Source organism: Bidens hawaiensis, unplaced genomic scaffold (assembly GCF_021521415.1).
Source record: "Bidens hawaiensis isolate Kalapana, Puna unplaced genomic scaffold, B.hawaiensis_p1.1 tig00047393_1, whole genome shotgun sequence".
In the NCBI taxonomy this organism is placed as follows: Eukaryota; Viridiplantae; Streptophyta; class Magnoliopsida; order Asterales; family Asteraceae; genus Bidens; species Bidens hawaiensis.
In genome coordinates, this window is record NW_027498458.1 from 6,708 (window position 1) to 78,796 (window position 72,089).

The following is a 72,089-nucleotide window of genomic DNA, read 5'->3' on the forward strand; positions in this document are numbered from 1 at the left end:
TTTAACTGATACTATATTGGTGATGAAGCAACAAAATTAATGTCTAATTAAATATCAATTTTGGTTTACAAATATTTTTTCGTTTGCGATAGCCGATTATTTTAAACAACATAATATATAATGCGTTTTTATAGAGGCATAACTAGTCCAAACCGGAAGATTTGGTTTGGTTTTTATTTTCAACGGTTCAGTTTGGTTTTCGATTATCAAAAACTGTTACAAACTGTTTGGTTTACGGTTTGACCTAAAAACCGTCAAAACCGGACCGTGAACACCTCTACTCTTTCACTAGTCAATTCAAACTCAAATTGATCATGTCATTAAGGTTTGAACTTGGATCGAATTTGAAAACCGGATAGCGTTATAATTAACTTTAAAAATATTTAAATGATGCATTAAGTATTGTATTAGATTGGTAATAATTTAACACAATTATTTTGTTGCGTTAGTTATATTTATATTTAAAATATAAGAAACTTGCTTTTATCCCCCGTATTACAGGTTGTTTTACGTTATTCGTTTTTAATATTATTTTTATTTGTTGTAAGTAAGTTAATAATATATTTCGGGTTTGATAATGAAAGGGTTTCACAAATAAATAAAATGTTATAACCAGGGATGAGCAAATTCGATACCGAATCGGTACCAAAGTTTTGAGTTTGGGACCGGTAAGGTACGGTATGGGTACCGGTATTTCCTGAATTTTTACCTTAAATACCGGTACCGGTACTGGTACCGAATATTTCAGTACCGGTACAAAAAAATTATGATTTTCGGGACCATGATTTTCGGTACCAGTACTGATCTCATCCCTAGTTATAACCTGGTTTAAAAGCTATTTGGGTTTGGTGAGACTCATGACCCGCTTATTTTTTTACTATAAAATTTTTTCTTAATTATAAATAATATCTTTTTAAAAAAATGAACATTAATTTTTAGTATATTCCTATTTTATTGGATTTTCATATAAAATATTTGGTAAAATTAATTTTAAATTTAATGAGATGTTATAACTCGTTTAAGGGTTATCTGGGTTTGATGAGACTAATACCCATAAATTCAGATAAAATGCATAATAAGCCTTTATTACATATAAAATAATATGGTGACTTGAAAGAATATAAAGATCAACTAGAAAGCTTTTAAAGATTTCATTTATATATATTTAAGATTAAGATTAAAACATGTTACTTTTTTGAAAGGAAATAATAATAATTATTATTATTGTGAGGAGATTTAAATCTCCTTTTTAATATATATTTATATTAATAATAATAATAGAGCAATTAAAAAGAGAAAGAGATTAAAGAAATAGTAGTTATATAACTTTAGTTACATAATAAAAATGAAAAATCAATCAAGTTGTAGACCAATTGGTTAAGGTTTTAAACGTTTATTCAAGTGGTCACATGTTACTCTTACAACTCTCATAAAAATTCTATATCTTAGACATCCATTTGTTAGATGCATTTAATCCACCAATGCCAATACATCTCGCATGTTCAACCAAAACCAAACAAGCTTGTGTGTATTTTATACGAATCCCTTTTTTTATTGGGCTCAGGAACCATGGGTTTGTTATGAGTCAAGCTGTGTTGAAAGTTGAATCAGGCAAAGTTGATAAATACGAGAAAACTTGTTTAGAGAATCATGTGTTTCTCCTATTTGCTTTTGATACATTTGGTTTTTTGGCCTTGGAGGCTGTGAATTTTCTGAGCATGGTTAAACGGATCGTGCATGGTAATGTTTTGGCTCCTAAGTCTCAAAGCTTCGTTTTTAGCAGGATTGACTTTGCTATTCAAAAAGGGGTTGCGGCGCAGCTTGTTGTACGTTTGCCTACCACTTTATTATAATCGTTTCGTGTTTAACGAAATGGAAAAGTTTAATTTCCTAAAAAAACAAACAACCGAATAAAGTTTTTACAAGAATAAAAAAAGAAACCCAATCAGGCCTGTTGAAAAAGAAATCCGCGCCAGCCTGTTGAACCAAGTTACTAGCTCATACTCAAATGGCATGGTGCCTCAAGGGCCATCTTAGTCCTTGAAGCAAAAAGTATCTGCATTGCAGATGGACTTATATAAGAGTGCATTTTTTACACGTTATGAACCCAACAAGAAACTCACGAGTTTGGATTTAGTCTAGATGAACTTGGGTTGAATCCACAAGCACGCTTGGCTTACGGGACCGTGTTTGTGTCAGCCCGACGGGTACACAGGTTTAGGTTGACCTCTTTAACGCATTTATATTTTTCAAAATTTCTTTAGAATGTTATTTATTTAAACTATTTGGATATTTTATATAAAAAACACTTAGAAATAAAATTTTCATGTTTTAAATTTAATTGCTTAAAGAAAAGAAATCAATGTGAATTCAAAATATTAAATGATTAATATGAAGACGAAAATAGGGATTAGGTTAAACAAGTCTTGTTCATTTTAGCCCATAACTACAAATATTGTGTTTAGGTTTATGTGTAAATGTGTAATGTCATATTCGGTTAAAGTCATGTTACAATTAGGCTAAAGTTTATGAATTCGTATCAAGTTCTATCTATCAAACCCGTTTAATGGGTTTGCCTGGCCATTTCATGTTTCAATCATTTTTGGTTAATACACCACATTGATGTCCAAATATAAGCTTTTTGTCATGTTTGAACGATGCAATCCGTTTTAGCTCTTATCAAGCATTTTTCAGTCGGATACATTAGAAACATAATTGCTTGTAAGTATCTATAGGTCATGCAATACGTAATTTCCTAAATGATCTTCTCGTAATCGTGTTATTATTTTCAAATTTAAGTATTTTGATGTGTCACTCGAAATCTCAGTTGGGTGATTCGGAAAAATCAAGAACAAGTACGCATAACTTATGTTATGAAAACAATACCCGAGATTAGAGGTGCATAAGATACCGGTTTCGGACCCGACCCGTTGTAATCGACCCGGAACCGGTTCCTACCTGTACCCTACCCCGGGTAGGACCTGACATAGGATTTCCCCTCAAAGCCGTACCCAGAATCAACCCGGACCCGGTGGAACCGGAACCAGAAATACCCGGTCAAAATCCGACCCTGCCCTACCCTACCCAAAACCTGGAAAAAAAACCGGGAAAACCAAGTCAAATACCCGAGTATACTCGGAACCGGTTCCTACCCGGACTCGGTTTTGACTTTCGTTGTCCATACCCTACACGGTTCCGGTTCTTGAAAATACCCAGTTTATGCATCTCTACCCAAGATAGACCAAAGATTTTCATTTTATAGGCCATCACAATGGTTTGCTAAAGCAACGTAACGCTTCATGCAACTATGTGTTAGTTTGGTGGTTCGCTTGTTACCAATATTTCTTTTATCAGTAGTAACTTAGCTATTTCTCATGATTGACTTTTGTCAGTAACAAGTTAGTTACTACTGATGACTCGCTTAAATACTAACTTACTTATTGCTAATGTTTGGTCGTCATTACTAACATAGTAGCATCTGACTCAACGCACATTTACTGTTGATCATTGAGTTACTCCAATCCTCGCATTTGCTGTGAAAGATCAGTTCGAACATTTTTTAACAGCTAACCCCACATTCTCAATCATACTCCTAAACATGCATGATACCACTAGGCCAAAGACGTTTTGATGGTTTCTACTAAATTACCAACAAGTTAGATCAAAAGCAAGCTATAGAGGCTTTAAACTATGGTAACCGATTTTTTGCTCATCGCAGGTGCCACTTGATTGATCAAGATGATGGATGCTACTTGGACGCTGTTATTCATTAATATCATAAATAATACTGCTCACGAAGAAATGTGCACTCGCCACCTCCAAAAGCTTATTCGAATTTCCCTTTGATATTAACTAAATCCAAATTATCTAAAATGACGTGATGACACTGCTACTCTCGGTTCTTGTTTTCAATATAAAAAAAATAGATAAAAAAGAAATTGGGCAAACACGAAGACGTATGTTTCGGTCATAACATATTCGGTTTTGGTCAAATTGGTTACCAAAGCATGGGTCTGTTTCTTTAACAGTTAAGTTGGTTGCCACCCGGGTTAAACCTCGTTGTACAACTAGTGAGAGCTCGGGTTTGCATATATAGTAGGATTTCGCAGATTTCAAAACAAAAAAAGACAGAAAAATATACAATGAACACAATCATAATTTATAATAAAGTAGACCAAACAAATCAAATGTAAATTGATCCAAATCTAGTATGTACAGACAGTTGATAATACCTCTTACAGAAACTTCTCAATGCTGGTTGACAAAGTAGTTTTCGGAACAGCGCCAATAACTGCTTCTTTCTTCTCTCCATCTTTGAAGATGATGACGGTTGGGATGCTTCTTATACCGTATTGGGTAGCAATTGAAGGACTCTCGTCAGTATTCACCTTGTAACAGATGAGCTTACCAGCGAACTCGTTCGCCAGCTCATCAATGATCGGGTGGATCATGCGACATGGACCGCACCATGGAGCCCAGAATTCAACCAGTACTGGAAGCTTAGAATTCAGAACAAGTGATTGCCATGATCCATCAGTAACAGGAAGCACTGCAATCTCAACATTTACTTCAATTGTTCATCAACAATCATTAGATAAATGTACTAGTTACTGTTGGTCTGTTAACATTCAACAAATGATGATACTGTAATCAAAATGTAATAGTGACTTCACAAAATTCATTCGGATTTCAACACAACTACTTCAATTGTTCATCAACAATCATCAGATAAATATGCAAGTTCCTTGTAGCATTCAACAAATGATGATACCATATCTAATAGTGACTTCACAAAATTCATTGCAATATGAACACGACCTAAGTCAACTGTCCATCACAAAACATCATATACACATACAAGTTCCTTTTAACACAACAAATGATGATGTTGTAATCAAGCCTAATGGTCACTTCACAAAATTCATTAGGATATGAACGCATTTTACTTCGGTTGTGCATCAGCAATCGTCAAATGCATACATTAGTTCCTTTTAGCATTCAAGAAATGAAGATAGTGTAATCAAAACTAACAGTGACTTCACAAAATTCATTAGGATATGAACACAACTTAATTCAATCGTTTCATAAACAATCATCATATGCATATACAAGTTCCACTTAACACAACAAATGATGATACTGTAATCAAATCCAATAATCACTTCACCAAATTCATTAGGATATGAACACAAATATATATACTCCATCGATTAAAAACAGCTAGAACACATGTCAACAGAGTTGTAATTCAGACCCAGAACAGTAAGTTTCAGCATTTATAGGAAAACTGATAACTACACTTAGGGTTGTAAACAAACTGAATGTTCAATAATGTGTTCGTTTACGTCTGTTTATGTTTTTTTTTTTTTTGCTTATGCTTATACATTAAAGGTTTTTAATATTCTTAATGGCTTCTCACACTTTTCATATAGTAAGCAAAATCACCAACTATAAAACTAAAAATAAATATGAGTATTATGCGAATATTTTATACGTAAAATTAACATATGAATATGCGTCTTAAACAAAACACCAACGCAAACTTGGTAACCGGACCGAACCGTTGATACCAACCATTCTCAGTTAGCCAAACATTGTTTGTGTTCGTGAACGGTTCACGAATGAGTTCATTTTCTTAATTAACGAACATGAAAAGGAAACTTTGCTCGATTAGCTGTTCGTGAACCGTTCGGTTGTACGATAAAAGCTTAACGAACGAACATGAACAAGGCCTCACTCAGTTCGTTTCCAGCCTTATCTACATGAACATGAACATGCTCTTCCAACACAATTACATTACTGTATATGTATTCGACTATAAAAACATCAATAAAATTCCTTAATAAACGAACATGAACACAAAATTTCGTACAGTTAGCTGTTCGTGAACTGATAGCTTGTCCGATAAAGGCGCTTAACAAACTAACATAAACAAGACGCTGTTCGGTTTGATTCGTTTACAGCCGCCCTAACTACATTGATTATTTATCAACAAGACAGATATGAATTTCAGTGAACACATAACATTATGCCTATACAATTACATCAACAAAACTGTATTAAACTGTCAATCGCGAAACAAAATTACGTCTAAAACTCGAATAACGACAAAACATTCTACACATATAGCATAACTTAATTAGGTGAAAACAACTACAATAGTGTATAGATTTAAAATGTCAATAGCAAACATAATAATCGAATAACGAGTATCAGAGATACCTACAGCCTACACTACACTAGGTCTAGCGATACAGTATAACCGAATTAGCATAAATTTCATAATAATAATAACCGATTCGAACCTTCAACGGCCGCTTCCTGTGCTTCGCATACAATTCGTCGGCCGTGTTTGGACGTCAATCGGACGGATCCAGACGAGCGGAAGGAACCGATGCTTAATTTGGAGGCTCGTGACTCCGGCAGAAAGAAGCTCCGGCGAAGTGAGAGTCGAGTGATCGGAGAAGAGGCGCGAGGAACGGTTAGGGTTTCGAGAACGCCGGCCATCGGAAAATAACGGAATGAATGAATATTATTATTATTATTATGGAAGGAGTGAGTGGTTGGTTGAGTTTTGTGTTGTTGGGAAGATGAGATTATTGTGGGATGATGGATGAGGTGTCAGTGTCACATGCTTGGCACCTTGATATTATTCTATGCTTTTTATTTCTTTTTTTAATTTTAAAAAAGAAACAAACCGAGAGTTTACGGTTTTATCTGATGGATTAATGAAACAGACCGACGTAATAATAAGCAGTTGGATTTGACGGTTTAGTTCATGCGAATCTGACTGTTTAATTTGTCTGATGGATCCTAGATTTTTCAATTCGAGGGGGTTTTGATTTTGAGTCATGGAGTGAGATTGAACATTATGGTGGTGTTCTTGAAAACTAAGCGATTTGTATTGTTGATTTGCTTGATTTTATGGAGGAATAAGAAAGATGGAGTGGAGGTTGGTGGAGGTTTAGGGATTGAGATTTAGAAGATGATGAATTCCGTCGGATCCATTAATACGTTGACATGTGGCACGATTTTTAAATGTCCAAAAATTCCGTTGGACGGTGTTGAAATTGGGTCAGATCCGACGGAAAAATAGGTTATTTTGGTGATTTTTTTGTAAACCTAGGCTATGGGGATTTTCTCACGTTGTATTCGCAAGACGCGAACTAGCAAATAAACTAGCCTACCGAAACAAACAAGAAGTCACTGTGGCATGATGATGGCGAGATGGTTTCTCAGGGGAACGCCCAAGTCAAACTCTGAAGTCAGCGTGGGCATGATTAAGACAACATAGTCTGGTCGGAGTGGGACAACGGGGCTCTCCAAGTTAGAGAACGCGGTGGCCTAAACAAAACAACAACAACAACAAACGTACCCAGTAAATCCCACAAATAGCAAAAGCTATTGGTAGGGTCTGGGGAGGGTGTGATGTAGGCATACCTTGCCTCTATCTATGAGGATAGAGAGGCTGCTTCCCAAAAAGACCCTCGGCTCCAAAGCATGTAATATATAAGCACACACGTACCAATAACAAAACTTACAGTGATAAAGTGTCACAATCAAATACCAGTGCATGTGAGATCATAGAATCCCAATAGATATACCAACAAAAAACAAATACAGGCAAAATCTGCCTAAAATGTATAAGAGTCTAAAGCTAAACTAAGATACAAATATGATATTCTCTAAAAGTCCTTAACCTTAATCCTACGTCTCCATGAACACCTATCATGGACCATGTCCTCAGAGAGGTGTAACTCTAGTAAATCCTGCCTAATCCGCTCCTCCCAAGTCAATTTGGGTCTGCCTCTACTCCTCCTTCCTTCTACATTAATGGTTTCCACTGCCCTAACCGGTGATGTTACTTGTGTTCTCTACACATGTCCATACCATCTCAATCCCCCCTCCTTTATTTTTTCACATATACTAGCAATTCCCAGTCGTTCCCTAAAAACCTCATTTCTTATTCCGTCCAACCTTGTGTGCCCACACATCCACCTCAGCATCCTCATCTCCGCCACCTCCATCTTACGTGCTTGTGTTTTCTTAATGGCCCAGCAATCTGTTCCATATAACAAAGCCGGTCTAACAGCAATCCTATAAAATTTCCCTTTTAGTTTAGTTGGGAACCTCCTGTCGCACAAAACCCCCGTAGCTGCTCTCCACCTACACCAACCCGCTTGAATGCGGTGTGTTACGTCACTATCCATCTCCCCATTACTTTGTACAAAGGATCCTAAATATTTGAACTTAGTAGCTTGGGGAACCACTTCACCTCCGATGGTGATCTGAGAGTCCCTGACGTCTCCGGCTCCAGTCTCACTGAAATCACAATGTAGATACTCGGTATTCGAGCGGCTAATCCTTAGTCCTTTGTCCTCTAGCGCTGCACGCCATTCTTCTAACCTTGCATTGAGGCTATGTTTAGTTTCAACAACTAACACAATGTCATCTGCAAAAAGCATACACCACGAGACCGTCTCTTGAATCGACTTTGACAACTCATCCATGACGATCGCAAATAGAAAAGGGCTCAACACTGACCCCTGGTGGAGTCCTACTTCCACGGGGAAGAAATTAGTATCCCCTACCGGCACCCTCACAGTAGTTTTTGTCCGATCATACATATCTCTGATTATGTCTATGTACCTCCCAGGGACCCCTCTACTTTCTAAACTATCCCAGATCAGTCTACGAGGCACATTATCATATGCTTTTTCAAGATCAATGAAGATCATATGTAGATCCCGCTTCTTCTCCCTATACTTTTCCATCAATCTCCTTAAGATGTGGATTGCTTCCGTAGTTGATCTCCCGGGCATGAAGCCAAATTGGTTTACCGTAACTTAGGTTTCTCTTCTAATTCTTGTCTCGATTACTCTTTCCCATAATTTCATAGTATGACTTAGCAACTTAATCCCTCTATAATTCCCACAACATTGGGCGTCTCCTTTGTTCTTGTATATTGGCACTATGAAGATAAAAAAGATAAAAAGAAGTGGCCTAAGCACACTGTTCTAAAAAGATAAAAAAAGAAGAAACAAATAAGAAGGATAGTTGCATGTTTAAAGCATCAAATTTACACCAATCGTTTCACTCAGCTCCTAAATTGTTCGATCTGGAAGCCACCCATAAAAAGCTTAAAATTTTTATATTCTCCACTATTTGAGCTGGACCTGTGTTGACGCCATTGAAATCTTCTCATTTCTCGCTTTACATATGCATCTAATTGTTACCCGAAAGATCGTTTTTATTACCTTTGAACAAACTTGAGACGAGCCCGAGCCGTATTGATAAAGAAGGTAAAGAACATTGGTAACCTACATCATCTCGCAACCCGTTGCCAAAGACAATCCGACTCCGAACAATAAAGCTACGCATGGTCCGAAGTTTCATCAAATTCCAAACAGAAAGGGTACGTCGCGGTTCTGGTATTCACGCTCCTCCTCATGAGTGCGGTACTAGTGGCAATTCTACCCGCATGAGCTTTCCACCCGAACATAGTAATTTTTTCTTGTACCCTCTTAATGATCATTAAAAGGCTACTACCTTTTAACGGTTCATAGACTCTTAATGGTTAAGAGATAACCAATAAGATAAACTTTTATATATTGAACTGGTTATTACATATTTATCCTCTCAAGTTAGAGATTGGCTAAAGAACCAGTTTGGCTTGCCTAAGTTGTTATTGATCTAACCTTGAGCCACCCTCCAACCGGTTTGACTCAAACCAATTTGAATCCCAACCCAACCCGACGGTTTGTAACCAGTTGGAACTAATCGCTAAAAATGGTTTCCAAACCACTTTCGAACATTTAAAAGCTAGTAGTTTTTTTTTTTTTTTTTACCATAAGAGGTCTTTTTTTACCACTTTTTTTGGGTGTTTACGATAATAACGACGAACCGAGCCGACGAATAAGAAATTAAGCCTCAAAAAGTAGATTACAGCTAGTATTTTTTTTTCTTTTCAGTGTATTAGAATTTATGATGTTATTTTTTATTAAATAAAAATTGGTCTACTATTTCTCATTAAAATCAAAACGATTACAAAAAATGACAGTCAAACGGGAAAAAAATAAACTTTCAGTTCTTTATGTTTAGTTCATTTTTGTTTATGAAAAAAGAAAAAAAAGAAAAGTTTACAATAAACTGGTTTGAACCTGCCCCGGTTACAGCCCGACCCTTTCTATAGAGCTGAATTTTCTCGACCCTAAACTGGTTTCAAAGCCGGACCAATTTGAATCCATAAACCGATAGCGCACATCCACCTCAAGTGACTTTACTTCTTTTATCGGAAGAATTAACGCCGCAGACTTTAGCCCAAAAAAACAACTCTAAGCCTTTTTTCAGACCATTAAATAGGTACCACAAACTCCCTTTTAATAAACTAAATAATTAACTGTTACAGTAAGTAATTCTGTTCCACAAACTATAATATAATGTGCTCAAAGTATATTACAAACTCAGTAGAAACATACATCATCACGGTTAAAAATTCAAGCTTTAACTTACAAAATACACTCACCGATGAAAATAAACAAAGAATAACAAACACTAGTATGATGAAATTTTAAGTACTTTGGCAGCAAACCTCATCGCAACTACACAGCTCCCGACATTGAATCTACAACAAGTTGTTTTCGCGCATATAACTTTCAATCTTGGCAACATCTTCAGGCGTATCGACACCATGCACGTCATGATCAACTTTTATTACCTGCAAGAAATTTTAAAAACAAGATTCAGACGCCGTCTTTTAATATTATTTAAGAGACTAGTTTCAGTACCTTCATCTTGTAACCATTTTCGAGAACTTTTAACTGTTCCAAATCTTCTTCCAGTTGCAATGGAGTTGGAGTCAAATCAGGATATATCTTTAGAAACTCAGAATCATAGCTCTGTAAAACAAAATACTTAGATTATTTTCTTTTTTTTTAATATATATAAAACACAATAATAAAACTTGTTTTTTTGAATATGCACCTGAATACCTAGATGAAGATTATACACATTTTTTTAATATATATATATATACACACACAATAATAAAATTTGTTTTTTGAAACAAAATTCTTAGATTTTTTTCTGTTTTTTTAATATACATAAATACAATAATAAAATTTGTTTTTTGAAACAAAATTCTTAGATTCTTTTTTTTTTAATATATATAAATACAATAATATTTTTTCTTTTTTTTTAATCTGTACCTGAATACCTAGATGAAGATTATATGGGAATGCAGGATTGACTTTTCCAGACCTAGATAAAAAATTGGGAACAAATTAAAAATAAGGATATGAAAATGTTAAAAAGATTAAAATTTTAAAATAAAAGAAACACAAACTTGTTAAAAGGGATCAGCCCTCGAGAAAAGTAGATCGCATAACCGCGATTATCAACCACACATTTCACGCGATTCGGATCAAACGCATCTTCTGGTTTCAAAGCTGTTACTGCTGTGCTGAAAACTGCATCCGGGGTGGTCTGCAAACGACATAAATCAATAACGTAATACAAATATAAAATGATTTTAAAATGTTAAGAATTTGATCAGCGCGTGTTTTACCTGTAGAGCTTTGACAATCCCATCAATTATTTCAGGTTCGATTAAAGGTTCGTCTCCTTGAATATTGACAACAATGTCATACTTTTGCTCAAGCTTTTGAAGCGCTTCACTACACCTCTCGGCACCTAAAAGTTAACAGCAAACAAATAATAATATTTGTTAACCGACAAACTATATTGTTATAGCTTAGCTTGATAATGAAACGAAGATAAACATGATATACCGTTTCTGCACGACTCTGCGGTCATTATTACATCAGCACCAAATCCTCTACAGCATTCTGCAATCTTTTCGTCATCGGTTGCCACAACTACAACATAATTAATGTTCAATTTTGCTACCAAAGTTATAGATTAATCGGCTTATCAAGGTAAAAATTAAACCAATTCTTTCATTCAATGATTCCCAGTGCTAATTTCATGAGAATGATTCATGGAACAACAACCATTTTATACTCGAATCATAAAAGTATGAGAATGCGATAACGAATAACAAATTCAAAACTAAGTTTAAATACTTACCAACACGATCCAGAGTTGCTGCTAACTTTGCTCTCTCCCAAGTTCTCTGTAGAAAGAGAATGAAAAACTCGGATCAAGTTGTAAACGTGTTAAACGGGCTGTAACATATAGGTGTAACGTATTGTTTAATTAAATTAAACACGAGGAACATATCAACCTAGGGGTATCAATATTGTCAGGTCGACTGCTTATATCGTTCAACCCAAACATGACCCATAAATTTATTCGTGTCAAAATATCAGCCCTTACCCATACACACTAAAAATCATGTAACCCGAACACGACCCGTTTAACCCATTTATCTAAACGTCTCATACCAGTTAGCGGGTAATAGTCAAGTTCTAAACATGTCAATCAAATTGGTTCGTTGCAAAAATTGGGTTAATCGAGTTTGTGGGCCGATCTGTTTAACGAAACGGGTCAAACCAAAGACAACGTTTAACACATTTATCTAAACATCTCAAATGGGTTAGCCGGTAATAATCATGTTGTAAACATGTTAATCAGGTTAGTTTATTGTAAAAATTGAGTTAGTCGAGTTAGTTGGTCGACCTGTTTTAACTAAATGGGTCCACCCGAACACGACCCGTTTCTTAAAAAGGGTTAGATATGTCAACCCAAAAACCTAATTATTTTCGTATCATGTTCAGGTCGTGCCATAAACTCATTAGTAGGTCAATCTATTTAACTAAACCGGTTAAGCAGGTTAACCCGAACACGACCTGTTAAAAAACAGGTTAAATACGCCAACTCAAACCTAACTGTGAGGTAATTGAATCACACAAATACGCCGTTACTTAAAATTATATAACCGAAACACTCGAACACGACCACTTAACCCATTTATTTAAACGTCTCAAACGGGTTAGCAATAGTCAAGTTGTAAATATGTTAATCAAGTTGGTGTGTTGTAAAAATTGGGTTAATCGAGTTAGTTGGTCGATCTGTTTAACTAAACGGGTCAACCCGAACACAACCCGTTTTTTAAAAAGGACTAGATACGCCAACCCAAAAACCTAATTATTTCCGTATCGTGTTCAGGTCAAGTCATAAGCTGGTTAGTGGGTCGACTCGTTTAACTAAACGGGATAAACAGGCCAGCCTGAACACGACCGGACCAGCTTCTTAAACGGTTAGATAAGGCCCAAAAACCTAATTATTTCCATATCGTGTTCAATTCGTCTCATAAACTGGTTGGTGGGTCGACCCGTTTAACTAAACAGGATAAATGGATCAGCCCAAAAACGACCGGACCAGTTTCTTAAACGGGTTAGATACGCCAACCCAAAAACCTAATTATTTCCATATCGTATTCAGCTCGTCTCATAAAATGGTTAGTGGGTCAACCCGTTTAACTAAACAGGATAAACGGGCCAGCCCGAACACGACCGGACCAGTTTCTTAAACGGTTAGATACGGCCCAAAAACCTAATTATTTCCATATCGTGTTCAGGTCAAGTCATAAACTGGTTAGTGGGTCAACCAGTTTAACTAAATGGGATAAACGGATCAGCCCGAACACGACCGGACCAGTTTCTTAAACGGGTCAGGTACGCCAACAAAAAAACCTAATTATCTTTGTATCGTGTTTAGGTCGTGTCATAAACTGGTTAGTGGGTCGACCCATTCAACTAAACTGGTTAAACATGTTAACCCGAACACGACCCATTTTCTTAAACGGGTTAATTACGCCAACTCAAAACCCAATTGTGAGGCAATCAAATCACATGACCTGTTGCATCTACACAATTAGCATCAATCAGACACAGATTCATTATTATATAATCCAAATACTGTACAACACTTTAGTAATAATTGACTAATTTTAACTTAAAAGCACAATCAAACCCACTAATAATTCAAACAATGTTATCAATTAAGGGTTTAAACAGAACCTGGATCATGGGTTTGCCGAGGATCTCAACGAGGGGTTTACCCTGAAACCGGGAAGAAGCAAACCGGGCCGGAATTATGCCGACAACCCGGCTCCGAAACATGGTGGCGGATCGGCGGTAATAATAATAAAAGTAAGCGTGTGCACCGACGGCTACAGCGGCTGCGGCAGCGACATGTAGGATTAGTGATTTGGTGGAAATGTGATCTGATAAAGATCCGGTGCAGATCGATTTGGAGGTCATCGGGTTCGGGTCGACTAATAGATAGATAGATATCAGTGTGTGTTTCAAGTAACTCTGAATAATAATGAAAGAAATTGTTATGTATTTAGTTATTTACAAATGATGTCAACTAACTTATAGTTTGGTTTGTTTGTTTATTTATTTATTTGGGCAAGTTTAGATGTCAATATGTCGTGTGTCATGTGTTGATTTTTCCACAAATGATCTACCAATTATCAAGTAACCATTTTGGGTTTCTTTTTTAATAAATTAACAAGGGGCCTAGCAAGAAGCAAAACGACATGTGAACTAGTGAAAGGGCTTGTCTTTTAAAAGCATTAATGTCTTGTTCATTGATTAATAATGCGATTGAGGCTTTTATAAAATCATGTCTAGTTAAAATATTTTATCTTTGAGCTTTTTATGTCACATGGTATCCAGACAATATTTCAGAGTTTTACAAAAATGTGGTGTAGTCGAAACTCTCTATCAATATTACTCAATTATTTTTTCTATTTAGCATTTCTATCTTTTTAATAAAAATTAGACAAACAATATTTCATGAGAATAATTTGTTGTGTTTTAGAAAAATGAGATCGTTTGCAAGCCTAAGTGCATCATGTGTGTATGCAATCTTGCATACATACATAGTTGTTCTTCCGGATCTAGTTTTTTCATTTGCACACACAATGCCAACATGCCTAAGTACGCTTGGTCCAAACTCCAATGCATAAAGTGGTTTGAGGTGTTGCTAGCGAAGTAAAGTGAAAAAATATAATGTTTTTTCTGTATAAATTTGAAAAGTTTAGCACCTTATTAAATTTTTAATATTTTTTTGAAAGTATTTGTGAGTGATAGAAAAAGAAAAGATAATGATAAAGTTATCAACAAATATTATTTAATTGAAAATAAAAAAGAAAATGTAATAATTTTTAATGTAATTTTAAATTTTGAGATACGAGAAGAGATACGGATGCTCTTAATATTTTTTTTATTTTTATTTTTCTCAAATGCTATGTCACCAAACATCATCATCAACATATAAAAGGAGAAGCTCTGTCACGACAAAGGCTACATTATCCAGTTCATACAAAAATGCAATCATATGTTACGATTAAGGGTGACAAAACAAACCCAAATGGGTTGTTTTAGGTCAATTTGGATAGCTTTTAAAATTGAAATAGGTCAGAATTGATCAAAAGAATTTTGGAATAAGTTTAAGATGAGTTAGGAAAATACTAGTGACTTTTGGTTATGGATTATGGGTTTGTTTATGGGTTAGAATGAACTAAAACAAGATTTATCCAATTTTATTTCAAACAAAACCCACGGAACCGAATAGAAACCGAGAAATCGAAACCGAAATCATTGAAACCGAACATATATCGAAACCGACCGAAATGAAAAAAAGCAAAACCGAAGCGAAAAAAACTGAAAAAACCGAATTTGAACCGAGACAAAACCGGATTTTTTTAATGAACAAGGAAGGCGGGGGAACCATTTTAGTTGTTTTAGTTTTTGCATTTTTGATATTTTTTAATGAACGAGAACGGGGAGACATTTTTGTTATTTTACTTTTTGCGTTTTTATTTATATATTGAGTTATTAATTTTTTATTAAATTTTTTTAATATTTTTTAGGGGTTTTTAAAACCCTTTGGATTTTAAGTTTTTAACCTTTATTTGGGTTAAGATGGATTAACTTTACCCATCTTAACTCATACTCATCCTAACCCTTTATTTTAAATACTCATTCTGACCCAAACTCATTCTAACCTATCACCCAAATCCAACCCAACCCACTCATATTGCCACCTCTAGTTACAACTTTATAATGCTTCTCGCATCCCATCCACCACCGCCCTCCTTTGTTTCTTCATAGCTTGACCTTCTTTCCTATACCACCAACGTGTTCCTTCTTTGCTTTACCTTCTCTCTCTAATCTCTTCACTATAGGTTGAAAAGCGAATGATGAACACGAAACACCAAACCTCTCGCACGTCCCAAACTTGTATAGAGATAAATATAAAAATAACAAACTAAGGTGGTGTTTGTTTTCTGAAAAACGCTCTGCGGGAGCTCTTCTATATGCGTCGCGCAGACCACGCGCATACATGAGCTTTAACAGGGTGTTTGCTTTCTCGTAGACGTTTCATTAAACAACATATGTGCCGGCTCTTCATGGTGCAGATGTCGCACAACCTCTTTTTACCTCTCCTAACCTCTTTATAACCACATAAACTATTTTTCTCCTTCACATACTCTCAACCCTATCCACCACCCTTCGTTCCTCCACCGGCGTAGCCCTTCCACAACCCCTACTCCACCGATTGAAACCCAACACTCAAGGCATAAACCTACTGTACCCTGCTTCGCTACCTTTGTCCCCGCTGCTCTCCACCACCACCGACCGCCGTTTCTTTTGAACTTCAGCGTTGACCGTAAGTGAAACTAACACACCCTTTGAGTTTTCTATCTGCCAAAATTTCTTCGTGATGAGATTGAAAGCAGTACCCAGTTCTTTCAATAACATAATTTTAAAAAAAATGTTATTGCGGTTTAATGAACATTATTTAAGTGTTGTATAACCATTATTTAAATCTTAATGTTGAAACACTCTTTTAAAGTTAAAAAAACAAGTTTATTTAAATTTCATTTTATTTTAACAGTTGTAACATCTCGGAATACCCTGATCAATTTTGGGCCAAAAGTGACAATTCTGAAACCTAAAGGATTGAAAATGAAAAATTGGATTTTTCAGACCCATCGCGCTACGCAATGGGTAGATAAATAGGATCATCGCGCTACGCGATGCAGATTCCCATAAAGCCAAGAAAAAGGGGGTGTCGCGCTACGCGACGACCCGGAGTCAGAGGGGCATCGCGCTATGCGATACCCCATTAAGTAATCAGGGCTACGTAGCCAACCACGTGTCAACACGTGGTATCATCTTGTTAATTGCGGCGTCGCACTACGCGATGGCCTAAGGAAAAGACCATCGCGCTACGCGACAGTCCCCAAAACTTTGCCTATAAAAGGGGGCTACGGGTTTAAACCCCATTCATCCCACATTCACCATCACAAACACACACTTAGTGTTGGAAAGCGTACTAGCCTTGCCGAGAAGTTCCTAGATCCGTTTTCGTGAAGTTCATGCAAGTATTGGAGTTATAATGATCCGTAGAGCAGTTAAGCAAGTTAGGAGCGAAGTTATGCCTTAGTATAAGTATTCCAAAGCATTCACTAAGGTAGAATCTCAGTTTAAGTTATTGTCAATCCTATTATATTAAGCTTAGACTCAGTCAAGGCTATGGCCTTTAACCTTGAAAGTATTTTCAAAAGCATTCACAAACAGATTTCAATCAAGCATTATTTTTATAAATATAATGTTATACAAAACTATATTTTGACGGGCATGTAGTAACTGGAAGGGGGATATCATTAGTAGACTCTTCTTGCCTAAGGTAAGTAATTCGTACACATCCCAATCAACCGCGGGACCCGTTTACTTACCTGGAGAAGTTTGTCAACGTGATAGACCCTATTAGGCCAAAGCATGTTATACCAAACGTCACACAAATACAATCATGATTTCAAAATACATTCACAAACCTAATCAAGGTTAAAACCAGACTTAAAGTCTGCAGTCTAATCTATAAACACCATCAGGGTGATCATTCAAACCTATTTGTTTATATGTTAACAATCAGTCACAATCAAGAAAGGTTTTCAAACAATCACATCATTGGTACAGGTGAATATGTTAAACCTTTACAATTAGTCAAAACAGTTTTATATACTCTATATGGTAGACAGGTTGTTTATCTTATAGAGTCAGTCAAATATTTACATGAGATTACGTGATCTCTAAAACGTTATTACAAATTAGAGAATAAAACAACTCAGACCGAATACACATGTGTCTGGATCCAAACATAACCGTTAAGCCTAAACAGTCAAAGGCTACGTGGTTGAGGGCTAATGGTCATATATAATTTCTCCGGAATGGGCTACGTGGCTCGGAGACTTGTGTGTGTGTAGGGCAGTGTTACATATACCGGGTATAGCAATATATCTGCTGAGCTTGTCAAGAAAACTATATTTGTATTATGATTGTTATTTATATGCTTTTAGAGTCATAACGATTCGCTAGCATTTAGCTGACGTATTTTAATCTCACTTGCAGGTAACTAAGTTTGATGATTACTAGACACAAGGATTAGAGTCATCCCGGAGATAGAAGTCTGCTTACTTGATGGCTCAGTTTTTGATATACGAATCCTTGTAATATTTAATAACAATATTTTGTAAACTTTCAACTTGGGTATTTAATTCTTAAGTAAATTTTCAATGTAAATTAATATTATATTAAACCTTTAAGTCTTTCGCTAAAATTAACCTATAACTCTGATACATTTACAAAACATGTACCAACTATTGGTCAAACTCCTATGCCCTAAGTCGGGTGTGACAACAGTCTACATACGTTAAAACACAAACTGAAGAAACGTGGATCTACTCACTGGTAGCAGATCTACTTTCCTCGGGTGTGATTAAACTATTTCACCGATGGTTCTTCTGGATCCGAGTTCTTCCACCTACAAAATGAACAGCGCCGTTACTTACCCCTCAGAAAGGGACAGAGGGGTCCTCTTTGGGGTAACCCTCCGGCGTGAGAATCAGTATCTTTTGGAGAAGATAATAATGTTTGTAGGTAAGTCAATCTCAAGAGTATTGCTGAATCGCTGAATACCCTTGATGATGTGACTGTGTGTTTTCCTGTAACTGACTGTGAGTGAATATAATTCAATATGATTGAATGTGATATCACTGCTTGTAACTGTCAATGATTGAGTGTGAATGAATGTGTCATCAAAGTGGAGTTGATGCTGTATTTATAGTGCTAGGGTTTCCACTGGTTGGGCTCAGCCTCGTTGGCCTCCTCCAACCGCACTGCGCCATGTGTCCTCTGGGACACCTGGCGCTTTCTCGTTGGTTGTAATCATGTGGTAGCACATGTGTCATGCTGAGTTGTCGACCTTTCATTTGGCAGCTGTCAACATCAGCATATTCTTACTCCTTAAAAAGATGCCTTCTAGAAGATTGTCTGACGTGCACAATCAAGGTTGCCCTAACCCTGATTTGGATAAGGACGAGGTTGATTATGTGCACGTGTGATATGCGCCCATCCTGAGGATGCGCGAAGTCTTCTTTTTATTCTCACGCGCAGATATTTCATGCGCAGGTGTGATATGCATGAGCGTGTGATATGCGCCGCGCGCTGGTGCGCCACGCGCAATTGTGACGCGCGAGCATATGTGATGTGCAAGAGCATGCGATATGCGCCGCGCGCATATGTGATGCGCGAGCATATGATGCCTGAGCATGTTTTGTATGCGCCATGCGCCTGGGTTTTGGCTTTGTGCCTTCATAATGTCTTTATCTTGCGGGTTGACCCGGCTTGCTTGGTGTTGAGGCGGGTACATACCTCTTCACAAACAACCTTCTTATTACAGACTGCAAACCTTTGATCCACTTATTCTTCTACAGAGATCCTCAAATGTGATGCACAAATTGTAAACATTTTAACTCTTAAAAAACAAACCGCACCTAAAAGTTACAAAACAGTTACAAGATAGACTTAAAAAAACCCGAGCTTTAACATTTTAGATTAAAGTTGCCTATTAAGGTAACGTTAGGGGTTACTTTGTAAAACTCACTTTTCCAGAAACCATGACCAACATCATTGAGATAAACTGACGCTGGTGCAAACGGTTCAAAGCCTTAACCCGGTCATATTTCATTTCTTAACCCCGTCAACAATCCAAACCGTCATATCACGTCTTCTTTATTCCTTCAAACAAAAACCAGTACTACTAATAATAATAATATTCTGATAATTTCAATTGATCTGTACAATACAATACAATGTATAGAAGCTCAGGATCATCAACGACGATGATCGTAACAAACACGCCGGCCAAGGATCTGGCGTACACCAATTGCGCCTACTGCTCACCGTCCGATCTCCGTCAATTCGCCGTGCCTGGATCTAACCTCGCGCTTGCTCTCGTCGGTGACGTCTTCGTTCTCTCCGTAGCATATCCTTTTATAATTTTAACCTAATTTGATATTTTAATTTGTTTAATTAGTATTTTGACGAGTGTAGTGTTTAACCTAATTTGATATTTTAGGATCTCGTGTTTTCTAGCTTTACTTGTTAGTAGTGATGCAAACGAGCCGAGATGCTCGAGATTAGATCGATAGAAACCTCAAAACGTGCCAAGCTTTTCCGAGCTTGAGCCTCGTATATAGCTCGTTTAGTTTAGTTATTGAGCCCTGCGTCCATGCTTCTATGCATTAATTTCACACTGCACAGCCAAGCATGAGCCAAGCTTCGGCTCGATTAAGCTCAAGTCCGTTTAAGGTTCTTCTCAAAATATATAGAAAATATTACAAATATATAAGTTAATTAATAGATATTAAACGAGCTGAGCTTTTTCGAGCTTCAAATAAAGCTCGTTTAGTTTATTTTTCAAGTCTGAGCTTGGGCGTTGTACGGGAAGCTCGTTTAGGCTCGTCGAGCGTTAACGAGACTTGTGTATTTTATAGTTTTACCTGTTTTAGACTTCTATACATTAAATTATTAATTTCACACTCCACAGTCGAGCTTTGGTTCGATTAAGGATTTAAGGTATTATATGAGCTCGAGCCAAGCTCAAGCTCGTTTTAGGTTCTTCTCAACTCGTAGAAAAAAACGTTAAACCATGTATAAATTAATTAATAAATAATAAATGCGGAGCTCGACCCAAGCCCAAGCTTGAAAAAACGGCTCACGAGCCGAGCTTAAGATTTAGAAAAAGAGATCTAAATGAGCTGAAATTGAGCCTGGTCAAGCTCAGGCTCGACCTGTCTGGTTTACACCCCTGATTGTTAGCCTTTTTCTTCTCATTACTTATTGTTGTTAGCATAGTACAGTGGTTTACCAACATTAGGGTTGACACTAGGCAGATAACTTGTTTAGTCTAGATCCGTGTTTGTTTGAAGTTCCTTAGAAGATTATATATAGTTCATGTTACTGTTTAGTTATTGTTTATGTCAAGGACATTATATCTAGTGACTGAAGCCGTGCTATTTATCTATTTAAACGAGCTGTTTGAGCTTTGAATTACTGTTGTTATCATGTTATCTATAAAAACACACTTTATTGTTTCACTTAACTGCAACAAACTGCGTATGATACCATACAAAGCGGACAAATTGGGCTTAATGCCATCCAAAGACGCCATGCAAGAGTTTCTACTGGAGATTCAGTATCTGTTAGCAGGTTTGTGGTTATGCTTATTGTAGTGCAATAACTAAGTTTTTTGTTGATTCTCTTATAAATTCATTTTACCAATCTTTTTAGGTTTATTCCACCTGAAGATTTCAATATTGCATTACTTACCCTTGAGTTGGAATTTGTGAAGAAAGGGAATAAAGAAGAGCAGGCAAGTTTCATTCTTTTAAACTAAGCATGTGTTTTCTTTCGTCCTTTTAGTTATCATCTGAAGATTCCAACATTGTTAATTTTGCAGGTTGATGCTGTTCTTTTAGCTAAACAGCTTAGGAAAAGATTTGCAAACCAGGTACGTTGATGTTTTGTTCAACTTAACGATTGTAATTACAACGAGGCATCGATGTTCTTATATATGTATTTGCTTCAATGCAGGTTTTGACATCTGGACAAAGGGTAACATTTGAGCATCAGGGAAATGGTTATATCTTCACGGTCACCCAAGTTGCTGTGGAAGGACAGGGAAAATCAAACATTGAAAGGGGCCTGCTTTCTGAAGATTCATACATTGTGTTTGAAGCTTCTAATTCTAGTGGAATAAAGGTTCTATAAAGCACTATTGTGTTGACTTTTTGACCATTTATTCAGTTCTATAATTTTTTTTCTGTATGTGCAGATTATAAATCAGCGCGAGGCTGCTAGCAGCAACATTTTCAAGCACAAGGAATTTAACCTCCAAACACTCGGTATTGGTGGTTTGAGCAATGAGTTTGCAGATATATTTAGAAGAGCTTTCGCTTCCAGGGTTTTTCCTCCACATGTGGCAAGCAAGTAATGTCTATGATATTTTCTTAAATGTGAAATTTATTTATTACTTTTTTTTAATTTATAATGGGAATGTGAATCTTTGTTCATTAGACTGGGTGTAAAGCATGTCAAGGGAATGCTGTTATACGGTCCCCCTGGTACTGGCAAGACTGTATGGCTCGTCAGATTGGAAAAATGTTGAACGGGAAGGACCCAAAGGTACTCTATGCATGCATTGACCTATTTTTATATTCCCTTTTGTTTATTATGTGATTGTGAATCCACAACTGCGTTTAATGATTCTATTGATGATTCTTTTTGTTAATTATACGAAATAGATTGTGAATGGACCTGAAGTGCTGAGTAAATTTGTTGGTGAAACTGAGAAGAATGTAAGGGACTTATTTGCTGATGCTGAACAAGATCAAAGAACACGAGGTGCAACTCTTTACTTGTTAAAATCTTGATTTTGTAACAAATTTCGTTTCAGTTCTGATACCCGTTTTCAAACTGTTTCAGGCGATCAAAGTGACTTGCATGTGATCATTTTTGATGAAATTGATGCCATTTGTAAGTCTAGAGGTTCAACGAGGGATGGCACAGGAGTGCACGATAGCATTGTCAATCAGCTTCTTACAAAGGTTGGATAAAATTTTCAAATCCCAACTTTATAATTAACAAAAAACAATAATTATCGACTATTTGACTGTGGAAAATCTCTTCTTTAGATAGACGGTGTGGAAGCATTGAATAATGTTTTGCTTATTGGTATGACAAATAGAAAGGATTTGCTTGATGAAGCTCTTTTGAGGCGAGTTCTTTATCTCTCATTAAGATGCTATAACTTAAATGTAGGCTTGTAAACGAACACGAACGGACCATATTCGTGTTCGTTCGTTTAACTCTGACTGAACATGAACAATCAGACGGACGAGGTTTTCGTATTTATGTTTGTTCGTTAAGAAGATGAGGTGCTTGCATTCGTTTATGTTCATTTGTTAACATTAAAAACGAACAATTCACGAACGTAGCCCAATGGACGTAACTGAACCAAATTAAACTTTTGGACTGAAATAGCAAGTTTTAACAAACCACAGGGATGGAAATCGCACTTTACTCGCTTAACATGAATGAACGAACGTAAGCAAACGTTCACGAACATAAGTGAACTAACGAGACATGTGTGAATGTTCGTTCATTTAACTAAATGAACAATAAATCTTGTTCATTTATTAAGTAAACGAACTTCCTGCCAGATTGTTTACTGAACCTTCAGTTAGCTTACAAGCCTACTTAAATGTCATTGATTAGTGCTATTTTTGTTAAATATTTTTTCAATCCTTGTTTAGGCCCGGTCGGTTGGAAGTTCAAGTGGAAATTAGCCTTCCTGATGAAAACGGTCGATTCCAAATTCTTCAGATTCATACAAATAAGATGAAAGAGAATTCTTTTCTAGCTCCAGATGTTAACTTGCAAGAGCTTGGTATAATTATTTTTGCATTTCTATTTATATTTTAACGAGAAGAATAAAAATATTACGGTTTAATGAATTCTAATGAATTGCATTTTAGCTGCACGAACGAAGAACTACAGTGGAGCAGAACTTGAAGGTGTGGTGAAAAGTGCAGTTTCTTACGCCCTCAACCGCCAGCTCAGCCTTGATGATTTAACCAAAACAATTGATGAAGAAAGCATAAAAGTCACAATGGAGGATTTCTTGAATGCTCTTCACGAAGTTACTCCTGCATTTGGTGCTTCAACAGACGACCTTGAACGTTGCAGGTAAAATTATGATATTATCTCAACTCTCAAGCTTCTTTTTTCATTTTAATTAATAATTTTGTAACATATTTTGAATTTCTATAAATCAATGTAGACTGAATGGAATAGTAGACTGTGGTCAACGACATGATCATATCTTTAAAAGAACCATGCTGTTAGCAGAGGAAGTTAAGGTTAGCAGAGGTAGCCCACTCATAACAGTTCTTCTAGAAGGTCCAAGTGGCAGGTAAATTATGGTCTTGAACTTTGATTAATAGTTAACTGATTCTAATATAATAATTTCTCCAAGCTCACAACTTTTCTTTTATCATCTTTGGCAGTGGTAAGACTGCAATGGCAGCTACTGTTGGTATAGGTAGCGACTTCCCCTATGTGAAGATTGTAAGTTATTTTATATTTAAAATTTAAATAATCTGTTCACTGATTATTATTATTATTATTGTTATTGTTATTGTTATTGTTATTGTTATGTAAAATCAACATATGTTTTCTATAATTGTAGATTTCTGCTGAATCGATGATTGGACTTAGCGAACCGAGTAAATGCGCGCAAATCGTCAAGGTCTTTGAGGATGCTTATAAGTCAACACTGAGCATTATTGTCCTTGATGATATTGAAAGGTAATTGACTTGCTTATGAATTATTAATAACTACATTGGTAAAATTAAGAATTTCATAATGTTATATTTGGCATTTAAGAAAACATAATATTTCAAAATTTGTAAGTGAAAAAAAAAATATGTAAAAGATATTTATAGAAATAAAACAATATTTGTAGATTTCTGCTGAATCGATGATTGGACTTAGCGAACCGAGTAAATGCGCGCAAATCGTCAAGGTCTTTGAGGATGCTTATAAGTCAACACTGAGCATTATTGTCCTTGATGATATTGAAAGGTAATTGACTTGCTTATGAATTATTAATAACTACATTGGTAAAATTAAGAATTTCATAATGTTATATTTGGCATTTAAGAAAACATAATATTTCAAAATTTGTAAGTGAAAAACAAAATATGTAAAAGATATTTATAGAGATAAAACAATATTAAAATAAAACTTAGAATTGTGTGGTTCAAATTAAGGGATAACATGTTAAAATAAGAAGAAAGAATAAAATTGTGTGGCTCAAATTTAAGTGGATGTGAATAGTGTTTCATATGAGTTGTGCAAATTTTGGTTTTTAATATATATATAATTAGGGGGTGTTTGGGATTCCTTATTTTTACCTCCTTATAACTTATTAACTTTTGTAAGTTAAAAAGGTGTTTGGGTAATGTGATTTTTTTAAGTTTTTAAAGAAGGAAAAAAAACAGTTTTTGATAAGTTAGGACTTATCAAAAACAACTTGTATAAGTCAGTGCAAATAAGGAATCCCAAACATGGCCTTAGTATAAATGAAATTTGTATCAGTTGCTGGTTAATCTATTAATTATTCTAAATTATTCACAAATACAGACTACTGGAATATGTTGCCATCGGCCCTCGGTTTTCAAACTTAATATCTCAGACCTTAATGGTCCTTCTCAAAAGGCTTCCTCCAAAGGTATATTCTTTTCTATTTGGATATAATAATTTGCCAACTGAATGAGATTAAACATAATTAAATTATGTTTTTGTTACTTAAACTTCAGGGTAAAAATATGTCTGGTGATCGGGACAACAAGTGAAGTATCTTTCTTGGAGTCGGTTGGCGTTTGTGATGCTTTCTCGGTCACTTATAATGTTCCTACATTGAAGACCGAGGATGTTAAAAAGGTAAGTTTCCTTGTTACATGTTTTGTCTTTTGTTTTATGTTTTTGATGTTTTATGTCTAAATCTTTGTGTTTTCAGGTATTGCAACAACTTAATGTGTTTGCTAACGAGGATGTTGATGCTGCTGCTGAGGCTTTAAATGATGCAAGATTCTTGATTTATCAAATATTTATGTATTATTATTTTTAAAAAGTTAACTAAATGGTGATATGTTTGTGTCGGTGTTTCAGATGCCACTTAAGAGGCTTTATATGGTGGTGGAGATGGCGGCACAAGGAGAATCAGGTGGAAATGCCGAAGAAATTTACTCGGGCAAGAAAAAAATTAACATGTCACATTTCTATGACTGCCTCCAAGATATTGAGCGTTACTAGTGTTTCCCTCTATAAACCCGCTACGAATTTTTTTTTATAAAGAGTTGGAATTTTGAGTGTTGGATTGTATTCACATTGCTTGGGTTGTAGTTAACATGACCATGGTAGAGTTTGGCAGCATGGTTTTCTCAGTTGAATATCATGATAAAAAAACCTGACAGTGTACGCGTATATTTTGTTGTTTTATACATGAAAGCTTTTGTTGGCCATGTATCGAATATGGAAGTGAATTGAACTCCATATCGTCGTCTTCAACCGAATATGGAAGTGTCATGTATCAGGCTATTATTAAATTACGGAAAAAACATGCAAATCTAAAACAAATAAACATTAACAATCAACATCCACTGTACAAAATCTTCTCTATGGGGTCTATGTGAAACAAGTTGATGAAGGCATGATTATGCCATTGGAGTGGAGCCGAGTATGATTAAACTTGATGGAGCCGACTTCATCTTTAGTGAGCTTGGATTTGTCTTCTTTAAAAATTTTAGATGCTCGGGTTTGTCTTGTTTCGACTTTTAAGTAGTTATTAATACATACATATTTGTGGTCGTCATTAAGATCATCGTTGTCTACACGAGTTTCAAACACGTTAAAGACGATGTGAGTTTCTGTAAACAACCAATGGCTAGTGGAAGCGACTACACTAATATCATCCGGGTAGTAGTCAAGGCCCCTAAACCATCACTACTTGTGGGTAAACACTATGCAAAGGGAGTTGATGAGTGATTGTAGAGATAAAATTAATACTTGGAAGAGTAAATATTATGAGGATTAGATGATGATCTTGGATTACCTAAATGTGAGATTTAAATTGATTGTGGATCTAGGGTTATTGGATCTCTAAGACAAATATATGGAGAATGGGGTTTAACAAATGAATACCATTAATTGAAAATTTTTAGAAACTTTTTATATGATGGCGACTTTAGTATCACCAAGAAGGTTAGCCAAAATTTACTTAAAACAAAAGAAAAAATTTGAATAAATATTAATACGAGTTAGAAGGTGTGTAAGGGATGAAACTCCCCAAGCCATGGAAGTTCCCAACGGGCACCATCACCTTAGCAAGGCCTGGGACAATGCCTAGGTGCAGTACAAGGGACAGAGCCATGACGGTAACTTTGTATCCAGTGGGAATTGATAATCAGTAGTAAGTTGCAGCTAATAATAAATGGTAAATAAGAGCAATTACAACTTCATCCAACAATGGCATGAAGAGCATTAGTAAGTTACTTCAATATTGTAAAAGTAGGTCTACAAGGCCAAGTACTCCTTAATTACCCGCCACAAGTTATGGCGCCGAAGTGAGTTTCTTTAACCCCGCCTAGCTACTAAGAATTGATAAAAGGTGGTCAACCTCAGCCAGAATCACATGTTGTCAGTCATCTTGACCGATTTTAACTTAGAAAATTAATAAAAAAAAAAATAATAATCCGCGTTTCTATAATATAAAGAACGAATATCTGTTTTTTAATTAGTAATTAACACTTTTAGAATAATTTAGTATTTAAAAATATATTTATCTTATATATATATATTTGATATATTTATGATATCCAAAAATTAATTTTCTTTATATTTATTATGTCAGATTACTCTCCGAGTACTTTCTGAGTACTCTGAGTACACTCAACTCTCCAGTCGATCGTCTAAGGTCCACCTAGCGACTTTTGCAACCTTGAGTTACTACTAATCAATGATTCCTTTGTCATCATTGGTAACTTGGTAATAAGTGTTAATGTAGTTCTTAATATGGTTATTACTCCAAAAGAAAAATAAATATATAGCCTCTAGCTTTCTTACTAATAATAATGAAGATATATCTAGCTTTTAAGAGTTTTTACTTTCTAGACACACCTTCCTTGAAATGATCCAAACTTCTAATTGGCTTGTGTGCTTGAAATGATACGGTTGACAATATCATATATAATTGTTATATACTAAATTGCTGCTGATGAAAACATCACAAAATCATAAATAAACAAATAAATCCTCAAAGTCAAATGTTCTTGAGCATGCCTATCATGAGTGTGACATGTTTGCACGCGTGCTTATTGCTTAAATCTTGGAGTATCGATCCTAGTTATACACAAGCCATCAATGGAACATGTTCTTGAGACATCTTCCGGTTTGTCTACGAACAAAGGGAAGCAGTCGTGTGATCCGGTTCAACCACTTAAGAAGATCAAAAGACAAGACTATGAATCAAAATTTGTGTTTCCATTTTCTCTTGATGACAACCCTCAACCTCAGCCATCAAAGAGTCAACACATGATTTCTTTTAACCGGACGCGTGACCAACGGGTTGTGGAGAAGCTATATAGAGGGGTTAGGCAACGCCAATGGGGAAAATGGGTGGCGGAAATACGGGTCCCACATAGTAGGAGTAGACGGTGGTTGGGAACGTATGATACATCGGTTGAAGCTGCGTTAGCGTATGATCATGAGGCTTTTAAGTTGAGAGGAAACAAGGCAAGGCTCAACTTCCCTCATCTTTTTATTAAGGAATTGAAACAAGCATCGGTTCTATCTTCACAACCATGCGTCGAGCATGTGGTCAACCCTTTGGTCAATGACTCGCAGGGGTCGGAACACGCTGGCGCGAGTAACGATGATGGGTTTGAACTGAGTGATGGCTTGTTTACATGGGAAACCATGGAAGATGATGGTGTGGCTAATGCATCACAAGGTGATAGTTTCATATGGGATAACTTTGGCTCATTTTCTTGAGTCATGATAAAACATTTTATGTCCTTTTTATATATTCTCTTGAAATTGGTCATTGATATATGCTTGTATTGTTTCTTTACAACTTTGCTTAAATTGTAAAGTCGTCAAGAAACCATACAATTTATGCCTGACAGTATATTTACTATATGAGTCGAGTCTATCAAGTTTATTTGCATTATATAAGCCTACAAGGCACACTTTCCGTTTATACAAGTTCGAATGAGGATTATTTATTAAGTGACAAGACTTTTACACGAGTCTTAATCCATACCGACAATTAAATGAGTATTGCGAATAGTATTCATGTTTAGCGTGTCTTTCTTTTGTTATTCAAATGTACTTATTTGAATGAATCGAAAAAATGTTTCTTTTAGGTATATAGGTATAATTGAACGAACCGAAAAATGTTTCTTTTATGACTTTCTTTGCGTATGATCAACGCACCAAGCGACATTGTTTGTAACACGGAGAATAGGACCCTAACCTTAACTTTCTAAAACAAACATGTTTTTACAAATGAATACTTAAAAAAAAACTTTGGTTTTTATAAATGTTTTTTTTTTATTTTTTTTTTACTTAAAAGGAAGGTAACATAATATTATGATAACATGTTAGGTATATCTAGGAATAAAATGAAGATTCAGAAGATCTATCTATATTGCAAATTTTGTTGGATCCAATAAACAAAGTTATCAATTTCAAGGGTCTTGAAAAAGTAATGGGCCCAATTTAATGGGTAATATATATATACATTTGGATAAATCCTATCAGTTGTTTTTCGACCCATAATCCATAACTAAAAACTGAAACGACATACATTTCAGTGGAGTTGAAAAGTCGGTTGTTGAGACTTATGGTGATCCCAACTTTACTATATAAGGCTACATAAGGGGTGTCTAGGGTGTTCCTCGGGTTGGCGATCGGGTTGATCGGCACCATTGGATACACTGCCGTCATTGCATTGGGTAAGGAGTTTGGGTATGGGAAGACGAGCATGTTTGGGATTGAGTTTGAAAAATGCTTATTGACTTATTGGCTTTTTCAGAAAGCCATTTTAAAAAGCCAGGATTTGGGGCTTTTGGAAAAATGCTTTTTAACCATTTCAAAAGGCTAAAATAAGAAAGATTTTTGTGATTGCCAAACGCATTTTAATTTATGGCTTTTTGAAAACACCAATAAGCCAATAAGCATTTTTCAAACTCAATCCCAAACATGCTCGAAGAAGGTAGGTGGAATTGGCCGCTGGCAATGGTCATGAGACCGTTTGAACATAAAAAAAATTTAATAAAAAAATAAACAAAAGACAAAGAAAAAAACTAAACCTTATAAGTTATAAAAAAAACCACTTTTCTTCAAAACTTTTATACCAAATATACTCTCATTTCTTCTATTTTACAAACAATTTTCTTCTCTTGAGTTATGCACAACAAAATGGATCTTAATATATTTGTTCCACCCGAGTCATTAGACGAGTTCGGCTTTGATGACGGCGAAGCAAGTGTTCTCTAGTTTCTCATGGATATGTTCACGCAAGCCGAATTCGACACGGCATCAAAAATACATATATGCACCATGTGATCGTCAACAAGCTCTGGATGTTCTAGTAGATGACTACTTTGTTGATACCCAAAAATACAATGAAGCTACGTTTCGAGCGAGGTTTCGGATGTCAAAGCGGTTATTTTGTAAAATTTCGGAGATATAGAAGCAATATTTGAATGGTTTCAGGAGTGCTAGACGCTAGGTACAAAAAAATTTTCACGGTCTTACAAAAGTTCACATCGGCAATTAAACAACATGCAAATGGTAATCCTCCTAACGAATTTGATGAGTTTATTTTACGACTGAAATGACTTCACGTGAATGCGTAGAATATTTGTAATGCCATAGTTATTTTATATGGTGATGAGTTTTGGCGTAAATTGCCTAGCCACGACGTTGCACTTTTGTACAACACACATGAAGAAAATATTGACTTCCAGGGATGCTCGGTAGCATTAAATGCACATGTTGGGTTTAGGGGATGTGCCTGAGCAGCCTACGGGGCCAATATATATGTGAAGTGATCACCAATACACGATAATCATGCTCGAAGCGGTGGCTTCAAATGATTTGTGGTTTTGCATGCGTTTTTTGGTCTGCATGGTTCAAACATCGGCATCAATGTTGTCAAACAATCTACAATATTTATTACTGAGTTTTTTGGAATCATGCCTAAGTGGCCATTTCCCGTAAAAGGACGACCATGAATGCTACACTTGGCTCGGGGGGGGGGGGTATAGCTTGGTAGAGCTCCGCTCTTGCAATTGGGTCGTTGCGATTACGGCTTCCGCCTCATACGGCTCCTCTAGGGATGGAGGTGGGCCCAGCCCAGGCTTGTGCGGTTAAGGTTGTTGTAAACACGTGGCTGCTATCTTACAGATGGGATTAGGGATGACAAAAAAGCCCGAGCCCAAAGGGTATACCCGAAACAAATGGGACGAGTATACCTGAAACCCGATGGGTCTGGGTCGGGTATGGGATTAGATGATGCCCGATCCGATTACCCGAAAACGCATACCCATTTACTCAAATCGTATAACCGAAAAATTCTTTGTATTATATATATATAAATTATAATGATATTATTTATTTCTTGTAATCCTTATATATATTGAGTTTATTGTATTTTAATTTGTAATAATTGTAGTATGAATAAAAGGTATAAAAGACTTATAATGATAAAAAAAATGTATTTGAAAGTCCCAACGGGTATACCTGATACCCGCGGGTATGCTGATACCCGACGGGTAATGGCCCGGGTATGGGGCACGGTTTTACAAACGGATATGGGCATGGGATTACCAATATCCGGCCTGTTGCCATCCCTAGATGAGATCTACCTTGCTTGGTCTACGTCTGTAAAAGTGTTCCCATATCCAACAGAGGCAAAGGAAAATATGTTCAAGAATGTGCAACAATCAGCAATAAAAGACGTTTAGCGTGCTTCCGGTGTATTAAAAGCAAAAAGGGGTTATACTCAAGCGATCAGCTCAATCTCATAAGAAGGTGAAGATTAGGAACCAAATGTACGCGTGCATTATATAGCACAATATGGTCCTACATAAAAGATGAAGAAAATGAGATATTACCAGTCTATATAAAGGAGCAAGGGAGCCCCCCCCCCCCCTCTCCTAAAAAAAAAAAAACTAGGTGGGCATTAACACTTATGATATTTTTATTTTGAATTAATGAAATTTATGTGTATTTTTTTTTATTGTTTTTGTGTTTTTAAAGACAGGGGCATTTACATATTTCTCCTTCCTAAACTTGAAATTACATATTTCCCCAAACCATGCTTAAAGAGCATTGTACATTTTGCATTAAAAACTTGTATTTTGGGGAAATATGTAATTTCAAAGGATTAGAAAGGGAAAATATGTAAAAAATTCTTTTATTATGAGCTAAATTAATGAAATTTATGTATTGATATTATTTTTTTTATATTAAAAATTGAAATTTACAAGTTCCTCCATGAATTTCCGTTCATCCTTTAATCTTCATAAACTCTTTAAATTTTCGGGTGGTACTCGTTGCTCGATTTTTTTTCTTCATTTCTCCATCATTCTTTATACACCCTAAACACCATAAGCAACAAACACGAAAGAGAGTCTTCATAATTTGTTTTATGTTCTATCCACTGCTCTCAATCTTCTAAGTTCAATATTTAACAAGGCTAACAAAATTCAAACCTCGGCGTTGAATAATATTGCTTATTCCATCCACTCTTGTAGTCATGACCAAGATTCAGGATTTGGGTGTAGGATTTTACATGTAATACCAACTAACGTGGTTTGGGCTGCCATAAGAAGCTTTGAAGAAACACTAGGTGAACCCTGGACAGATTATAGATAATCTGGACAGATTATAGATAATCTGGGGGTTAAGTAATGTTTCCCACGGATGAGGTCTAACTGAGAAGGCTGTTCTTCAGGAGACCTGCAAAACAAACACCGTAAGCTCGTCACTGAGAAGGGGGGGGGTTCCTCCTTATGACCACCCTCCGGCGTGAGAATCAGACTAGATTGCTCTGAATATAAGTGTATATTAAGAGATTGCTAGATAACTGGGTAGCAGATGATCTTACCATTCCAAGATGTTGGAGTATTTATAGCCGAAGGTAGGTTTCCAAGCAGGTACAGCCGGCTGAATAGTATTCCTGTTCTACCAACAGTGGACTATGCACAGGCCATACTGGTTGGTGGGTAGGTTACGGCCAACAGTGACAAAGTCGGCTGCACTATTCCACCAACTGTAGATTATGCACGTCCCACCTACTGTGGATTGTACGCAGGCCATGCTGGTTGGTGAAAAGGTTACGGCCAATAGTAACACTATTCCACCAACTGTAGGCTGCGCATGTCCCACAGTAAGGGTTGGTGAGTAGGCAGCGGCTAATAGTGACAAACAGTACTAGAGGGTGCTCCTCCTCGCACTGTTGTCGGTGAGCTGTCACCCTGTGATTGGCTCATGGGTTGTTCTGGTCAGATCGTCTGTCCTATCCATACCTTGGTAGGTATAGTACAAAAGATCTTTCAGAATCATACAGACTGGCTCATTTAGGCGGGATTGTTCCTGCCTTGCTCATTCCTTCATGTGACTACTGAAGTATCTATTGTCTTGTGCGTGTAGCCCTGCTGTCTGCGGGTAGCCTTCCCTGATGGCTTGTATCCGCAACTGCGGGAACAGGCGGGGTACTTCACCATTGGGAGGCTTTCCCTGCGTGTACAGCTTGCGTACTGCGCGTAAGGTTCTATGAGCATGGTGGGTCCTGCGGGAGCAGATGGTCTTTGCGCCGACGTCCCTGTTCAAGGTGAGTCTTGCGGGACCAACTGGGTTCTGCTGGGACCTACCTCTTCAAGTCCCCCCAGTCCAATGTTCTTCTCACGAATGTTCAATAAAGTGAGGTGAACTTTTGGACTTTAAGCAAGGGGTTTTGAAAAGGTTTTTAGTTTTAAGGTTCTCCGTGGGGATTCTTCCCGCGGATTTCCTAATGTCACTTGCAAAAATTCCCGATTTTTTTTTTTTTTTGCTTGATCTTTGGGTATGATGCGGGTAGGTATGTAACCTTCTCGCAAGTCAGGAGCGTTGAGTCTCACTTGTGTGGATTCTCCTTGAGGTTTTAGTGGTTTTGAACATAGTGATCAATTATGTTTAAACCACCAATTCCATCCTGGAGCCTCAAAACAATGTATTTCTCGACGTTCCCGCTATGCGGGGATGTTATTTCCGTTTCCACAAGCATTGCCCAAAAGATCCTTCTTGGTTTCAATTCCCTGCGGAGCGCTAGGTATGTGAAGGGTTTTGCCTTAACACTGTACCCGCGCTCGTCTTACAGTTACTTTACTTTCAAGGTACCCCTGGCGTCAATTCCCTGCGGGTGCTAGGTATGTGAAGGGTTTTGCCCTAACACTGTACCCGCACCCGCCTTATAGTTACTTTGTTGCCGGGGTTTTCTTGGCTTCAATTCCCTGCGGGTGCTAGGTATGTGAAGGGTTTTGCCTGAACACTGTACCCGCATCCGTCTTATGGTTACTTGGTTGCCAAGGTAAGGGGTATTTTCCCGCTTACTTTTGAATCTTTTTGAATTTTGAATTTTGAAATTCGAAAGGTTGGTAAGGATAAGAACAGTCCAGATATCTGAAACGTCGTGCGACGGTTTCTTCTGACTGTGTCAGGACGTGCAGGAAGTTATGGTGACGTGACAGAACATGGTCATTCCAGTCGCCTTTTCAGGCGCGTGGGCACGATTTTTCGGGCGCGTGGCCGCGAAATTACTGGCACGCGTCCTGTCAACAGCTGTTGCCAGCTTGCTTTTTGCCACGTGTCATAGTTTCCTTGCACCTTCGATTTCTCTCTCCTCCGCATTAAATTCACCGCATTAATTGCGATTACTATATAAAGGGGGAGAGGGTTATTTGCAATTCACACTTTTCACTCTTCTCTTCATCTTTAAGGCGATTTCCGGCGAATACTCCTTTATTTAATCGAGCATTCTCTCGAAATCGTTTTCTTCTTCCTTTGCAAGATGTCTTCACGTGATGCTGAAGCTGTGGCCGACGACAGGAGTACTGCTGGCGAGTGCCAGTGTGCTCTGCCCGGCGATCAGTACCGGTATGTTGTCAGGAAGTTCATGCTCGATCCCCTCGAGCCTGAGTTTCCTGAATCCCACCAGACCGTGTACGATGCCCCCAGAGGCAAGATCGGGGTTTATGCTGCATTTTTTGTTTATGGGAATCTTAGATTCCCATTGACAAAATTTGTTTACCGTGTCCTTGAGAGGCACGGTGTTCATTTGACCGAGCTGCACCCTATGGCGGTCGCCAAGATTCGCCACTTCGAGTGGGTGTGCCGGATTCTGGGCATCGAGCCCCATGTGGACCGCCTGATGACCTTCTATACCTGGAGGTGCATCCAGGGGTGGTACACCCTGACAACCCGTATCAAGGGTTTAAAGATTTGTGCGACCGAGCGTAGTCTCCGATCGTGGAAGCGGGAGTTCTTCTACATATCCGCCCGCGCCGTCCCCCTTGCCATGAAGTTTAAAAATGGCCAAGCAATTCCGAGCCTTCACGCCCCCAACTACCAGGAGGCGGAATGGTTCTCGAAGATATCCCTGGTCCAATCTCCGGTTTAACGGTTTGCGGAGTCCGGGATGGTGATGCTGGGGATGAGCCGGGTGTGGAAGGAGGCGTCTCAGGTTCCCATCCTTCTCGAATACGGTTTGAACTCTACTCCTTATGGTACGTCTTGTCTTTCTTGCTGATATGAGTTTGTCTTCTAACTGTTTCTTTTCTCTTAGAGGGGAACAATTTGGAGTCGCTCCTGTACCCGCGGGAAGCTGACGATCCTGTGCGGATGGGTACTCGTGCTCTTGATGAGAACGAGTTGCCCATCCTGGAGCAAACAGCGGATCGGTTTGTGGAGGTTTATCCGCTGGGCCACGAGATCCTGAGCCACCGGCGGCCAGGTAAGGCGTTATTCTCCCCTCCACCCCTCAGTGCTGTACCCGCTGCTGGAATTCCTTACACCCTGTCTTCTTCTGAGGAATCCGCAGATGGTCCTTCGTTAGTGCGGAAGAAGCGGGCTGCCGGCGGGAAAGGGAAGGAGAAGGCGGCCTCCACAGCCGATCCAGTGCTCTTATCTGACACTGAGTCAGATAGTGAAGAGGCGGGGGGGAAGCCCGGTGGTGAGAAGACCACTATTCCGGAGGCTACGACTGTTACCTCTGGAGAACCAATGACAACCACGGTGACCGGCATCAAGAGACCGGCTCCATCGGGTTCGTCCCCGCCCGTCCGTACGTTCAAGCGGAAGAAACCCTGTAAGTACAACTCTTAGCTTTTATTTTCATAGTTTAATCTTCAAGTCTTTTTAACACTTTTCTTCTTTACGCAGGTGTGGATGTTGGCGCATTCCAGGGTGAGGGGCCGAGTACAACCTCTCCGCCAATGACGGTAGGCTTGGTCAGCCTACCTGAGGCGTCGACCCAGGCGCCTGCGCCTGCTTCCGCTGGTTCAGTTGCTCATTCTGAGCCGACTGTTCCAGCCGAGATGACGTCACCGCCGGCGGTGAGTGCAATTTTTACAGCATCGTTCACCGAGCCGGCGGTTACTGTTGCTGCTGACTATTCGGCGGCGTCCGCGACGGACACCATGCCTCCGCCATCGACTGCGGCGGAAACCATGCCGCCTCCGCCATCGGCCTCGACGGCTGGACCTTCAGGTACGCGCGGGGCTTCTCGCCGATCTTTGCTACCTTCCCATCTGCCTGACCTTTTGGATGGATTTCCCTTAGGTTCAGGTGATGGGTTCGGTGGCTATCGGCCTGTGATCGACCCTACAGGTGCGTAGGGTTCTTTTGTCCTTTATGTAATTTTTATCATCTTTTCCTAACTGCTTTGTTTCTTTTGCAGTGTCGGATTCCAATGAAGTGTATGTTCCAAGATGGAACATACGCCGAGGAACAACCCTTCGTACACCTGTGGAGTGCGTGGACTGGGCTCGCCACGCTGCTCCCCATGGTGCGTTGGGGGAAGCCATGGTTAGCTACCAGGAGGGTAGGCTAACCAACGAGCTTCAGGTTCTCCTGGCCCGGATGCAGCCACGCGTCGAGCTGCTTTGTCGTGAAAACGACAAGTTGAAAGCAGCTCGTGTTAAAGAAATATCTCAGGCGCGTGCTCTCCGGGAGGAGAACCAAAAACTGACCGCGGTATCTGCGGAGAAGGAGAAGGCCTTCAAGGCCCTCGAGGTTGAGGTTCAAGCGCGACTCGAGGCCCGCTCCAAGGCTGCCCAAGCTGTTAACGAACAGCTTCGGCTAGCTAAGGAGACTGCGAGGAACGCGACCGAGAGGGCCACCAAGGCTGAAGCTGTTGCTGAGCCTCTCCGCCTGGAGAATGAAGAACTTAAAGCTAAGTTAGAGGCTCTTCAACAGGCTCATGATGCCTTGGCTATGGAGGATGCGAAGAAGCTTCAAGAGATCCTGGACCAGAGGGGTGTGCTTGCGCAGACCGAGCGGAAGCTTAAGGGCGTTGAAGAGGCCGCCGCAAAGGATGTGCTTCTCGCCAATCTTAATAAGAACGAAGCTGAACGCGCCTGCACCCAAGCTCTGGCTGCCAAGGAATGGCTTCTTCGAGAAGCGTTGCCTCAGGTATTTTAGCTTTATGTCGTCACGCTTTCCTTTGTAGAATAGTTCTTATACTTGTACATTTTTTGTAGGTTGTGCATCGGGTCTTTTCAGAGACATCTTACGACGATGCTATGAGCGCAGCTCTCAACGCTTCTCATGAGGATGGGGAACGGACCGGCTTCCTGCTTGGTCTAGGGTTTGCTGAGAAAGGCGTCCCGCCTTCCAACTTCCCTCTGTATAATGCGGATACCGAAACTATTTATGACCAAGCAGTGAACCATTATGCTGCCTTCCCGCATCCGGTGGTGGAGAAGGTAAATGAAATTGCTGCTGCTGATGATGGGCTTGCTGTCCTTAGAGCTTTCCTTGAACCGTCACACTCTGCTGATGGTGCGGGTCCAAGTGGGAGTGGTCCTGAAGCATGATCCAAAAGATCCCTTTCCACCACTAGCGTAGATATTTGCTCTTACTTCTTTTATATGCGGGTATATACCCAGCAATGTTTGTAATATTCAAGTTGAAATAAAGAATGTGTTTGTCCTTTTCTTTATTTAACGCATGTTTACACTTGGCAATTTCTTTAGTACTTAAATAAGTTAACTTTTTGACATGGTAAATTATAAGTTTATTTTTTCTTCCTCTTTCATGATTGTGCGGGTAAGACCGTCACTTGCACTTAGTAGGATGGCCAAACTTACATTTATCCTGCGTGGAAGTTTTCCTTATCTTTTCCTTGAGATTTTCTAAGTGTTCAGAATAAGTTAACCCTTGAACGTGGTAGATGATAGGTTGAAGTTTTGCTTCCTTGTTTGTGATTGTGCGGGTAAGACCGTCACTTGCACTTACAAGGATGACTAAACTTGACTTATATCTGACCTGCGTGTAGGCTTTCCTTATTATTTAGTATAAGTTAACCCTTGAACGTGGTAGATGATAGGTTGAAGTTTTGCTTCCTTGTTCGTGATTGTGCGGGTAAGACCGTCACTTGCACTCACAAGGATGGCTAAACTTAACTTACGTCTGACCTGCGTGTAGGTTTTCCTTAGAACTTTTTAACATTTTTAGCGTTGTGTTTATGCGGGTTTTGCCGCCTTCCACACGCAACTACTTACTTCTTCACGCATTGGTGCGGTGAATACCGGCACATGGGAAGTTCATAAGTTAAAGGCAAGGCTATCAACACATTGTGTAAGGAGAATCATTTCCATTAGAAGTGGCTCTAGGCCTTTTCTTTACAAGTTTGAAATTGATCTACATATAACATTTGCGTAATTGAGCTCCATTCCATGTTCTTGGGATAGGAGTGCCATCGAGCCTTTCAAGCCGGTATGCGCCTTTTCCCAGGACTTCTTTGATAATGTATGGCCCCTCCCAGATCAGGGCCAGCTTTCCTGAGCGCTCTTGGTTTGAAGCCTCGTTGTTGCGCAGTATGTAGTCTCCTTCCTTGAAGTTGCAGAGTTTTACCCGCGTGTTGTAGTACTTTTGCATTTGTCGTTTGTAGTTCTCTTCACGCACTGCGGCTAAGTCTCTGCGTTCCTCGGTTAGCATAAGATCCAACCGTCTTTCCGCGTCATTGTCTTCTGGCTGACTCAAGACCCTTGGTGAGGGTAGACCAATTTCGACCGGGACCATGGCTTCAGTGCCATAAGTGAGGCTGAACGGGGTTTCTCCCGTTCTGGCCTTCTTCAGCGTTCTGTTTGCCCAAAGGACGTGCGGAAGCTCGTCCACCCAGCCGGATCTGTGCTCCGAGAGTCTTTTCTTTATGCCATCAACGATGCTTTTGTTTGCTCTTTCCACCTCACCATTACCTTGCGGGTGTGCCACTGAGGTAAAGGTGTGGGTGATTTGAAGTTCTTTTAGCCACTGTTGTAGCTTCTTGTCAGCAAAGTTGGTGCCGTTATCGCTCACCAAATTCTGTGGAAGTCCAAAACGACAAATTATAAATTCCCAAATAAATTTTTTGATATGCTTTGCGGTTGTTTGGGCTAAAGGTTTTGCTTCTATCCACTTGGTGAAGTAGTCGATGGCTACCACTAGGAACTGAACATTTCCTGCTGCTGTAGGAAATGGGCCTGTCACATCGATGGCCCACTTCTGAAATGGCCACGAAGAAGTGACTGGAACCAGTTCGTTTTTCGGGCGATGCGTGTTAGGTGCGTAAAGCTGGCAAGACCTGCATTTTCTGATGTATGCCAGTGCATCCGTATGCATCCCCGGCCAAAAGTATCCCGCGTTGTTTAGCTTGGCTACAACAGCGCGGGGACCTGCGTGTACCCCACAGATGCCTTCGTGTACTTCCCTAAGGAGGTAGTTGGCATCTTGGTTGTCCACGCATCTCAAGAGTGGGCCAAGAAAGTTACGTCTGTAAAGGATGTCATTGACGAGTTGATAATTCAGTGCTTTACAGCGTAGTTTTCTTGCCTGTGTTTTTGACTCTGGTAGTCTTCCTGCTGCAAGGTAATTTATTATTGGTGTCATCCACGTTTCTGTACTGGTTTGGATGACACAAATTTCCTTGTGCGGGACTGATGGTGCTTCGAGGAGTTCAATGCGGATGTCCTTTCCCAAGTGGGTGAAGGCTAGTGATGCAAGCTTGCTTAACGCATCCGCAGATTTGTTTTCGCTGCGCTTGACGTGTATGACTTTACAATCACTAAAATCACGCATAAGGGTTTTTGCCTGGGCGAGGTACAGGGCCATGGTGTCGTTCACAGCCGTGTACGTCCCATTTATTTGGTTGGCCACCAGCATGGAATCCACGTGGGCTTCCAAGTTTTTCACTCCCATCTTACGCGCAATTCTCAAACCGGCCAAGAATGCTTCATATTCGGCTTCATTATTCGTACTTGGAAAATCCAACCGAATAGCGTAAGTATATTCTTGGCCTGCTGGGTTGGTTAATTTTAACCCTGTGCCTGAACCCTCGTTACTGGCCGCTCCATCAGTGTAGAGTCGCCAGACATCATTGACGTCCCTCCTCCTGGCACTCTTTCTCCCGCGAAGCGGGGACTTCTGCAATAAAATCGGCCAGGACCTGGCCTTTTATGGCTGGTCTTGGCTTGTACTTAATTGCATATTCTCCCAATTCAATTGCCCATTTGGCTAGACGTCCCGATAATTCGGGTTTGCCTAGAACGTTTGAGAGTTTGAAGTTGGTGAGAATGGTGATTGGGTGGCCCTGGAAATATCGTCTTAACCTGCGTGAAGCGTGTATAAGTGCTAAGACTAATTTTTCGAGGGTAGAGTACCGGGTTTCTACGTCTGTTAGTACACGGCTAACATAATAGATTGGCATCTGGATGCCATTTCGTTCTACTAGCAGGACTGCCCCGGTTGCTCTATCTGTTGCGGAAAGGTATAGGATTAACTCCTCTCCCGCTTGTGGTGCTGTAAGTGTTGGGAGTTCGATCAGGCGTGACCGAATCTCCTGAAAAGCTGCTTCCGCTTCTGGTGTCCAGCGGAAGTGCGTTTTCTTCAAGCAGTTTCTCAATGTTGACACGAAAGGAAGCGACTTATCCGCATGGTTTGCCAAGAAGCGATTAAGTGCGACTAGTCGTCCATTCAGTGTCTGAGCCTGTTTGATGGTGGTAGGTGATTCCATTTTAACAATGGCTTCGACCTTTTCAGGGTTCGCTCTAAAGCCATCTTTAGTAACAATGACTCCCAAGAACTTCCCTTCTTCCATCCCAAATGAACACTTGCTCGGGTTGAGCTTCATGTTTATCTTTCGGAGCGTGTTGAAAGTTTCTTCAATGTCTTTCAACATCGCCTCTGGCTCGAGGCTTTTGATGACCAAATCATCCATATAGACTTCCAAGTTTCTCCCGATTTGGGCATGAAACTCTTTGTCCATTAGTCGTTGGTACGTGGACCCTGCATTCTTAAGTCCGAATGGCATTATTTTATAACAAAATGTACCATCGGGCGTCCGAAATGCGGTTTTGTCCTGGTCATCAATGGCCATGTGGATTTGGTGGTACCCCTTATACGCATCCAAGAAGCATTTAAGGCGAAATGGTGCCAACGAATCCACTTTGAGATCAATTTCTGGTAACGGATAACAATCTTTGGGGCATGCTTTGTTCAAATCTTTGAAATCTATGCACATGCGCCATTGTTTGTCATTCTTCGGTACCATTACGGGATTTGCAACCCATGTTTGATATCTACTAACGCGTACGATGCCTGCGTCAAGGAGTTCCTTAACTTGGGTTCTACACGCGTTAGTTTGTTCAGGCCCCATTACTCTGCGCTTTTGTACGACTGGCGTAACTGCCGGATCGCACTTGAGCTTATGCTCCGCCTTACTTCGGGGTACACCAGTCATGTCAGCTGGTGCCCACGCAAAGATGTCAGCGTTTTTCTGCAGTAAGCGTTTGAGTAAGGTGCGAGTGGGATCAACGATTGTTGGTCCAATGGTAACGGCCTGGTCGGGGTATTTGCCATTGAAGGCCCATTTTTCTGGTTCAGTGATGGTTGGTTTAGCCTTTTTCGGTTTGGGTTTAGATGAAACAGATGCAATGCATACCTGGGGAATGCCAGAGATCATCGCTACACCCTCAGCTGTTGGCCATCCCATCATGCCGTGGACTGAAGATACCACGGCGTTGAATCTTGCCATCCCGTCTCTTCCGAATAGGATGTCGTACGTGTGATGTGGCTTTTTCATCACGACAAAATCCACGTCTTCTGTGCGTGAATGATTCCCATCAGTAAGAGTAACGGGGAAAGATAGGATACCCAGGGGTGTTTCTGTACTTCCGTCAAACCCTTCCATTGAAGCGTAGACCGTTTCCAAGCGTTCTTTGTCTTCATCATCCAGCTTATCAAAGAACTGCCTGTACATCACTGTCGACGAAGCGCCGTTGTCAGCAAGAGTGCGTGAAGTGATGTAGTGCCCCAGCTGGCTTCTGATGACGATGGGGCCTTCTTTGCTGGGGCCTCCTGGCACTCGCGGGAAGCGCACCTCAGCTTCCTTCCACGCGCATGGTTCTGCCACCCGTCTTTTTCTTCCTCTGACCTTGCCATGAACCATGTTGATGCTGATATCGACGGGCTTTCGTCCGTTACCTCTGTACCGGTTGTCATTCCTTCCTCCCTTCCTGATCGATGCCACAAGATGTGCAAGTCTTCCATCCTTGACAAATGTCTCAATAATATCCTTCAAGGATGTGCACTCTTCAGTACCATGACCCTTTGTCCCGTGGAAATCACAGGATTTGCTTTGATCCGCATTAGGTTTCTGCCGGATCAATGGGGCTTTAGGCCATGGCAATTTTTCCGTGGCAAATATCTCCGTGACGCTCTTCGTGAGTGGCGTCCACCGGTGTTTTCGGTTTGAAGGGTGTGTGTTGTCCCTTCCGCCAACAAGAGGGCGAGAGCTGGATGAGGTGTCAAAGTTTACCCTTGACTGCCAAATACCTAGCCTCCTCTTTTTGTTCTGCCGGGCGATCCGGACATTGTTCTCTCTGGTCCTCTGCGTGTAGAGGTGTGTACTCTGGGGAAGATCCCTTCCCAGTTGCTTTTCCGTCTCGGCAAAGCGCTTTGCCGCCGTCATGATGGCATCCCAAGTTGATGGCATGCCATCCTTACCCGTCAATGTGCGGATAAGTTCTGGGTATTCGGCGCCTTGGATGAAGGCGGCGCGAACCAGATCCTCACTTATGTTGCCGAGACTAAGCTTTTTGGAATTGAAGCGAGTGATGAAGTCTAGTAAAGATTCATCCTCCTCTCTCACGCAGTTGAGGATCGTCCACTGCTCTTCAGTGTACTTCCTCTGTTGGCTGAAATGCTGGCTGAACTTGTTCTGAAAGTCCGCCCAGTCATATATGTGGTGGATCGGTAAACGATCGAACCATGCCCTGGCCGCTCCGACCAGAGTCATCTGGAACATGTAGCACCACGTGGGTTCCGTCCAGTTGCTGACGGTAGCCCCCGCAATGAACCTGTTCAAATGGTCGTCTGGGTCGGATAGACCATCATAAGTGCCAATGTTGGACATTTGTTTGGCACTTCTCGGGGCGATTGCTTCCGCAATGTCCCTTGCGAACTTTGACTTCCCTGCATTTGTAGCAGTTGGTGTAAAGGTTTTGGAAAAGTCACGCGGGTTTCTCTCCGCGATTGGTTTAAAGGCTTCCCCAAAATTCCTTTTTGGTTGGACGTCCGTTTCCTTACGCTTCCCTTTCGCCTTATGGCGAGGGTTCGCGTCGGTGTCGGACTCCAACTCGTCGTCTGAGTACTCGCAGTCACTGCTCATATTGAGGTGTTGGCGAGTACTGGCGAATTCGTCAGCCTGTTGAACTGAACGCAAGCGTTCGTCCAATTCGGCTTGGAATTCTCTTTGCCGTGCTTCGGCCCACGCCTTCACTTGATCTAGTGTTTGGCGAGGGACCTTCGTTCGTTTTTCCAGTTGGGTATCGGAGAATCCCAATGGAATATTTACTCCACTTGCCCCGGCTTGGGTAGTCGGGGTAGTGTTCGTAAGGATTGTATAACCGCCGGTGTTCCCCCCAGTTGCTGGGGTTGTTACCGGGGTTTCTTGGTCGGTTACTGGCCTTTGAACCGGAGTAACGTTAACCATTTCTTCAGAAATTGTGAAAAAACTAAAATAGTTCTAGCTTTTATGCACGGATGGCGCCAATGAAGAAACACTAGGTGAACCCTGGACAGATTATAGATAATCTGGACAGATTATAGATAATCTGGGGGTTAAGTAATGTTTCCCACGGATGAGGTCTAACTGAGAAGGCTGTTCTTCAGGAGACCTGCAAAACAAACACCGTAAGCTCGTCACTGAGAAGGGGGGGGGGGGGTTCCTCCTTGTGACCACCCTCCGGCGTGAGAATCAGACTAGATTGCTCTGAATATAAGTGTATATTAAGAGATTGCTAGATAACTGGGTAGCAGATGATCTTACCATTCCAAGATGTTGGAGTATTTATAGCCGAAGGTAGGTTTCCAAGCAGGTACAGCCGGCTGAATAGTATTCCTGTTCTACCAACAGTGGACTATGCACAGGCCATACTGGTTGGTGGGTAGGTTACGGCCAACAGTGACAAAGTCGGCTGCACTATTCCACCAACTGTAGATTATGCACGTCCCACCTACTGTGGATTGTACGCAGGCCATGCTGGTTGGTGAAAAGGTTACGGCCAATAGTAACACTATTCCACCAACTGTAGGCTGCGCATGTCCCACAGTAAGGGTTGGTGAGTAGGCAGCGGCTAATAGTGACAAACAGTACTAGAGGGTGCTCCTCCTCGCACTGTTGTCGGTGAGCTGTCACCCTGTGATTGGCTCATGGGTTGTTCTGGTCAGATCGTCTGTCCTATCCATACCTTGGTAGGTATAGTACAAAAGATCTTTCAGAATCATACAGACTGGCTCATTTAGGCGGGATTGTTCCTGCCTTGCTCATTCCTTCATGTGACTACTGAAGTATCTATTGTCTTGTGCGTGTAGCCCTGCTGTCTGCGGGTAGCCTTCCCTGATGGCTTGTATCCGCAACTGCGGGAACAGGCGGGGTACTTCACCATTTGGAGGCTTTCCCTGCGTGTACAGCTTGCGTACTGCGCGTAAGGTTCTATGAGCATGGTGGGTCCTGCGGGAGCAGATGGTCTTTGCGCCGACGTCCCTGTTCAAGGTGAGTCTTGCGGGACCAACTGGGTTCTGCTGGGACCTACCTCTTCAAGCTTACATATTTGTTTTTGCTTATTCAAGTAAAATTTTGTTAGGAGGTCACACATCATGATTCATTTTCACTCAAACAAGTTTAGCTGTGGAGTTTTCCACCCATCCATAACAATACACCAAAGCACCTTGTTGGTATATGAAGCATCGAATTCCTTTTGGCCAACATCTCTCATATGGACATAATAAAACAATGTCGGGTTCACCTAAGGTGTCACAAACACACCCTGCGACTCATCAATCTCAATGAGGTTTGTCTCATCATTGTAAATAGAACAAAATATAAATGACTGACACGATCCTTGCACTTTGTAACATATGACCTCTCATACCAACCAAAATTCTCCATTTTGTTTATAGGGTGCTCACAAATTTATTTTTGGTTTCCAAATGGGAACTTCCAGGAGGTCATCAATCACGGATTGCTCCCACTCAAGCACAAACCGTGAAATTGTCCTCTCATCCACAATCAATTCGTCCAGAACATATTGGTGGTATTTGAGAGATGAAATTTATAGTGTTCCAGTATCTCTCATATGCACAAAAAAAATAATGACATGAAATTCATTTATGGCATAAGGGTAATTAATAATAAATCTTAACTTAAACTATATTGTATGTAAAATAGTTTTATCCTTAATTTTAAAATGTTTCATGGAGTAACCATATATTATGGGTCAACTGACTCCAATAAACAAAGACATTTCGGGTATATATGTATATGTATGTATAATGATCAATTGGCTTTGTAATGAACATTGTATTTAGGAAGCAAAATGAATCGGTACATGATCTTAATGAATAATGCAACAAGGAATATAAATAATTATTGAACAAGTTTGTTCCCACGTAGTATGTGATACACCCTTTATAGACTAATAATATATTACAATTACATGGTGGACATATTTAATATTTTAGCAAATCATTTAATTTAATTATAATATTTATAAATGAAATTATGCTAAGCATTTTCTTTGTAATTATTATTCATACACCGAAATTACATTTGAAAAGCAGTTTACAAAAGTACTAAATGACCATTAACAGGCTGTTTGGTGGGAATCAAGCCACGTGGGTTGTCTGTCACTAATTAAATCATAACCATGTTACACAACAATTAAACTATACAAGTCTTCTTTCTCAATGTTCATATTTTAATCACAAAATCTAATTTTAATTAAAAAAAAACAATAAATGATAAGCACTCTTTGTAACGGCACTCAGTTTTACAAAAGCAATCAAATGTTAATATAAAGAACACAAGATTATATAACATAAAGAAGATTTTATTTGAATTCGAATGAACTTAATATTAAGAGTTTTACGAGTTGTTTATGTTCTGATTTTTTCTTTTTTTTTTTGAATGATCTAAATGTGTATCTAGATCTTTCATACCTACATTGTATGGTAAAGCTACACTTAATTTCCTTTTGAGTCATGTGGATTTCGTAAATGCGGACTTGAAATTGAAATTTAAAAGAATATGCAATTTGTACCAAGAGTAACGGATGTTTTTTATGTTTGTTTTCAGGAAATTGATCAATAAATGATTTGACAAAAATCTTAATCCTTTGAAAGATTAATTGCATATTTTCTCCTATAAACCATATTTAATTGCATATTTACCCAACCAAAAAATTCAATTGCATATTTACTCATATTTAATGAAACTTTTATATTTACAAAATTGCTATTTTATAACTAAGAAGACTCAAATTACCACTCAAGAAACTCCTAAAATTTTTTTTAAAAAAATAACTAAAAAATCATAAAACAAAAAAAAAATTGCAAAATAAAAAAACAGTAAAAAAACAAAAATATTTATCTAGCATCTCTCGTTCAAAAAAACAGCAACCTTGGTTTACCTTTCGAGTTTAGTTTAGCTTTTAGGATTAGATTTTTAAGAGGGGGGGGGGGGGGGTAGGTTTTTTTAGCAGGGAGGGGAGGGGGGGGGTTAGGTTTTTTTTTTTAGCCGAGAGGGGGGGGAGGCTAGGTTTTTTTAGCAGGGAGGGGAGGGAGGCTAGGTTTTTTTTAGCCGAGAAGGGGTGGGGGGGGGGGGGTTAGGTCTTTTAGCCAGGAGATGGGGATGTGTTTAGGTTTTTTTAGCCGGGGGGGGGGGGGGTGGGTTTAGGTTTTTCTAACCGGGGGGGAGGGGGAGCTTTCTTTAGCCGGGGGAGAGGGTTAGGTTTTTGTGGGTTTTTGGTTAAAAGCACATCAAAGTCAGGGTAAAATAGTCATCACATAAAGTATATTTAATTAATATAAATCAAAATGGGTAAATTTGTTAATTTTGTAGTTAAAGAGAGGAAAATACGCAATTGAATATTTATGCTGCGTATATATGCATTTAAAAAGTTTTAGATGGGGAAATATGCAATTACCTAATTATTAAAATATGTGATAATATTAGAGGAATATTAGAGGGTGTGCTGTAAACTTGTAATGAATTTCCAGCTAAGTTTGACAAGTAATCAAATGTGGAGGGGTGAGCCTGGTACTTTGAGTTGGCATAGAGGGTGTTGTAGGAAGCACGCTTGTTGTCAAGTGGTTCACCCACGTCTTTTGCTTTTCATTTTTATGCTATTTTAGAAATTAAAAAATATAATAAATTATTTAATTATTAGTGCATCAATATATCATCCACACTTCAGTGGGTCATGTGTTCGTCTCGTGTGGCTCAGGACTTGTTGGAAATTCGCAAATTTGCGGGTCTTCTTGGGAAGTAAGCAAAGGCGTTCCACGTGATTTGTCTCGTGACATTTTGGTGTTTATGGAAGGTTAGAAATTGTTTGGTGTAAACTGGAAACCGGTTCATTTAAGCAGTCTTGGTGTGGAAGATTAACTCTCTTCGTTTTTTATGGATTAATATAGGTCGAAGTAGGGTGATTTGTCTTTGGAGGTTTGGTGGGGTTTTAATACGTAATGGTGTTTTTAGGTAGTGGTGATTCATGGTGATTTGGTGGTTGTAAATATTTTAGTTGGCTTTGCCTAACATGTGTTTGTGTGTGTGTAAATAGCTTATTGTTAAAAAAAATCCACAAATAAAGCAAAATAAATATAAATAAAATGTCTACCGGTTTATGTATGTATGTCTTGGGTAATTGGTACCCGTAAAAGTTTTTTAAAACTCATCTCATATGCAATCTCATACCTGAACACACATCCCAGATAATTCGACTTTAACAGCTGGGTTCGGATTCATTTCTCCCATCGAGTTATTATTCTTGTTAATTTGTAATCACATTATAACAGTCAATTTATTTGATAAATCTTTATATATGTATTATAAATAGGAAGATACATGGTCACGTCAAAAAGATATTTGACAACTTGCTTTATCCGCGACGCGTTAAAGTTGTAGCATCATCCTCGTTGTTTACCGACAGAAGATGTCATGGAAACGATGGGGACGAAGATCTGAACACTTGTTAGAAGTCTATATATAGTTTTCTTTTCAAATCTCTTTAATAACTTAGCCTAAGAATAGACAAAGGGTTGATAATTCATTATTGTCATAAATTACTTCACCACACATATCACATTCATCATCAATGCCGCCACATATATTGCAACTAAGTTATGGAAATACAACTAACAAAATATTACTTATTATTATTATTATTATTATTATTATTATTATTATTATTATTATTATTATCATAGATTTTTGAAGTATAATCCCCGTCAACCATTCTTCTTTATATAATACTAGATTTTATCCCCCGTATTACGAGGTTGTTTTACATTATTCATTTTTAGTATTTATATATGTATATTTGGATTTTAATTTTATTTATTGTAAGAAAGCTAATAATTAATATACTTGAGGTTTGATGATGAAATGGTTTCACAAATAAATGATATGTTATAATCTAGTTTAAAAGCTATCTGGGTTTGGTGATACCCATTACCCGTTTATTTTCTTTATTATAAAATTATTTCTTAACTATAAATAATATCTTTTTTTAAAATAAAATAGGATATTAATTTTTAGTATATCCTATTTTATAGGATTTTCATATCAAATATTTGATGAGATTATTTTTTAATATAATGAGATGTTATAACCCGTTTAAGAGCTATCTGGGTTTGGTAATACCTTTACTCGTGAATTCGGGTTAAATGCGTGAGAAGCCTTCATTTACAAATAAAGTAATCTGATGACTTGAGAGAATGGTTGTTTTACATTTTTTGTTTTTTAATATTTATTTTTTGGATTTTAATTTTCTTTATTGTAAGAAAGTTAATAATATACTTAGGGTTTGATGATGAAAGGATTTCATAAATAAATGATATGTTATAATCCGTTTAAAAGCTATCTGTATTTGGTGACCCATGACCCGCTTATGTTTTTACTATAAAATTGTTTATTAATTATAAATAATATCTTTTTCTTTTTAAATCGGATATTAAATTTTAGTATATTCCTATTTTGTAGGATTTTCACATCAAATAATTGGTAAGATTAAGTGTTAATTTAATGAGATGTTATAACCCGTTTAAGAGCTATCTGGTTTTGGTAAGACCCATACATATGAATTTGGATTAAATCAATGAGAGACCTCCATTTAAAAATCAAGAAATCTGGTGGCTTCCATAAAAGGGGGGAGCGAACACATCGCGACACATAGGATTTTTGGGTTTTCGTTTATATATATTATAGATTTTTATATATGTATTTATAATTGTAATCATTTGTGCATATATGACCAATTAACCATAGGTGCATGAACTATCATGAAATATTGTGAAATATGATGAACTGAAATGTGAGTTTACATCATGACTATTTATTTATTTTGTTAGTTATTGTCATATACTTGAAGTTAGGTGTGACTAGTTACAAGACATGAAATATCAAGTTGCTTTGGGGACATTGAAAAGGGTGGTGGCGATAAATGTAGGGGATAATAAAGGGTGGAAGGGAGTATTTTCGATTAATGTAAAAGATATGCGTAACCTTACTTTACAATTATTTATTTTTGTTTTTTTGCGTGAGAAGTTGTGTCCATGGCTTGAAGCTGTCACCTCTAGGTAACGAAACAACAGCCTTACCAGTTGCTCAAAGGTTCGGTGGATAAATCTATCATATGTTAATTCCTTAATCTTCAACCAAAACTTGTTCTTCACTAAGGTTCTTTCTAAAAACGATAAAGATCATCAATGTACAACATTTTCTTTAAAATAATAGAGATAATCATACCGTTTTTCATTAGTGATGAATCTGTAAATTTTACTCAGTGGAGGCTAAAAATTCGGTAAAAATAAAGTAAATAAGAATTCTAAATAAACTTCACTAATATACTAAAATAAAATACATATTACAACTGTCATTTGCGTGATTTCATCTTTTAGAAGAAAAAACAGGTCAAATACAATTTCATTTGAAACATTTTTAATGTTCCTTTTTTGACGCTATATATTACATAGACATTAAAAAAAATCACCAATTCAACTGCATAAATTTGTTTTTATGATCTTTACTTTCGAAAAACATATCTCATCTGTTGTGTTTTGTTTGAAACGAATAAAAGTAATGTTAACTTTAATAACCTATACACCAAATTAAGAAAATGAAATATAGTTCCTTGTTTTCACCGTATTTAGCAAGGACAAAAATATTATTCAAGTTGGCAAATCTTTATATATTTTCACACACTATCAACGTCCAAGCCAAGTTGATATTGAAGAGTAACTTCCTCCCATTATCAAAATCACATGGACAAGAGCCACACAATCAAGTTGTAAGCGATTGTGAGTGGACGAGTGATGACCGTCGTTCGATTCATGCAAAAACCTAATTAACCTAGGCAGATAGGTTAAGTCTATCGTATCCAATAGGAGTATGTGATCAATGTAACGTGTAATCAATTTTTCAAATTATGAAGTAAACAATTATGAGTGTTGATCACACTAGAAAATGATTGAATTTAATATTAAACAAGTAAACTGAGCAAAGTTTAATCAATTAACAAAGACAAATCACAGATAGGGTTCAAGCAAGTAAATAAACAATAATCTCATGTTCACTTAACATATTAATTGTCAACGATCAAATCAGATTGGCTAACTAGGTAAACCTTAGGCATCAACAATTGCTAACACACGTAACTGGTTATCAAACGATCCCTGCCAATGTGACTCAACTAAGGGCAATAGTATGCTTCATAATATTCTAACTAGTCAAACAGCCCTATAAGCAATTATCATAGCAACTAGCAAACTAATCGTTCTGATTGTAATAAACCTAAACCGACTGAATGCATAATAATGCCAAACATTAATACTCATAGATTAATCATAAACAATTACAAATCATTTGTTCTTAACACAAGAGAAAAATTGTAATATACAATACTCTACATCTCGGGCATGATTTGAGAAGATTAGTCGCACTCGACATCGAAAGGTATTCAATTATGATGATGTAGGCCATGTAGATGATCTCTGGATGATTCGGAAGGATGGAAATGATCTCTTCTGCCTTAGAAATTACTCTAAAACGTCTAGAATCAGAATAGGATCGTCAAAATATCATATAATATAAAACCCTAACTTTCATGAATTTGGCACGCATCGCGTATCACGATAGATTGTTCCTACGCGATGGACCAAAAGGTTAAAGTTCAGTAATTTAAGTCCACCGTGATACGCGATGGATCGAATTCACACCCGTTTCTTAGCACGACGGGTCTTCTCACCAGCAAACTTCATCTATCGTCTCGTTTTGCTTGCTGGTCATCCTGGGTCTCTATTCCGTTCTCATACAGGTCCAAAATAGATGCATTAATCACCTGTGACCTGAAACAATGTACACTCTTATGAAGTATCGAAGTTCGTGCAATAAACAATTAAAACTAATAAATTGACTAGCTAAAATACGTACAAAATAACCGACCATCAATGAGATAGAGATTCTTTTGTTGATGAGTAAATTTTAAGCAACACTGTTAACCCTCTATAATTTTTTAATGGTTTTTGAAAGTGGCTGTGAGTGGAGGATAGAGAAAATGTAATGATAAAGTATTAAAAAAATGTATTATTTAATTGTAAATGAGAAAGATTATATAGTGTTTTAGTGTAATTATAGAGATGGAGATGTAGATGTTGCTGGTGTTGCAAAAATCTCGATTAGATGTTGATTAATTCCTGATTAATTGCTAGTCCCCACTTCTCTGATTAATTTTGGGCTAATCGGTCAATTGTCAAATTCGGCCAAACTCATGATTAATCAGACTTAATCGACCTTTTCTGATGAGATTCAGGCCAAAATCAGCAGTTTTCAGCGAGATTCTGGCGAAATTTTAGTCAAATCAACGATAAACAGCAAGATTCCAGTCAATTTTTGGCCAAATTGTGCTTGTGTATGTATAATACTAAAAATTATACATTAAAGTCTGATCCGATTAATCCTAGTTAATCTCGATTAATCGCTAGTCTTCACATCACTACTTGACTAACGACTAGCGATTTTTACAACACTAGGCCTGAGAATACTCTTAATCTCATTAAAAACGATCACCAAACTCTTTAATTTTTGTACCAACTTTATTAAAACAAACAATCTTATACTATTCCTAATTGGTGATATTGTGCATTTGTCTATTTGTCTTTGGCTTTGTTTTTCGGATCATAATTGGTATAGTTTTCTGTTATGTCCAATATATGAACATCATGCTTTTCACAAAATTCAAATTTTCTCTAAAAGTGGTTCAAACTCTTTTTCCCTAAATTGTTGCAGCTTTCCTTTAATCGTTTTCACCAATAAAACAGCCATCAAAATACACATATATTTTATTTGAAAAGCTTGTATCGATTTATATATATGAGACCTAGGGTATGTTTGGCAAAGCTAGCTGATGGCTGTAAGCTGGAAGCTGTTAGCTGTAGCTTTTTAGATATATTTAGGTGTTTGGCAGAGTAGCTGGAGCTTTTTAGATATATTTAGGTATTTGGAAGAGTAGTTGGGGCTTTTAATAAAACTAATTGGGTGCTAGCGCGGGGTGGCGGAGTGCACGCGCAACCTGACATCAACCGCATAATTAGTGTCGGTACATGATTCACTTGATATTGGTGCACACATAACCCGAATGCAGACGTGCACTTCGAGCAAAGGCAGTAAGCGTGTAATCGGTAGTGAAAATCAAGAAACAAAGCTAAAATATACAGTAATTTCAAATAAATAATTTTTTAAACCAACCTCTTTTGAATTGAAACCCTTTCCGACCCGACACCGTTTTAATCTGAAACATGTTCTGACTTGGCCCCTTTCAATCCAAAACCGTACTGACACGAACCGAACTAAATTAACGCTTTTTTATCGACTCGTCCCGACCCTAATTTGGTCTTACACATGACCTGAGCTCGTCTGACTCGACTTGTTGCCAATCATAACCGGTAAAGAAGTATAGCAATATCATACTCAAATTAAAGAGAATAAAATGCTCTTTTTTATGATAGAATTTGTTTAAAAAAATATTAACGTGTGAAAAAGTTATGAACTTTTAAAGAGTTATGGGGTAGTTAGTTTTGAATAAGGGTAAAATATGTAACTATTATATAAATTAACAAAAGTTGATGATAGTTATAGTACCAAACTTATAAATTTAAATGTAAAAGCTTGTAGCTTGTTCTCAAACACTAGTAGTAGTAGTGTTTAAAAAAGAAGCTTTTTCTCCAAACTTAAAAGCTTGAAGCTTGTTCAACCAAACAAAGTTTTTTATTGAGTATGAGCTTTTTCTTAAAAGCTTGAAGCTTGAGTGACCCGTCGGAGGGAAAATCATCTCTTCAACCGGCTGACATTTTGGTGTTTGGATGGATAGGAGGGAAACACGTGTGTGTGGATTTAACAGGGGTTTCTCCTTTGGTGGGCTTAGGGAGTAGTGGTTTCGCGGTCGGTCAAGCCGCATTAAAAGCTGCTTCAGGTAAGGTGGCAAAACATGAAAAGGCGTGTCTTGACAACCAACATGTATTTATTCCTTTTGCTTTTGACACTTTTGGTTTCCTCGCGCCTGAAGCTGTGGAGCTACTTACCCGTGTTCAGCGGGTTATGCATAGTAATGTTATGACTCCAAGATCAGCAATTATAGTTTTTAAAAGATTGGGTTTTGCGATTCAAAAAGTGGTAGCGGCGCAGCTTGTTACCCGCTTGCCTTCTGTTTCGATGTAATCCAATAAACAATTAATATGGCAATTATGAGTGAAAATAAAAAGCTCTTTGCCAAACATACCCCTAAAATGTATAACATCAAATTCAAATGAGCTTAAAAACTTATACTGATTGCTTGATTTTTGGTAGAATGGCTAGTACAATTAATACTTTTTAACATATTCAAATAAACTGATTACGACATATCCTTTAGCCTAACATATCTTTGTGTTTCATCTTTTGATAAGGATGATAATCCAATATTCTTTTCCTATCAACGATATCCCAAGAAAACTATTTAAATAAACTATACTAGGTCCGGAAGATGATGTTTTTAGTTTTTAAAATCTTACAATAGCAACTAGCATGTAATTTATTCTTTATTTAATATAATTAATAAATAACTACACATAATATACTATTGGTATTTATAAATACAATAATTAGTAAATAATATCTATATAAACTTAAAATTTTAAAAATATAAAAAAATTTATACATGTATAATTAAATTCATCAAAAATTAATTAGTAAACCATTTGCTAAACCTGTGGTTATTAAAATATTTCCATGAAAATTTAATTATTACATCGAAGTAAATTTATCTAAAGAAAACATAGAAACAATAACAACCTCGTACTTAATTTATGTTTTTGACGGTTAAATCACTTTTTACCCAAAATTTAGAGAAAATCTTTTTATTTTATGGCTAAAATGATTGAAGTTCGGACCAGGATAAAACAATGTCGGGTTTATATTTTTTTTATAACACAGAAGGTTCTAAATTTATTTAGAAACCATTAAAATATAATATAAGTTTGCTTTTGAGTGTTTTGATGGGAGTGTTGACATGACTGGTTTGATTTGGTCTTTTACAACTTCTCTTTTTAGCTTTTAGTCACCCATCATCAAGAATTTGGTGAATGTCACTATCAACCCCTATACTTTTCCTAATTTCACAACCTACCTTAACATTTACGGTACGTACAATTTGCTAGTAACTTTCTTCTATTGGCCCCCGGGACTACTCGTTATGTTGGGTTGCCTAATTCGTGTAGGTTGGACATTTGGATTACTTTGATAGAATATAAATAGACGTCTATAATGTATCGGTGGTACAAAATATATATTAGATGTTTTTTTATGCTATTATATGACAGCTAGAGTCCCAAATTAATCATATATATGTCTTCTTAAAAAGATTATTTAGACAGTTATTGGTATTTATTTATAAGTGTTTATATCACATACTTGTATGCTTTTACCTTGCGTTTATATGCAATTTGTTTTTATATAGTGGTTATTTTTTCATGTATCTACTTTATCTATAAGAATTAAGAAGTGAGTCAAATTTGTAAATTTAAGAAAATTTATGTCCAAAACATTGTGATTTTATCTACGATGCATTAATTATAGAGACTACATCTATGATAAAGATCATGTAGGAAAAAGGAGTTGTTAGCGTCAAATGTGAGACTTGGCTACCAAATGTGACACTAGGCATCTTGTAACGATTATCTCTCACCTATGGACTGTATAAATGACTACGACGTCCGGGCAATACATGTACGATCACATTTAATACACACATTTACTACCATAATTGAATACCATCCATATTTCTTTCAACCACAACATGCTTATTCTCATGTCGCAGTCGTGTAACAGGAAAAAACCTAAATCTTCTTATGGAGAGACTAACGACTATTTAAATGGTGCGGCCAAAATAAAAAAAAATCACGTGTTACCCCAATTGGTGTGTTGTCTTTGGACCCGAGTAGCATACTATTTGTAATGGCAAATGCAATTAACTTCAATATTTTTAGCGATTATACCATAATTTTATTGAATCATGATCGTTTAAATGAATTTATCAAAAAGTTATTTTGCATGAAACCATAATTTTGATATAAACTAATAACTACTTGTCTAGTTACTCCTTACACATTGCCAACTTTAGCTATCGAATATATTTAGTTTTAATTTACTTTATATGAAATTTGATGCTTCATGTACTAAATTATTTTGGTAAATGGTTTTGACAGAAAATATATATAGAGCAAAATAATAGATTACACATGATGAGGGCATACCCAGTTACCATCTATACTAACTTGTTTTGCGAAATATGCTTCAAGAAACCAACAAACCAAGCAACTCGATGACACAAGATCCCAAACACTATACAAAGATACATCACAATTCGTACTAGTAAACCACTTATATTCTATAGATTGGATCATGGGACACCCTAATAAATAGAGTCAAGTTAAACTTGAATTGTGGGCTCAATAACTATCTAAATCTTTTCCACCGTGGCCATATAGCTTACCTTGGACACAACTACCATAAATGATGATATGGTTTTGATAGTCTTTACACCATAATCAAAACATTCAAATTTTGCAAGATCTATGGAAAAACTATGACTAACACGACTTGCATACCATTAGGTGGTGTTATTATAGTTGAACACTTGAAGATCATAGAAAACCTGAACCAATTTTACCCAAAATAGTAGGTTGATACACTGAATTATCCATTTTATGTGGATCTGAACAACATAATAATTTTACGGATTTAATGATGTTAAGAGAAATAAGCACTCCTTAATTGAGTCACAAAGACAAGTTCTACGCCCTGTCTTACATGTGAGAGTTTGAACTTATGAATTCACTGAAAGCACACCAAGTGTAAGTGTAAATGTGTTAAAGTATGATATATTGGGAGGTGAAGATCCTAATACATTTTCCCAACTATTGGTATTCCTTTTTCATGTTTTTGGTTTTGGTACCAATTCAGTTTCGGTATTTTTAATAATACCGATACCAACAAAATCAATACAATATTCGGCTTATACTTTTACTCATTTACAGTTCAGTACCAGTCACATCCCTCAAAGATCCCCATCTATTTATAATATTGGGAATGCTTTTAGATGACTGTGGCGTGACAATGACGTGACAATATCAGGTATTCATGACACGGACTTGTTAACACGACACAACACAGGTTTTAACAGGTTTGGGTTTGAGAATTAACATGTTTCGTGTCTTAAACAGGACATGTTTAAATTTGTGTGTTAACAGGTTAAAACCTATTAACCTATTAGTAACCTGTGTATATTTTTTATTTAAAAAATAAATAAATATATACTCCTAAATTCCTAAACCTAGTCATACTTACATACAACATTTCACTCATATCCGTCAAAACCGGATATTATATTTTTAATGGATGCTATGATTTCCATTTATGGTTTTTTGTTTTAAGTATGTTATAGATTTGTGGTTTTTTTTCTTCAAGTATGTTATTGATTTGTGGTTTTTTGTTTCAAATATGCTATGAATTATGTATTAATTAAGACATTTATGTTCGTTTTGAAATTTTTGCTTCATTGCATATGCATTATTCATTGTGCCTTTAAACATATTCCATCAACAGGTAGGTTAACTTGTTACTAAACTGGTCCGTGTTCGTGTTTGAAAAAAATGACACGAGTAATTATCGTGCCGTGTTCATGCATAATGTCACAGGTCACTGTGTCTTACGTGTCGTGTCTTATCGTGTCCGACATGTTATGACAACCCTAGAATATCCAATGTTACATGTTGCAAAATGAATATAGATAGTTTTTTATTCATGTCTAAGATTTCCAACACATATATTCAGTCGTTGTTAGATCTTTATCCAAGCATAGAACAATTTTGGAGAGAAATACCAACATATATCTCATAATCTTCAATTACCAACGAATGTCATCCTTTCCTATATTTTCTTTGTGTATGATGAAGAGCCTACCCATAAGATAGGCTCATGGGCAGACCTCAGCCCAGTAACTCAAGCAAGGCCCAACAAAGATAGGCCCAATGGCACAAAAGGTTCTAGAAGAAGGCTTGGAGGGAAAATGGTTTGCGAGGGAAACACATGCAGCATATCCGATCCGGTGGGTGGCCCGAGACACGCATGATCCGGGATAGGGGATAATAACTGGGAGATAAAGAACTTCGAAGGAAGCAAGGCCTAGGGGAAAGAAGAGCGGACCGAAGGACCCAGTCGGAAGTCATGAACCGTAGGTCTTTGTATATACATGTTCTCCTCTATAAATAAAGAGGAGATAACCTTTGTAAAACCATTCACAAAACACATACAAAATATACCGCACACACTCACCTACATTTACATTGATCCCATTCTTGTAATCGTTAGGAGCCTTCCCCGGTCAGCCGGAATAGGATCCAACATTGGCGCCATCCGTGGGACCTCTTGATCACGGGTCTTACCGTAACATCCAAGAATGGCCGATCAAACCTTGAAAAGCATGCCACCACCTTTCCCTTCAAGTTCATGGAAAGGTCACGCCGTTAGCGAAGAAGCAAGCGAAGTCCAGCAGGAACCGGACGCCCGATCGGCAGACGGGGGACCTGTCCTGGTGGAAGATCTCACGGGACGAGAAGGGGAGGAAGAAGAACCCCGAGAGGAAGACGGAGAGAAAGAAGGATGGAAGGTTACCCTAGAGTTCATACGAGCTCATAGAAACGCTCTCAGAGCCTTTCTGGACGAAAAGGAAAAGAAATAAAAACTAGAGACACTCCGTACACGGCTCTCCTTCGAGACTCCCGGACCCCAGTTGAACACAGAGGGCCCTGGTGTCCCCGCCGGGGGTCCCGAGGCGTTAATAGATTCCCTGGTGACCCTCCTGTCCACCGCTAAGGGGAATGAGAAAGTATCGGGAAACCCGTTTGAAGGTCCCTATCGGCCTAGGGACACGTCCAACGTCTCTAAGTTCACTAAACGTATAGTTGACGCACCGCTACCCCCGAAGTTAAAGTACCCCTCCACGGTTGACAAATATAACGGCACGCAGGATCCGGAAGACCACCTGCATGCCTATCGGGGTGCGGGACTGGTAAGCGGTTGGTCCATGCCGGTATGGTGTTTGATGTTCCCGCAGACACTGACAGGGGGAGCCCGGGTATGGTTCGATAGTATAGAGCCCGGGAGCATTGACAGTTATGAAGAGTTAAGGGAGAAGTTCCTCCGAAATTTCAGTCAGCAAAGAAAGGCCATGAAAAATCCCAACGAAATCCTGCATATACGAAGAAGAGATGAAGAGAAAGTAGAACAATTCATGGAAAGGTACATATCTGAAAGCATGAACATAAAGGGGGTACCGAAAGTAATGAAGATCAATAGGTTCATTAATGGGGTCAGGTTTTCCCAGCTCACGGAAAAGCTAGGAGAAGATTTCCCAGCCACCTTTGATCAGCTCATGGACAGAGTCCGAGCCTTTGTCAGGGGGAAAGATACGGGGTCCAAGCTAAGGGAGTGGGAAGGAAAAAGGGGGTAACAGCGGGGAGATATGTAGGCAACCAAGTAGTGCGGGGAAGGATACCGGGAGAAGGGATCCGATTCTCCCCTTACAAGTCCCCACATCCTGCCAACGCATCCTACTATCCCCCTCGGTTATCCGCCCCTGGCCGAACAGAGGCCTTCCGTCCTAGACCTCTTCTGGGAGATCGGCTAAGCTCGGGGCACAGAGATGTGATGATGACCGATCGAACCAAGTACGCCCCTAGAGCCCCCACTCAACTAAAGCAGCCTTACCGACCCAACCCTCAAGGGTATTGCAACTATCATAAGAGCTCGGGGCACTCCATTGAAAGCTGCGTTCAGTTAAAGAAGTTATGGGAAGATGCCCTATGGGCGAGACACTTGCCACTCCCTCTCAAGGAAGGAACCTTGAAGGTTAAGGAAGAAGATGAAGATCGACATGATTTGACGAAGAGCGGAAGAGGAGGGACATGAAGACCAACGTATTAAAAGGGGAAAAGGAGAGGCATTTCCCCAGAATCCTGTATGGATGAATGTTCCCCTGTCGTTCTCAGGGCTAACTAATGAGGACGCCAGGGAGATGCCCTTATACATATCAGCCAGTGTGGCAGGACACCGGGTCGCCCGGGTCCACGTGGATGGGGGAAGCGGAGTAGAAGTCATGTACAAGCACTGTTTCGCAAGGCTCCAAAAGGAGGTACGGGACTGTTTGGAAGAAGACGTATGTCCTTTGGTAGGTTTCTCGGGGGAGGTAGTCAAGCCTTTGGGCTCCATTACCCTCCCTTTTAGCCTGAAGGAGGGCAGGAAGGTTCGAACCGTCCAGCTTCGGTTCTTGGTAGTTAGAGCTCCTTCCAAATACAACATCATACTGGGGCGTCCCGGCATGAGAGCCCTCCGAGCTATTGCATCCACTGCGCACGGTTGCATCAAATTTCCAACCCCCAAATGGGTAGCAACAATACGATCCTCAGCGGAGATTGTAGCCAGCGTGGACCCGGAAGGAAAGTCAAAAAAGAAGCATGCGGGGACCGAAGAGTGGGTCCTCAATAGGGAGTTCCCCATCAAACAGTTAAGATATGAACCTCGTTAACAGACAAAGGAAAGGCGGGGTACTGTTGAGAAATGTGGATATATTCGCACGGAGACATGAAGACATGACGGGGATCCCCCGAAACCAAGTTCAACCCAGCCTTAAGGAGTTCCATTGGATGGAACCTGTTAAGCAAAAGAAAAGAAGTTTGGGGCCAGAAAAAAGTCAGGCTGTACTGAAGGAAACCCGGAAGTTATTACAAGCTGGAATAGTTAGAAGGGTAAAATACCCTCAGTGGATTTCCAACCCAGTGATGATAGCTAAAGCTAACAACAGTTGGCGAATGTGTATCGACTTAAAAGATCTAAACAAGGCTTGTCCAAAGGATGCGTATCCGCTCCCCGAGGTGGAAAAGAAGATAGAATCTTTGGAAGAATATCCCATAAGGTGCTTCTTGGATGCCTATAGGGATACCATCAAGTGCAGATGGACGCAAAGATGAGGAGAAGACGGCTTTCTATACTGATGAGGGGACCTTCTGTTACACCAAGATGCCGTTCGGTCTGAAAAACCCAGGGGCCACGTACTAGCGTTTTATGGACCAGCTCTTTGAAGAGCAAAGGGACAGAAACGTAGAAATTTACGTAGATGATCTGGTTGTAAAGAGCAAACACGAAGAGGGAATGCTGAGAGACATAAGAGAAACGATTCAAACGCTAAGAAGGGCCAATATGAAGCTAAATCCAGGAAAGTGCTCTTTCGGGGTAAAAGAAGGGAAGTTTTTGGGGGTGTTGGTAACAAAAGGGGGGGGGATTCGAGCCAATCCGGAGAAGGTGGAAGCGCTAATCCAGATGAAGTCCCCCAAAAACCTCAAAGAACTACAGAGGCTCAATGGGAGACTTGTGGCCCTTAACAGATTTCTTTCCAAAATAGCAGAGAGGACCTTACCCTTTATGGCTGTCTTAAGAAGAAGTACAAAGAAGAGCAAGTTCTGTTGGGATAGGGAAGCAGAAGAAGCTTTCCAGGAGTTGAAGAAGCACTTATGCCACCTCCCCACGATCGCGACACCTCAGCCAGGAGAGACATTGATATTATATCTCTCCCAAACATCAGAAACAATAAGTTCCGTGCTGATGGTGGAAAGGGGAGAAACACAGGTACCCATATATTTCATAAGTCAAACATTGAAGGGACTGGAAGAAAGATACCTGCCGGTAGAAAAATTGGTATTGGCCTTGATTTACACAGCAAGGAAACTCCGGAGGTACTTCCAGGCGCACGTCGTGCGAGTACTCACCAACCAACCTTTGCAGCAAGTATTATCGAAACCCGAGGTCTCGGGTCGACTAACAAATTGGGAAGTAGAGTTGGGGGATCATACACTCGAGTACCGACCGAGGACGTTGTAACACCCACAAAATTTTGATCCAAATTTGACAAGTTTATAAAGATAAAGGACTAAAAATATTTATGAGATAAGTAATGAGAAGAAATGAGAGAAAGAAAAGAAAGCATTATATGTTAAAGGAATAAGTAAGGAAACTCCATCCCACATGGAAAATGGGAAAGAATTGAAAGCACTTTATAAGGAAAGAGTTATTTATAATAATGTTCTTGTATGACTAACCACTCTCACTACTCCTAGCGGAGGGTGCGAAGCACCCGATGCGCACGCGCTCGAACACGGACACGGACTTGGGCGACGGGCGTAATGTGGCGTTTTGATGGAGCACTTCGCACACTCGCATCGCCGCGAGCTGCATAAGGCCGCTTTAGTATTTTTGAACTATGATCAAGATATGACAAGCTACCAAAGACTAGGGACTGAAAATGAAAATTTAGCACCTTCGCGATACGCGAAGATGCATGAAGTAATTTAATCTTGTGCTGACACGTGGCAGGTCTAGTGGTTGACTCAGCAAAGCTATTGAGCAACTTCGCGATATGCGAAGGAATATAATATTAATTGCGGCTACATTTGTCCTTCGCGATACGCGAAGCAATTTCGCAATACGCGAAGATGCACAAATTTTTGCCTATAAATAGCCGGCCATGAGATGAAGTCCCCATCACATCACACTCACATCACACACATTCTACCTCGGTTTTCGTGCCAAAATCCCGTCATTCCCGATACGCTCTGTCTAGAAGTACGTGCAAGTAGGAGCGCTACCCACGTGAAGTTTAAGCATTTCATAGATAAGCCATACAAGGTAGGGGTTCTGCCCGATTATTTTATTATATGGCTTAGACCCTAGTCGGGGGTATAGTCTATACCTTGATTAAATAATAAGTGAAATGTAGCTTTCATAAGATAAGATTATGAATGAAATATTGTTCTTTATTATAAAGATATATCTTATGGATGAAGAAATGAATATACGTTTCTTCATGATAAAGAAACGTAGTATATAAATGTTTTATAAAATGAAATGAATATCAAGGTAAAGGTTATATAAATAGACTTAAGGTCTAAAGCTAGATCATAGATCTAGTTATTTATAGAATGTTGTTCTCGTACCATAGGTCCTAGATAAAGATCAGACATCTGTTGGTGAGAAATCTTGAAATCAAGAAAAGGTGAATACGTCCAAACCTTTTTATAGTGTGAAATGTTTTATGACGTGAATACGTCTATGTACTGTACATTTTGAAAAGATATTTACTCTTTAAAACTATGGACTGTTATCCATATGTAAAAGAGTTATGGAAATATTTGCATGAGGGTTGGTTCAAATCCTCTAAAACGTTTTGATACAAGGTAGTACTAAACACTCAGGCTAAATGCACATGTGTCTGGATCCTTACATATATGTACTGTAGTGGGCACACTACAGACATACTAACCATGAGGCAAGTGACTGTCTCTAGGGTGAGTGAAGTCCGATTATATGGTTTGTGCGAATGTTAGTTCCGATGAGATGGGATTGAGACCCACTGAGTCGTTGAACACTATTGGTGTTGTGTCATTACGAATTGTGAAAATGTTTTATTGAGTCAGCGTATTCACCAGCATATAGCTGACGTATTTTCAAACTGTTTTCAGGTAATCAAGAGTAAGGATATGCTAGTGGAGATAGAAGATCACTAGGTATAGAATGCAACTGGTGGCTCAGCTAATTTTGTAATAAAGCATATATATTAAACTTGTTTTTAAACAAGAAATTTTGTAAAACAAACAAGGGTATTTAATTCCTTGTGTTATGAAAGTAAATATTTTAAATTAACATTTTCTGCTGTAAACTTTGATATATTGACAACAGTGGTATCAACTGTGAGTCACACGCCTAGGCCCGAAGGTGGGGTGTGACAGACGTCCATAAAAGGATAAGTGCTAGCCGATTTCTTAGCAGCAAAGGAAGGGGGGGGGGATAATGAAAAAAGAGAAGAACAGGAGGCAGGGGGTAAGGAGAAGGCAATGGTGAGGGATGAAGAACCTTGGTGGAAACTATACACGGACGGGGCCTCCAACGAAGAAGGAAGCGGGGCGGGGCTAATTTTAGTAAGCCCCGAAGGGATAGAGCTGACTTATGCTATGCGTTTGAATTTCCCAAGCACGAACAACGAAGCAGAGTATGAGGCACTCTTGGCTGGGCTCAGGATTGCCAATGGAATAAGAGTAAGAAAAGTGCAAGCTCACGTTGACTCACTCTTGGTAGCTAACCAAGTGGGAGGGACCTACGACGCTAGGGACCCAAAAATGAGAGAATACTTGAGAGTAACTCAAGAACTAATGAAGGAGTTTGAAGGAGCGGAAGTGGTACACATCCCAAGGGGTTCAAATAAAAAAGCAGATGCTCTGAGTAAACTCGCAGTAGTAGCTTTTGAACATCTGGCGAAAGAAGTAAAAGTGGAAACCCTAAAGAAATCGTCAGTAACAGAAGCTATGGTAACCAACGTAGAAACCCAAAGAGAAAATTGGATGACCCCCATCGTCGAGTACCTTCGGGGGGGGGGGGGGGGAGGTTCCAGAGGATAAAGAGGAAGAAAGGAAACTAAAAGTCAAAGCGTTACAGTATAAAATGATCGAAGGGAGTTTATACAAGAAGTCTTATTTGGGACCCTCCCTAAAGTGTATTAATGAAGAAGAGGCAGAATATGTGATAAGGGAAATACATGAGGGGATTTGCGGAATGCATATGGGAGCTAAAATGATTGTGGCATGGGCGATGAGAGCTGGGTACTACTGGCCAGCAATGTTCTTTAGTGCTGTCAAAGATATACAAAAATGCGACAGTTGCCAGATACATGCACCGGTGGGAAGAAAACCAAAATTAGCACTGGTCCCAGTAAGCTCCTCGTGGCCATTTCAGAAGTGGGGGGTAGACATTGTGGCACCCTTTTCGGAGGGAACAGGAAAGGCAAAATTTTTGGTGGTAGCAATAGACTACTTCACAAAATGGGTGGAGGCCAAACCACTTCGAACTATCACAGGTGAGCAGATCAAGAGGTTTGTATGGGAAAACATTGTTTGCAGGTTTGGACTACCATACGCCATAGTCAGTGACAACGGGAAGCAATTCGCCAACAACCCGTTCAGGGAATGGTGCGTGCAATTGAAGATCAAACAAACGTTCATGTCAGTAGCCTACCCCCAATCGAACGGCCAAGTAGAAAGAGCAAACCGAAGTGTGGTAGAAGGAATCAAGGCAAGACTGGGAAGAGAAAAGGGATCGTGGGTAGAAGAATTACCTCATGTCTTATGGGCACACAGAACAATGCCCAAAACAAGCAACGGAGAAACGCCTTTCAGCCTAACGTATGGAACAGAAGCTATGATCCCTGCGGAGATTGGGGTACCAACCCGGCACACTCTGCAAGGAGAAGGGAGAGTGGAGGAAGATTTAAGATTGAACCTGAATCTGGCGGAAGAAAGGATGGAGGAGACAGCAAGACGGGAGGTGGAATACAAGAAAAAGATCGAAAGGTATTACAACGCAAGAGTCAGGGAGGTAAAATTCAAAAAAAGGGACTGTGTGTTAAGAGAAAATGATGCAAGTAGAAAGGAAGATCAGGGGAAACTGGGGCCTAAATGGGAGGGGCCCTATTAAGTTATCTGGGCCGAATACAAAGGGGCCTACAGATTGGCAGATTCGGCAGGGAAGGAGGTTCCAAGGACCTGGAATTCAATGCAACTTCGAAAGTACTACGCATAAAGGCATAAGCAAAAAGTTTAAGGATCTAACAATAACCTCTCTATGAGGAAAAAACAAGAAAGTCTAAACTATATTTTGTGTAACCATGATGTAAACATGATCCTAATGCAAGAAAGTACTTTATTATGCAAAACAATGAGTCCATTTCATTAAAAGACAATAAGCATGACATACGAGTCCATGCTCCCCAGAAGGGGAAGGCCTCGCCGGTAGGCTAAATGGTTAACCAAACAAACATAAAATCAAAATGCTAAGGCAAATGCAAAAACATATGCATACATATCCAAGTACAAAGACATACAAAGTTCAAATTCGCCCACACAGGGGCAAACAGTGATACCATTGTCTAAAAGCACACAAACAAACCAACACAAAGTTCACTTGTTCAAAACAAACCATCAAAAGCAAAACCTACGACAAAGGAGAGGGAGGATCAATAATAGAGGCAAGGGCTTGGATGTCCACAATGGAGATCTCAGGGTTTGATGACACTTGAGTAATAATGGGAGGGACGTGAAAGGTAAGGGCCATAAAGGCCTCCTGAGCTTCCACCTCCGCATTAGGGAAATAGGAAGGAGCCTTCTGCAGAGAAATACCGCGAGAGGAATGTTGATACCCTGCCCGAAGCCTATTTTGAAAACCAGAAGCAAACACCGCTCGATTGAGATTGTCCCGAACCGTCAAGGTTTCCTTACAACTTAAGGCCCGGTCATATACTTGCTTAAAACCTTGGGAAACTAGCCACTTCCGATAGTCATCATGCTTTGAAACAACCTCCTGAAAACGGGAGCACTCTCCCCTCAGCCACTCGATCTCCTTCGACAAGCTTTCAACTTTTTGTTCCCCTGCTGCAAAACGGATTGATGCTCAGAGCGTTCATGATCAAGCAGATTTTCCAGCTCATGTATCCGCACGAGAGGGGGACTCTATTCAAACTACAATACAAGGCAAAAGGTAAGCAAAAAAAAAAAAAAGAAAGCAGAAGAAACAGAGAAAAGGGAGAAGAAAACCTTTGAGATCTTGGCCTGAGCATCAAGAAGCGAAGATTGAACAGCATCAAACTCAGCAACTTTCCCTTGGGCAAGTTGAAGGGAGGCAGTCAAGTCAAAGACTTGCTTATTAGAAGACTCCAGAGCAGCTTTCAACCCAGGAACCTCCAAACTTTGCTCCTCAGCCACATTCACTCTCTTTCGCATTTCCCCGACCCGTCGGACATAACCTTCAATAGACTTTTTCAGACTCGCAACCTCCTCCTGACTGTCGTGATAGGCCACATTAACATCAACAAATCCCTGACGAAGAGCAGTGTCTAACACTAAGTACGATACAGATAAGTACCAAATTCCCTAACCAAAACATCCGGTAACATGGTTTGCACTGAGCATAATCGACGGGGGGAATAACACACGTAAGAAATCCGTGGGCGAGGTGAGTGGTATTAACAGAGGAATCCATCGTCAAAGACCATTTTGGGACAAGAGCATCAGCAGGGGGAGGCACACCTGAGGAAGGATTCGAAGAGCCTTCAGGAGCAATGGGAGTTTTTCCTTTGGGATCTACCTCAGTTACAACAGGGTCTTTACTTGTGAAAACGGGAGCGGCAATGGGATCGGGGGTCACATCGGAAACCTTGAAGGAAAAATCATCGTCAAGATCCACAACCTCATGAGCAGAAGAGGAGCTTTAACCAGCAGAGCCAAGATAAGAACGTTTGGAGTTTCTCGAGCGACTCTTTAAAGAAGAATCAAAAAGGTCAGACACAACGTTCTTGCGTTTAATTGACTCCTGGGTAGTAACAGATGAAAAGCCGGGAGCATCTGAATCAGAAGAAGCATCAGCAGCACGAACAGTTTGGGTAAAACCATCAACTGGTGTAGGGAGGGTAACAAACTCAGCACCCTTCACAGGGCATTTCTGAAGAATCTCAATCAAATCCATCTCTGTAAATAATAATAATAATAAATAAATGACTAAACGAAGACCAAAAAGAAGAAATAAGACAACGCGAGGCCAGAAAGAAGGAGATAAGGAGTCACCAACCTCGGTCCCCGTCAAACATAGCCGGACGTGTCAGCGGATTTGGCCAAATTTGACTAAGTCCCGCCATGTACAGCAAAGGCTCAGGATATGTAGCGGCCTCAGTGTAGGTTCCCTGGATGGATCTGCACGGGATATCTCGATCTACACAGGTGCGGAATCCCTGCATAGGTTGTTACGAGCGTAGAACACGAATCAAACAAACACACGATACGAATAAACGAACACACGTTATATTATAACCGAAACACGTGATATAATCACTGAATACAGACTCAATACTCTCTGGTTCTCACGTCTCTCGACTCACACACGTCTGTATACGATTACCTTCAGCTACCTAAACAAGCCGTATAAATACACGACAACTTCGCCTGATATGTTCAGGCGAAGTTGTTGCTAACTTCGCTTGACTAACAAGTTCGCCTGATAAGCGAACTTGTCAGCAACTTCGCTTAAACATAAACAAAACACAATTAACATTACAGACTGGATTACAGACACTAGACTATGAACTACTGACATTATGCACCAACAGACTCCCCCTTGGCAGTAGCTTCATATCTTTATCTTTAAGCACTTGTCTTGTAATCTTCATGCATGCACTCCGTCTCTTACACAGACCGTGACTACTCGCTGATATTTCCTCGCTTCGCCTTTCCAAGCAGGAATATAGAATATCTTCTTCTCGTTTAACACCTGCAGATCAGCTTTAGATAAATTAACAAGATGCATCGGATCATACACTCTTAGCACTTCTTGTTCGTCTTCGTCTTCCATCACGGCTTCAGCAGTCTGGCAATCCACATACCACCATTTCAGATCTTTCAGCACATCTTGAGGCATAGTCTTCATTGGAACCTCTTTCAAACACCGAATCGGCTTATATTTCATCACCATCCAAGGTTTGCCATCTGCTCTCATTCCTCTTTCAGTATCTTCAACTAATTTCCCTTTCTGTGGTTTTAACAACTCAAACTTTTTCTCTTTAATACTTTCTTTCCATACTATCTTCCCAATAACTCTGGCCATATTATCATCACTTCTATTAATCAACCCCAGTCTGGCCAAATCCTTTACCTCACACTCAGGTAAGGTATTTAGAGATCTCAACGTCCTCTTAAAGTATTGGATCCCATCATATCTTTTCACCACGAACACTTTTAGCTGCTCATCATATAACCAACAGATAATGCCTTTCTTTGACTTAGCGTACCCTTTAATATTATAACTTTTCTTGAACATTGTAGGTACCACTGGCTTCTTCGTTTTGATAAACCAATGAGCATAGCCTTCCTTCCATCTAGGCTGCTCCTCCCATTCTGTATCATCAACTACTGTATCTTCACATACATTCGACTTCTCAACGGTTGGAAGCTCGTGTTCAACATTCTCCTCTACAATTTCACCTTCTTCAACATCATCTTCTATCACTATCTGTGCACCAATCTTCTCAATTTCTTCTAATGGCAGCACATCATCATCACACACATCATCAACATCTAACATATCATCATCCAACTCCTTCAAGGCATCGATCACATCATCTCCCATCTCCTCGTCATCTACCATCACCACCTCATCACCACCAGAACCGCCAGCTGCACCTGCAGACTCCCCCTGAGCTGTGGTTGTCCCAAGAGCTTGAGTAGTTCTTGGCAACTCACCACCTGCACCTTTCGATGCATTGGGATCATCGTCTCTGTCATTCTGTCTTCTTTGTCCTGAGCTCGTCGCCTTTACAGCTCGTCTCCCCCTGAGATGCCAAGAACTCTTTCATAGCATCTATAATTTTTTCATGTTCAACCAGGAGGGACGACTGTAGTTGATTTTCTGCTACTAGGCGCTGAATAGCCTGGGTCTGGATAAGATTCACCCTTGATTGTTCTGCCACGACCCGTTCAAGTGCAGCTATTCTTTCCGAGTCTGATAGGGTTGCATCGAAATTGAACCTCATGTGAGATATGTCTTGAGTATACTGAGGAGAGATTTCGAATGAAACCGGGACATCAGAAGTAGCTGTGGACGTAACCGCAGGTGGTATCGTGACCGACAACCCTGCAGTGTGAACCACTGTCGACTCAATAACCTGTGCAACAACCTCCGACGGAGTAAGTGTTGGAGGCGGCAACGATACAATATCTGGAGTCGTCAGCTGGAGTGTGATGGATGGGAGGCCAACAGATGATGATGTAGCCACCACGGGAACGTCCGTGGCGCTTGGCCTTGTGACCTGTAATGGTGTAGGGACAATTGACATACCGGACAGTGCGGGCGGAGCAAAACATATGACTCTAGAGCTCTCACCAGCTCCCCTACCTGCACCTGTCCTGTCCCTTCTTGAACGTCTGATCAACTTATGAATGTCTTCTTCTTCTTCTGACTCACTGTCGTCATCTGTCTTCTTTCTCTTCCAATACGTCCTCTCTTGAGTCACCATCATACGTCTTGCCTCATCCATTACATCATCAAAATCTGAGTCATCCACCGTCGTAGCTGCTCTAGTAACATTTACTCCCGTACTCTGTGGAACCGAGACCTGTATATTTTCTTGAAGATCAACTCGGTCCATGTCAAAAAATCCTTGGCCGCCAAAAGCAGCGTCAAGGTCTACCTCTTCTTCAGCTGACACAACAGGCGCAGCAAGTACAGCTTGAGGTGATCCCGCCTGTTGTGTTTGAGGATCTCTAAACTCGTCCCCATTAGCAGGAACATACTCCGGGTTGATTAAATACCCAAACAGTGGAGTATGCCTAGGACGCAGTTCAGGCTTGCTTCTAGCACTCGAAGTTCTACATTGAGCAAAGATACGCTTGTTCACACTCTCCACGTATCTGATAGGGCGACGTTGAGGCAACGTGGGAGCAACATGATTCAAGATCATTTGGAGAAATCTTGGATACATGATGAATCTCTCACGCCCCATCGCCCTTCGCTGTCGATCAATCTCATAGAAGACCATCTGACTCAAGCTGTAACGCTTGTTATAAGTCAGAGCAGTCATCGCCGACTGCAAGGTCGCGCCCATCCCGTCAGTGCCCGCCTTCCTCCCTGACATGCAGACAATCATTACGTGCATGAGGAAGCGCCACTGATCGAGCAAGAAACCTTTCCTTCTTTGTGTATCCCCCAAGGGACCAGAATATCCCATTCGTAGAAATGCTCCATCACGGAACGGAGCAACAAACTCTGTCGGGTCGTCCCTCGTCTCCTCTCCGAATTGCAAAGCCACCCGGATTTGTTCAGACGAGAACTGAACATCCTGACCATTTACCATTGCACGCATCACCGGGGGGTCGACGCGGCAGTCATATTCCACCGTCTGCCAGAAATCCTCAATGTTGGGCAAGGAAATCGGCAGAGTTGTCGTAATGGCGTGGAATATCCTCGAGCGTAGCAGGAATGTGATGATTTCACGGAAATCATCTACTCCACTCGCGTCTGGGTCAAGTGTGATATACATGTTATGACCCGGAAAGAAATGTCTCTCATTATCTCCTCCATCATCGCCACCAGCACCTCCAGCACCAGCAACAGCAGCCATATCTGCAACAAACGAACCAAGTTAGATAAACGTTAAGGCATAACACAAGTTCGCTTGTTACCATGAGCGAAGTTGTGATAAAATCTGTATAGGCGAAGTTAAAGGTGGGGCGAAGTTGGGAACAACTTCGCTTCATCTTTAAGTTCGTCTAATAACTAATAAGTAAAAAGGTCCAGGCGAAGTTAATGATAACTTCGCCTCACCACAACATCGCCTCAGGCGAAGTTAAACCTCAGGCGAAGTTACGGATAACTTCGCCCAAACTGTAAGTTCGCCTGAATCTGAATCGGCGACAGTAAGGCGATTCGAACGACGTGCAGTTGACGATTTTGGAGATCGAGGACTCAAAAACGCAAGATTTTAAGAACCTCTGGACGATTAGTTTGTTCATGACCACGTAAAAACAATGTTTGAAATCAGTTTTAAGGTCCGACCGACCGAGGTCACGACAGAGATCGAAACGACCGTCGATAAACAAGAATGAACAGATAACACGAAGTACCGACACCACATACCGTGAATCGATAATCGAAACTGAGAAAGAAA

The 72,089-nt window shown here is 39.3% G+C and overlaps 2 protein-coding genes and 1 pseudogene across 3 annotated transcripts; 1 reads left to right on the forward strand and 2 right to left on the reverse strand.

Moving 5' to 3' along the window:
* Positions 1-4,055: 4,055 nt before the first annotated feature.
* On the reverse strand, positions 4,056-6,521 carry LOC143596941 (uncharacterized). Its single transcript, XM_077075591.1, has 2 exons — positions 6,306-6,521; positions 4,056-4,549 (listed from the first exon to the last, which is right to left on the reverse strand). The coding sequence occupies exons 1-2, from the start codon at positions 6,505-6,507 to the stop codon at positions 4,236-4,238; spliced, it is 516 nt and encodes a 171-aa protein (XP_076931706.1). The 5' UTR covers positions 6,508-6,521; the 3' UTR covers positions 4,056-4,235.
* A 3,873-nt stretch (positions 6,522-10,394) lies between these two features.
* Positions 10,395-14,225, reverse strand: LOC143596943 (3-deoxy-manno-octulosonate cytidylyltransferase, mitochondrial-like). Its single transcript, XM_077075592.1, has 8 exons — positions 13,983-14,225; positions 12,088-12,133; positions 11,790-11,876; positions 11,567-11,691; positions 11,345-11,484; positions 11,208-11,259; positions 10,788-10,898; positions 10,395-10,717 (listed from the first exon to the last, which is right to left on the reverse strand). Exons 1-8 carry the CDS (start codon positions 14,223-14,225, stop codon positions 10,625-10,627), a joined length of 897 nt encoding a protein of 298 aa, XP_076931707.1. The 3' UTR covers positions 10,395-10,624.
* A 5,749-nt stretch (positions 14,226-19,974) lies between these two features.
* LOC143596945 (vesicle-fusing ATPase-like) lies at positions 19,975-26,266 on the forward strand (annotated as a pseudogene). Its single transcript, XR_013146811.1, has 19 exons — positions 19,975-20,304; positions 21,435-21,530; positions 21,612-21,693; positions 21,781-21,831; positions 21,915-22,082; positions 22,156-22,310; positions 22,398-22,505; positions 22,625-22,724; positions 22,806-22,927; positions 23,015-23,097; positions 23,636-23,769; positions 23,858-24,068; positions 24,163-24,294; positions 24,389-24,449; positions 24,571-24,689; positions 25,528-25,615; positions 25,704-25,827; positions 25,904-25,969; positions 26,056-26,266. The product of XR_013146811.1 is annotated as a vesicle-fusing ATPase-like (transcript).
* Positions 26,267-72,089: the final 45,823 nt, after the last annotated feature.

Excerpts from the sequence above, each read along its gene's own strand:
- LOC143596941 (XM_077075591.1), bottom strand. The coding sequence starts at position 6,507 with ATGGCCGGCGTTCTCGAAACCCTAACCGTTCCTCGCGCCTCTTCTCCG. Across the intron at positions 4,550-6,305 it reads ACAGGAAGCGGCCGTTGAAG|TGCTTCCTGTTACTGATGGA; the intron begins GTTCGAATCGGT and ends TTGAGATTGCAG.
- LOC143596943 (XM_077075592.1), bottom strand. The coding sequence starts at position 14,225 with ATGACCTCCAAATCGATCTGCACCGGATCTTTATCAGATCACATTTCC. Across the intron at positions 11,692-11,789 it reads CGCAGAGTCGTGCAGAAACG|GTGCCGAGAGGTGTAGTGAA; the intron begins GTATATCATGTT and ends GTTAACTTTTAG. Across the intron at positions 11,485-11,566 it reads GGATTGTCAAAGCTCTACAG|ACCACCCCGGATGCAGTTTT; the intron begins GTAAAACACGCG and ends TGTCGTTTGCAG.